The sequence below is a fragment of the Crotalus tigris genome, unplaced genomic scaffold (assembly GCF_016545835.1).
Source record: "Crotalus tigris isolate CLP2741 ecotype Arizona unplaced genomic scaffold, ASM1654583v1 scf7180000019013.277054, whole genome shotgun sequence".
Classification (NCBI taxonomy): domain Eukaryota; kingdom Metazoa; phylum Chordata; class Lepidosauria; order Squamata; family Viperidae; genus Crotalus; species Crotalus tigris.
In genome coordinates, this window is record NW_024097327.1 from 96,174 (window position 1) to 168,262 (window position 72,089).

Below are 72,089 nucleotides of genomic sequence, written 5' to 3' on the forward strand. Positions count from 1 at the left end.
GTTTTGTGCTTGTTCCTACATGGGGTGAATCTGGGTAAATACTGCTTGGGGCTGGCAAACCCTCAATAAAGACTTTAAGCCCATTTGGGGTGTGAGCAGTACAGAACACCTTCATCTAAATTGTTTATAAATGTATTGAAGAGTACTGGGCTTAAGATAGAATCTTAGGGTACCCCACTATGTAGACATAGTTTCATTAAGGACTATACATTGAGTATGGTTTGTCAGTAGTTATGAATCCATTTGGTGATGATATTTTCTGTCCCACATTTTTCTAACTTATTAAGAAGTAGGTTGCGGTCTTCTTTGTCAGATGCCTTACTGAAATCCAATTATACTATGTCCACAGCATTTCACTGGTCCACAAATTTAGTCACTATGTCAAAGAATGAAATAAGATTTGTTTCGAATGATTTATTTTTGACAAACACATGTTAGCTTTTGGTTATAACTTTGCTTGCTTCTAGGTATTCCCAGATCTGTTGCTTGATGATCTTTTCCAGGATCTTCCCAGATACTGATGACTTCAGGCTGATTGGTCTGTACTTTCCTGGATCCATTTTTTTCCCTTTATTTAAAGGTGGCAACCATGCCAGCTCTTTTCCAGTCTTCTGGTAATTCCCTGGTGCTCCAGAATCTTTGAAAGATATGATTCAATGGTTCCATGACCATGTCTGCCAGCTCCTTCAGAACTCTGGGATGTAATTCATCTGGTCCTAATGATGTGAACTCGTCTGAGGTGTATAGGTGTTTTCTTACCATTTTCTTGCCTATTTTAATTTGTATTCATAGTTTGCCTATACAGTTTTGTTTTTGGTAGATTGGGCTTTTTTTTTCTTTTGTGTGAAAACAGATGCAAAGAATGAATTAAGCAGCTCTGCTTTTTCCCTGCTGCCCATCACTTCTTTTCCATCTACTCCCATTAGTGGATCTATTGTTTCCTTGATTTTTTTTCTTGTTTTTTCATGTTGAAGGAATCTTTTATTATTATTTTTATTTATTGCAAGTCTTAGTTCATCCCAAGCCCTAGCTTTCCTGACTTTATCTTTGCAGATTCGGGCTATATGCTAATACTCTGCCTTAGTTATGTGTTCCTCTTTCCATTTTTTGTACTTATCTTTTTTGGTCTTTCAGTTTATCAGAGAATTTTTTATGCAACTATGCTGGTTTCTTTTTGGATTTCTTATTTTTATTTTTCAGTGGTATTGAATGAACTGGGCTTTTATAATCTTATTCTGCAGATTTTCCCAAGCATCTTGATTTATTTTCCCCTTTAAGATTTATATCCATGGAATCCTTCTCAAGTTCTCCCTAAGTTTGTTGAAACCTGCTCTTCTAAAATCTAAGACACTAGTTTTATTATGTTCTTTTGCTTGTTTCTGCATTATATTGAATTCCAATATATAATGGCCATTCTCCTCCCAAATTGCAGCAACTTCAATCCCTCTATCTCTTCTTCTCTGTTAGTAAGAATTAAGTCCAGTACAGGCTCGTAAGGAACCTGTTTGATCTCTCACTTGATACAGAATTTATCTCCTGGTTGATATCAGGATTGTTAAAGTTCCTCATTACTACTGTAGTTGCTTCCTGCATGCATTAGTTAACTGATTAGTAAAAAGTTCATCTATTTTTTCTGCTTGGTTGAGTGGCCTATAGTATACTCCTAAGGTGATGTCATTCTTTTTTCCTTTTATATTAATCCATATACATTCAAGTATGCTTTCATCCTTGGTTTTATGCATTTCTGTAGAGTGTAGTGATTTTTTACATATAATGGAACTCTACCCTCCTCTTTTGTTAAGTCTGTTTCTTTTGAACACTTTATATCCTTCCAGCAGTACATTACACTTGTGAGTTTCATCCACCAAGTTTTGGCAATGGCAACTCTATTATACCTGCTCTCATATACTAGTACTCCGTTCAACGTGTTTGTTCCCCAGATTTTGAGCATTAGTATATTGGCATCTGAGTCCTTTATGGCTGATCCTGGGTATGCTTCTTACATCTCCTGCTTTATATCTGAGTTTTTCTTCCTTCCCATCTCTCCCTACCTCTTGGTTTGATTGGTTGTCTTTTAGTTTATGCTTGGCATTAAATCCTATAGATTATAAAAATTGGTCACCCTCCCCCCATAGTTTTAGTTTAAAACTCTTCAGATAAGCTGAACCAGTCATTTTCCAAATACATTCTTCCCAAGTCTTGTGAGGTAAAGCTTGCTTCTATTCTTCTGATACAAAGGCACTTTCTAGAATAACTGAAGATACATTTTGCAGTAAATGCATGTATCACTTTGTTGAAGAAAAATCTTCATCAGGGTCTAGTCCAAGCCGGGAATAAACAACATGGAGACTGCTTTAGAAAGAAGGTTATAGTTTATTGAAAAGGAGAGTCAGACAGAAAGATGGCTCTGGAAAAACTGACCACATGTAGCAGGGAGTGGTGGGCTTTTATACCTTCTTGAGCTTTTGTTTGGAGTTGTTCCTGTGGCATGAACTTTGACTTGAGTCTGATTGTGTCTTTCTGGTATTCTGATGGTAGTGGGTTAATCCTATAAAGTCCCAAAGATCATATCCTACTTCCCTGGGCTATGGCTAATGACTGTTGGATTTTTGATGTGAGAGATTGTTGATTCTAGGTATCTATCTTTCTGATCCAAGCTTTCTGACAAGATTATCACATCTGCATTTCTGCAGAGCTGGTTTCTGTTTGGGACAGAGAGACCTGGAGTGGGGGTTGGTTTCTGCCTTTAAAATCCTTGGGGAAAATATATTCTGCATTTTTAATATTTCCCAAAATATTTCTTTCTCTGGATTCTTCCCACAACTTTAAGCTATAAATAGTTTGGCTTTTGTTTACCATATAGCTGAAATTCAGTCAGTTGTAACTAATTCAACAATCCATAGCGTTAGTATAATGTGTGACCCAAAACCCCAAAGTCACAGATCTGCGAAGAGAATCCTTCTGTACTGTTGTGAGTGCCACTGTATTGCCGTTATTTTTCCCAGAGCCTGAGCTAGTGGATAGAGATCTGTCTCAACACACAGCTGCTGTTTTGCCAAATAAGGTGGCAATTTCAGATCCAAATGTACATTTCTTGTATAATTATCCTCAATTGCGCCTTTTCTTTTTTAGTTTAATTTGACAGCTAATTTGAAAAGATTTTTAACAGTGGTTCCCATTCATCTTAATTTAATTATAGGTTAGGTCTTACTAATTTAACATCAGGGATTTTTATTTTAAAAAAATCTTTACTTTTATGTATCCTTTGCTAATGCAGAGAAAATGGCCTTATTAGAAAAGACAGGCACTAAAGAACCCTGGTGACTTAAATAAGACAGATTCTTGTTTCAGAGAAAGCTGATATTCTTTACCAGCATGCAGCTGCTCAAACATGAGAGTTAAAATAAAAATATGTGCTAGCAATAAATAGTTGAAATTTGAACATGTGATTAAGCAACAAGTTGTCAAACACAGAGAAAGCCAGGCTGGTGACATGGAAAGAAAAGCATCTAGAGATGAAACTGATTTCCCCATACCTCAATTGGTGGCACAAAACTAAAGTGTGTTATATGATTTTTTTTTAATCCTCAGATTCATACTTTAAGTGCATTTGGGCAACATTTTGAGTCAGGCTGAGCATATACAAAATCTGGGAGTTTTGGATTGGATTGGTTTTCTTTGCTTTGAATAGCAGATGAATGAAATCCTTCTGTGTCCCTCAAACCAAGACTTTTAAGACAAAAATAGACATAAATCTATCTCAATCTATTATTTATTTCTCTATAATTAGAAACTCTGGTGTCAATAGCAATTTTGTAAGGAAGATGGCAAATATTCTGGATTATGATAATAGTAGTAGATGAAAACACTGGATATTTCTGTACTTTCTATACCATCGTTCCATCCTGTTTTATAGTGAGTGGGACAAGGATGGGTTTACATAAACAAGACTGATGAAGGTTCATAATATTTGAACCCAAGACAGCTTTCTATTATTTATTGATAAATAGGAAGGCAGTCAAATTAAGGATTTAACATTAAGGGTTTAACTACAAATGTTCAGGTTCAAATTATCCTATTTTGAACATATTTTCTGAAAAGCCAGCTCTTTGGAAAATACTCTAATGCTAGGAAAGGTAGAAGGAAAGGAAAAAAGATGACTGTTATAGTTTTGTTTTTCTTGAGATCTGTTTTGGAGCATTTTTGGATTTAACAAATCCAATGTGACAAAAGGTCTCACAATTTCCAATGTTTGGGAAAACAAGCCATTGTGGTTTATAACTTGTGATTCATGGCTTAATGTACTGTGTTTCATAGCCATGTTTGATTTATTCAAGAAAATTTAAGAAAATATGTAAACCAGCTGTTAGTATAATCCATAAATTGTAAGGGACAAAGTTTCTCTTTTGCCTAAGATACTCTATGAAACACTTGTTGCACTGAATATGTTATGCTTATAATGATCAGTACCTCAAAGATATAGCTCAAAGATCAAATTCATGTAAGCCATGGCATTCCCAATGACACACTATGGGAGTTGGACTTCGAAGATGCAGGTTAGGAGGAATACTAACACCTTTAAATGTTGGTGTTGAAGAAAATTCTAAGAACACTGTGAATAACCAAAACAATTTCTCACTAGAAGAATAAAGGCTGTTTGTGCGTTGAATGGATTTATTGTGAATGTATTGGGGGATGTGACCCACCTGCTGCAATGAGGAAGGGATGGTGTGAGCTTGAGGGTGCTGAGACCAAGTGCTATAGTGCCTGTTGGGCTCACCTTGCCCCTGACTGTTTGTCAGTTGGAGGAGGTTCCCCTTTTATATCAAGAAAGAGTTTGGGAGATGGAGGATGGAATGGTATGTAAGGAAGGCAGAGAGCAGTCGATTTCAGTGTTGTTGGATAATGGGAGATAAGGGAGGCAAGGTGGGGACACTCACAGGTAACATGACCCTGGTGTTTAGTACCGGTACTCTCTCCCCTTCTATTCAACATCTACATGAAGCCATTGGATGAGATCATCCATCACCATGAAATGAGATATCAATATACTGATGATATTCAGCTGTATGTTTCAGCCTATGATGAGTTAAGCAATGCCATGAGTTAAGCAACCTCCCTCTCACAGTGCCTGGAGGCTGTTAGGGGCTGGATGGGGAGCAACAGCTTGAAATTGAATCCTGGCAACACCTGAGGGGCTCTGGGTTTGGAGTTCTTTGGTCCATGGAGAATTGCCACCTTTGGTTTTGGATGGGATGGCACTGCCTCAAACAGACCCAGTGTGTAATCTGGGGGTTCTCCTGGTTTCTTGACTCCTGCTCAAAGAGCAGGTGGCAGTCATGGCCAGGTGAGCCTTTGCACAAGTGTGGATTGTGTGCCAGTTATGCCCTTTCCTGGACCAATACTCCCTACTCATCACTCATGCCCTGCACAAATGTTTCTTTGCCATGGTATGAAATTAGTATTGCCAAGATAGATTAATAATTATAGATCAGAATGAAGAAACTCAGGATCAAATTCTTCTTCAGCCATGGAACTCTGTTGGAGATCTTGATCCAATCCTCCCTTCTTTATCCGACAATTTAATCTAACACATGGTATAATTGAGATGAATTGTGGAGAAACTGTGCTGACCTGGGCTTGGCAAGGAAAGATGAGTCACCTGATTTTCCTTCAAAATAATGAATGTCAAAGCTAATAGATTGCATACATCTTGAGACTGTCCTTGTTGAAATAAGACAGAAAATACCTCTATAACAGGGTGTCAAACTCGCAACATCATGTGACGTGTCGTGATATATCGCAACTTTTTTTCCATTGCCAGCAATGGGGTGGGCGTGGTTTCGGCATGATGCATCTGGCCCATGGGCTGACAGTTTGACATCCCTGCTCTATAACATCAGTTCAAGTTAAGAGAATTGAAGGCTATCTGACATTGGCTGCTAACAAAATGAGACCAACATCATGAGAACATATCAATAAAGAGATATTGTCAGGCAATGTTTGTATGATGGTTACTAGCAAGTGGGAACCATCTCTTAATGGGATGTGTACTGAATTATTGAGATTTCCCATAGTTGAATTCCGGCAGTCCTGTAAAATGTTTTTGAGAATCTAATGGCCTATTCATTATTGGCTGAATTATATCTAAAGTTCAGGCTGGAATTGTTTGGATGTTCTGGAACTATTAATTTTACAAACTAATTTTGTAGCTATGTGACACTTTTTAATGTGGATTAGATTTTTTTTCTCAAGATCTATATTTATTTAGAAAGAAGGATAGTGTCTGCCCAGTTCTGTCTTACAGTAAGTCTAGAATTAAATATTACCTGGATCTATTCCAACATTATAATGTTGGGAGAGTGCGTTCATTTTTTTCAATACATTTTACCATTTCAAAATCAAATGTATTAGTACTTGATGTGTTATGATTAGCCTAGTGAAATTAAGGTACAGACTTATTCAGTGAGAAATCAATGGAATTCCTTGAAATATATTTGGAGTTTTCAATACAAAGACAACTTATAATTAATAAGTGCCAGGTACCCTGATACAACAGGATTCTGAATGAAATAGCTTAGGTCCTAGCTCCAGTTCAGCACTAATTATATCTCTATTTTGAATGCATTTGATTAAAACAACTTACGCAACTTGTCAAAAACCGAACTTTAAAGCTTTAAAATGGGAATATGGTCCCATGAAAGGCACTGTTTTAAAAACTCCACAATAGATATTCCCTTACTCCAGTCCAGGTATGCAGCTAAAAGATGGCACAAACTGGGAATAACAAGCCACACTTGTTCTGAATGTTATGACTGTCCATCTTATGCTGACATATTATCTTCTAATAATTCATAACATATTATTTTGTAATTACTTGGAAAATGTATCTAACAACCTTCCTATTTGCTCTCTGTTTGCTTGCAGAAATTTCATTTTCCAACTAAGTAACATCATTAGCACATTATCAACATTATTTGCCTTCTGTCCTGATTTACATCTTTTGTTGCGAGTATCATTAGTCTTCAACCAGCCTGAAAAGCAAGTGCTATCCTATCATTCCCAGAGAAGTAAATATGTTATCTTGCAGGATCCTACCTGGGTTGGTCACCAGGATCAGAGGTTTAGTCTTCCAAGCTTTCAGACCTGTGCTGGAGCCCATTCTCAAGGAACTTCAGAATGTGTGCTTTGGGCAATTTTATAAATAGTATTTATGTGGTGCCTGGTTGTGTGTGGCTTTTTAGTTGTTGATTGGGGTGTTGATAGCTGGCTATTAAATGGTTGGCTGTTGTTTCCTTGTGCTGCCAAGTCCATGGCTCCTGAGTACCTGAAAAACTTGTGGTACATCAGCACTCCTGTTGACTGATAAGGAGCCCATTTCTCAGGCTTCAATCAATAAAGCTGGGCACCACAAGGAAACAACAGCCAATGACTTAATAGCCAGTCATCAACAACCCCAATCAACAATTAAAAAGCCACATACAACCAGACATCATATACAGTAAATACTACGCATAAAGTAGCCCAAAGTACACATTCTGGTGAGAGAAAAGTCACCCTGAGGATGGACTTCAGGATGAGTCCAAAAGTGTGGAAGGTTAAACCTCTGGTCTCAGTGACCAAGCCAGATTGGATCCTACAATATTATTCTGGGACAGATATATTTGCCTTCATTCTTGAGATAAGTTTTGAAAGCATCTTCTCCTTATACATAATATCTTGCTAATTGCAGACTCCTCCAGATGCTGCTAGCATTTACATGGCTTGTGCCAAATGGAACAGAATGTAAATCCAGCTTTTAGTTTATATCATTCTGTTAAATCTAACAACTATGCAGGAAGAGGTCCAGATCCGTATTTATTCTATTTTGTTGATATGTCATTGTTGCTGAGATATGCCAACTGTTTGGCATCATATTCAGCTTTTAAAAAAATCTTACTCATTTATTTGGAAATAATTATTTCCCAGTTCTGCCAAAGTTAAATGCAGCTTGCTTGGATCTGGATTGCTATGTTATATGAAACAGCTATTATGGTTTGTAAGCCATGTTTAATTAATTATTACATAACTTGGCAACCTCTATTACCCTCCCCCCCAAGATTTGATGGTCTTGTGAAATTTCAGCTGTTGGGATGAGAGGGTTTTGTACCTGCCTTATTATGCAAAATCCATAACATTTGCCAATAACTGAAGTAGTTGCTGTGCCACATTCAGCAAATCATTGTTGAACAAACCACAATGTAATGAAAGCTGAGAATTGTATGAATCACATTTTAATCTTCAATAGTTTCCCAAGTGAATTGTTTCTCACTGTGGTGAATATGGTATTCTGATTAAGACAATGAAGATGAAGTTTTAACATATGCTGTATTAATAGATGAATGTCTATCACAGTGGTGGCAAACCTATGGTATGGGTGCCAGAGGCGGCACTCAGAGCCCTCTCTGTGGGCATGTGTACCATTGCCCGAGTCCTAGGCCTTCAGGTGGATTTTATAAAACCTTTTCGCTTTAGGCTTCCACCGCCATGTGCAAAAAAAAAAAAAAAAAGGTTCAATCAATCAGTCAATTTCAACTTCTAGCGGGGAAAAAAAGATCTTGCAAAGTTGGAATTGATTGATTGAACTTTTTAGTCCTACCCAGTCTGCCGTTACCACTACAGACACACCCACCCAATGGGCCACACCCACCCAATTGGCCACATCCACCCGGCACTCAACAATGCATAAGTGGGTTTTGGATTGCAGTTTGGGCACTCAGTCTCTAAAAGGTTCGCCATCATTGGTCTATCATATGTAAGCTTATGGCAACATTTACAACTACATTTGTTAACAACTTTGGACTAGTGACATTTTCAACTTCGATACACTTGAGATGCTGAAACAACTTGTTAAATCCTTTAAATCTAACTCCCTGCTATTTTTATAGATATTTGTTATCCATAAATCAATTTGATGCTAAAAATGAGTGGAATAAAGAATTAGAGGTTTTAATATTGTATAGACAATAGAAGAGCAATTGTAGCAAAAGTGTCAGTGGACCTTAAACTATGAAGTGTTGTACAACAACAACAATATTCAGAATTTATTGGTACATTTATACAGACAAAATTTGTTCAAGACAGCATTTTGTGGGATATATATAATAAGGATAATATTCTTTAAAATATGTTTTTACAATGTCCTATACTAAATTTTGGAAATAAATAGTGGATTATGTAAGTATGATTGTGTAAGAAAAACTAAACTTTTTAGAGAATAATATTCTCAATCAATCAGAATAGAACTGGAAGGGACCTTGGAGGTCTTCTAACCCAAACCCCTGCTCAAGCAGGAGACCCTATACCATTTCAGACAGGTGGCTGTCCAGTCTTTTCTTAAAACTCTCCATTGATGAAGTACCTACAACTTATGAAGGCAAGCTGTTCCACTGGTTAATTGTCTTCACTGTTAGGAAGTTTCTCTTTAATTCCAGGTTGCTTCTCTCCTTGATTATTTTCCATCCATTGTTTCTTATCTTGCCTTCTGGTGCTTTGGAAAATAAGTTGACCCCCTCCTCCTTGGGCAGCCTCTCAAATACTGGAATACTGCTATCCAGGACTGGCCCATTCCTGCTCATCTTTTCATTCAATGACACCTTGTTGAGGCTGTGACTTCAGCCTCACACAACAGGCCAAACATTTTATAAAGCCTGTACTGAAGGCTATTCACAATGGGCTGTTAAGATTTGTAATTAGTTGACTAAGCATCACAATTAAGATCTAAAGACTGCAGGGTCACTTGCACACCTCCTAGAGTTTTGAAGCAACCTAGTTTTGGCAGATCTTATTAGCTACCATCTAGATCTAATAGTGAATTTAATTCTTAAATGGACTTTTTGCATTATTATGAAGATATGAGAAGCTAGTAAGTGGTTTGTCTTCAACGGTCAACCAAACCAAGTGGCTAAAATACTTCTGTACAATCATGGTCTTCACATGGACAGGAATTTTAGAATTTGAGCCAAAGCAATATTCTAGCTCAAGGGTTCCCAAGCAGGGGTGCTTGCACCCCTTGGAGGTGCGAGATGATATTCCAGGGGATGCAAAAACTTGGGTTTAGAAGTTTCAAAATTATAGTGTATATGCATAATTTATTGTTTCAAACTTTTGTAAGAGGTGCTAGAATATATCAGAAGCATTCTAGAGGTACGGGGTATAGAAAAGACTGGAAGCTGCTGCTCTAGCTTTTAAAATGCTGTCTCATTAGAGCCAATGATTTAGCTAAAGACCCTCGCATCCATAACAAGTACTTCAGCATCAAAAGCTGTGAATGGAACCAAAAAGTGTATATGACTGATCTATCAACAACTCCCCATGTATTTAAATGGTTTCTAACATATCAAGGATTCCCAAAACAAATGGAAGAAATTCCCCTATACCAGTCATATTAGCATATAGTTTTAAACTGAACAGTATGTAATTCTCTTGATGTATATACCTAGTACATGGAGTTTGTCAATCAGGCAATGTAAATGAATTGTCTGTGCTCTTACTATGGCCAAAGGACTGCTATTGCAGCTCTGGAAAGATAAATGCATCACCCCTTTCACTCAATGAATTGAAGACCTAATTATACTTGTCACCTATGAGTGGATTCTCTTGTAGGGGTTCTCAACCTTGGCGACTTTAAGACTTATGAACTTTAACTCCCAGAATTCTTCAGCCATCAAAGCTGACTGAGGAATTCTGGGAGTTGAAGTCCACAAGTCTTAAAGTAACCGAGGTGGAAGACCCCTGCTCTAGACTCTAATCTTTGTATGGATAATGAAAAATGGAACTCATTTATACAAAATACATTAGCTTAAAAAGAATGTTAGTTATATGTGTGTATTAGAAATACAGTAAATATATAGGTACTTGAATAAGATGTATATTTTGGTGTATATTTAGAATTATATATTCCACCTTGTTTCTTTTTTTCTGTTGTATTTTTTCACTTTTTAAAAATTACTTTTATGTTTGTATATGTTTTAGAATATATGTGTTTGCATAATTATTTTAGTAGTCTGTTCCTTTTCTTTTTCTGTTACTATATTAAAAACAATTAAAATAAATAATTAGAAATGTGATATTTTGCTAATGATGCATGAATAACTGTTTTAGACAGAAAGGACATACTGGTTACTTGGCCAGAGTCTATTATGAATATGTAAATGGACTTTCCTATATCTGAATCCTCTTTAAAACAAAGTTCATTATGGCATGTTCAACAAACTATAATTAAAAGACTACCTTAGCAATACACACAGACCAGAACATGATTTGTTCAAGACAATCTGGATTGAAAACTTTTGCTTCACATTATATGCTAAGCAGGCTTAGTTTGTTGAGCAAGATTGAAACACAGTGCTGTCCTAGGGCTAGGCACTCATACCAAGAGATTTGGCAAGATTGCATTTCTTTTTCAAATGCTGTGAAACTGCTTAGCCATTCTTCAACAGAATAAAAATGTAATCAGTTTCTCTTTCCCAAACAAAGCTTTATTTGCAATATTTGCTTTTTTAAAGGATTTGCTTCTCTCTATTTCTAGTGTTTAACTTCCTCCCAGTACCTGATCCTTTGTATGGTGCCCTTCTCCTATATCTAGGAACTCTAAGCAAACACACAGCACTAGTCTGCAAACAAAAGTATTATTTCTCTTGTAGAGAAGAATGGAGAATTATGATGCAGTAGCTGAGTATTGAACAATGTGAGAATGCTGGACTATGCCAATCTAAAGCTCATTTCTCTGGTTATTAAAACCTATTGAAGATATTATGGAACATCCCAATAATAACATTTTAAAAGAACCCCTATCATACAAGCATTAGCTGGATTTTGAATGTTTGATGAAACTGATGTGTCCAGCTCTTGCTTTTTTGAGTATAAGATTGGGTTCATATAGAGACTCAAAGACAGAACTTAACAAAGCAACAAAATATGATTTAATTCTAGTGGGAAAAAATTTACAAGAAATGGAAAAAACAACTCATCCTCTAAAATAAATAAATAAATCTGAGGACAAAAAAAACCCAGATTGGATAAAATGGAATGTAGAGATGTTGAAAACATCAGAGAGAAAAGAAGTGCTAAGAGAAGCAAAGAAGGAGAAAGAGTGTAAGACGCTAAGAAAAAGACACAGGCATATGTTGGCTGTTGCTCCCTTGGAAGGGGGGGATGTCCTAGTTCTCCATGTGAGGCTGTCCCTGTTCAGGGGCCAGATGTAAGACGCTAAGAAAAAGACACAAGCATGTCTTGAGCAGAGGTTTGAAGCTGCAGGACACAGCTTGACAAACTTTGAGTTTATTGCTTCTTATATACTTATTACATACACCAGCTTAACCATTAGATGCTGACAAAGGTTTCTTCATTGGAAAATGTCTTCATGTAAGCAACTATTTTCTAGTAACACATTACATGGTCAAAGACCAGGTAAGAACAAATACATGTAGATCAAAAGGAGAAAGAACTGACAAAGACAGGAAGAGATAGGAAGGAACTTAAGCATATTATCTGTTTAGATAGGTGAGGCATTAAGTCAAAAGGGTATGACTTTCTGGCTACTTCACTTGGACAAAGGGTATCAAAAGGTTATGAGGTTTGTGAGGGGGGGAAGCACGGCAGTTTGCTGCGTGTGCATTTTTCCCCACATCTCACTCTTCTCTATTTTATTAGTGAGGACATTATCCTAAGCTGGAGTAGTTAGTGGGTCTTAGTCAGGGGACATATAACTTTGCATTTGTTTATACAAAACATAACTTGTTCCTGAGGTAATTTAATGGTAGTTTAGTATGGAAAATTGAAAATAGAGAAAAAAAAAGACATTGAATAACCATATATGTGCATAATTAAAGGATACCTCTTGAAAGGAGGTACAATTTAAAATTCTTTGACTGACATGTATACAATGAGGTTTTTTAGGTGAAGTAGTACAATTGACATTTTTTGCACAAGTAAGATTTGTAGGAACAACTACAATTGGTGTATGCAATTAGCATCAAAGGGTAACATATAAGAGATAGGACCCCAGTTTGACATAGTTGCATAATGAAATTCATTGTCTGATAGAAAATTGCTTAAACCAGTATAATTGTTTTAAAACTGAAGCTGGAACACACAAAGGTATAAGACAGGTATAGATTTTCCATATCATATGATTCAGAAATACAAAAGTCTGTCACTTGTGTGACATTAGCTAATTGCACCCAAATATTATATTTCATCTATGATTCTAAAGGATGAGGTGGGAGAGCTTGAGCTCCCACACAGCAATTAAGAAGGAAAGAGAGGCAAAGAATGACTAAGGAATTTGCAGTCAAAATCACAAATATGGCAGGGCATAAATTCTCTGATGTAGGTTCTTTTCCCTGTTGCCGCAGAACCTCCTGCGCTTTGGATGTTAGGTTCTTCACATCGCCCCAGGTTGTTGGTCAACTGCGATGGCGAGAGCAAAAGGGACGTTGTGCTGTCTGAAGAGTCACCTGCTTCATTTTCAGTATTGGGTTCTGGACTTGATGCCATGACATCTTTGGCTGGTCACACACACTGGGCTGGAATCCAGAGAGGGCCTGTAGGAGCAAGCACAGCAGTATAGCCTCACCCCCAAGTTAATAAGGGAATTGGACCTAACCAGGTTTTATCAGGCAATTGCCGATAACATACCAATGGATTAGGGAGCACAGCTTTCTGCTGAAAGTGACGCTGGTAGACAGTAGTTTTTTGAAAAGAAATATTTAGCTGATTTAAAGTTATTAGGACTTTATTGACTTGATGAGTTATCCATGCCAAATTAGATACCCTTGATCCCTCCTTTTTTATTTGTTTGTGAAGGCAGTCCTTAAAGGACCGATGTGTATGTGAGAAACAAAGGATAGCTACTGTAAAGTTAAAAACAAAGCCATAAGATTGGGGTTGATCCTGGGCATGATATAAGCACCTGGAAAATTAAAAATAAGTTGGCACACATAATGAGAGCCAGAGATTAAGTTAAAAGTCTGTTGAGAAAAGGTGTGGAAAGCTAAAATAGCAGCAGATAATTCTGAGCGTTGTGGTGAGGATTGCACTGCAGTGTAGGCAGATGATATGAAATACAGCCTATATAGTCAGTTAAAGAGCACTGAAGAGATAAGTTATTCTGAAAATAAAATTGAAAATCAAATTTTGGGATAGGAAGAATAATATTAATTAAATCAGTCCCATTTCAAGGACAAGCTCAATTGTGTCCTAAGATTACTATTTCAGTAACAGCCTGGATAAAAGATAAAACATTTTGGGATGGGATAAGTAAAGCCATTCAATACAATATACTTTTTGTGCTTCTAACACAGATAATACTCCTGATAGTAGCTTACTAGTAAGAAATATGAAAAGTGTTAAATGACAATTTTTATGTGGAATTCTGTCCACAAATTGAGTACTCAAGTACTTAATTTGCTTAACTGCAAGTGGAACTACAATGAGATCTCCAGGTTCGTCAATAAGTCAAATTCCAAGTTAATCAAATACCATTCAGATGGAAACAAATTTCTATTAAATATGTTAAACATTTACAAATCTAAGCAAAACAATTCAGAGTCATTTCTTTTGGTTGATGGATATATAGGTCTAACTAAACAATTTAAACTCAACACTTTTTCCCAAAAAATATTGTCCAACAATTACTGTCTCTTCTTTCAAGTAAAAATTTTGTAATCTGAAACTGCAAGAGTGGGCATTAAATTTCATCTTCATTCACAAACCAGAATTCTTTTTTTTAAATATATTTTATTAGTTTTATAGTTTTAACAGAAAGTGTTTGAGACACACCGTGGTGTTTGGGTAAACACAGATTCCAACATAAAATCACACAATAACAGCTCAACTTAATACATTCACTATAATCTCTCTAGTTCCCTCAAGTAACATAATAAATTTAATATATTTCATTTCTATCCTACATTTCTATTACTACTAAACCTGTTTATTAAAACTTTATCAATTTCAATTACCATAATCAAATAATGTTTTACATTAACATATTACCCCTTCAAATATCTCTTGCAAATATATTCAAGTTCTTAATCTCTCTCATCCCTTTTTTATCACCAATCTTATTTATTTATTCTTCCAATAATAACTAATTTAGTTTAAAAAAGACAATATTATCATATCATATCGTATTATTATGCACAAATATCTCTTAATTAATTAAACATTACACATATATATAGTTATAATTTTCTTACTTCTAAATCTAGATCATTTGACTTATTTCATTTCCATTCATTAAATAAACCAAATTCCATCCAATTAATTACCATATCGAAACATATTATTATTCACAAAAATCTCCTAATTAATTAAACATTTCAAAATTCCAGTCTAAATCTATCTTTTACTCCAAGAAATGCATTCTTAGTCTCTGTAAAGCCAAGTTTCTTTTTTCATTCCACATTTAACTTTCATATTTCCATACCAAACAAACTTCCATCAAACTAAATTAAACACACATGAGTATAGTTGTAGATTTCTTACTTCTAAGTCTAAATCATTATCCTTAAAATCATGTGAAGTATTAATACCACTCTACAATGCCTTGGTAAGGCCACACTTTGGTCACCACGATGTAAAAAAGATGTTGAGACTCTAGAAAGAGTACAGAGAAGAGCAACAAAGATGATTAGGGGACTGGAGGATAAAACATATAAGGAACGGTTGCTAGAATTGGGTATGTCTAGTTTAACGAAGAGAAGGACAAGGGGGGACATGATAGCAGTATTCCAATATCTCAGGGGCTGCCATAAAGAAGAGGGAGTCAAGCTATTTTCCAAAGCACCTGAAGGCAGGACAAGAAGCAACGGGTGGAAACTAATCAAGGAGAGAAGCAACCTAGAACTACAGAGAAACTTCCTGACAGTGAGAACAATTAATCAGTGGAACAACCTGCCTCCAGAAGCAGTAAATGCTCCAACACTGGAAGTTTTTAAGAAGAGACTGGACAGCCATTTGTCTGAAATGGCATAGGGTTTCCTGCCTGAGCAGGGTGTTGGACTAGATGACCTCCAAGGTCCCTTCCAACTTTATTATTATTATTATTATTATTATTATTACTATTATTATTATAAAACAATCCATAGAACCAACATTGCCTTTTAATCCATTCAACAATTTTTACTAATTTAAACACACATGTGTATAATTGCATTTTTCAGCTCTAAATCATTATCCTTAAAACAATCCATGAAATCAACATTGCCTTTTGCTCCATTAAATATTTTTAAATTTGTTTTTGAGTCTGATTCTTGGTTTCTTTCTATACCACACCGGCTTCCATAAAGACGCTTCCCTTTCAACCAGTAAATCCATTCTTGATGCTTCTCGTAATCTTTGAGCAAATGTATGTCCCTTTCTCTGTAGTAAACATCTTTTTCCTCTTTCAACCAATAAATCAATTCTTATTGCTTGTAATAATCTTTGAGAGAGTATAAATCTCTTCCTCTGCAGTAAACATCTTTTTCTGTTCTCTTTGCAATGTAGTTGCTTTGTATTTTGAAGTCTTAGTCTTTGCTTCTTCTGGTTCTCTAAGTTGTTGGAGAAGGGATTGTCAGATGAAGTAAATTCCATTTCTATCTCTGTAAATTCCTCTTCTGGCACATTTTGATTTATGCCATAATCAGTTGTAACCTGGACATCAGTTTGGGCAAATATAGTAGAGTCTCTGGATCTTAATTCTAAAGTACAGTTTTTAAATGTAGCACAAATTTCTGCAGTGACCTCTTAAATCTTTTCCAATATAAGTGCACAATTCAGTTGTATCTGAGGTTTCTCCATTTTAATACTAATGCTTAAAAGGAGATTTCTTTTTCTTTTTTGTTTAGGCTTTGTTTAATGTAGAAACACCCACCCCCACAGTTTCACAGGTGCACAGTTTATCTTTAGTGTTTTAAAGTTCATAAGAAGAAATAAGCAGGGTTGCAGTATTAAATTTTCGCCAATATATATATATATATATATATATATATATATATATATATATATATATATATATATATATATATATATTCTGAGGTTTTCGCGGGTGTTTGTATGTAGGTCTTTGGTTGTTCGGGTTTTCTCCCGCGTAAAATTGGAAGTATCTTGGCGACGTTTCGACGAAGTCCCATTCGTCATCTTCAGGCTGGTGTTTTCGGCTTTGTGCTTCTAGGAGCAATGACCTGAATGACCAAAGACCTACATACAAACACCCACGAAAACCTCAGAAAACAAATATATATATATACAAATATATGTGTGTGTGTGTGTGTGCAGAAATAGTAAATTTCTTAAAAAGAAAGGAGAGAGAAGCCTTTTTCTTTTTTTTTCCTTTTTAGTGTCCCAATAAAAATAGATTATAGCCTTTCAGTGTTTGTGAAATGCCTTTCTTCCCATAAAAAAGCAGAAGCCACCTTTCCAAGCCAGGGAAATAATTTCAAGAGCTCTTTAAAGGCACACAATCAAAAAAATAAACGGAAAAGAGAGAAAAATAAGAAAAAATTCTCACCCGGATTCACCACGGGGGCACTAAAAGCTTAGATGTTGTTCGACTTAATGGTCTGAAACGGCAGAGCAATCAGCCATTTTCCTGGCCAATCTTCTTCTCTGTCGGTCCTCAGAGTTTCGTCCGGAGAGCTGGAGGAGCCGCTGCTCCTCCGCAGCCAGACCGCAGCCTCCTCAACAGAAGTCGCACCCTCCAGGGTGACTTTGGACCTGTATAAGGGTCCACCGATGGAGGGAAACCTAGTTGACAAGGAGAGAAGTCTCCCCATGCGACTAGTGATGCCACGAACCAGAATCGGAAGCCCACAAACCAGAATTCTAAGCAGAGAGGGAAAAAAGTTTAAAATGAACAGTCCCCCCCCCCCTCTTCTTTTTGTCTCTCTTGCTCTTAAACAACCAGCCAGTTGAAAAACAAAAGACACAGGAATTTTTTTTGTTACAAACTTCTCACCACTAAAAAATAGTTTTCTTTCCTTCACATGCATTTTCCATAAATTCTCTCACACATTCTCCATGGGACTCTTCTCATGCAAACACTTACTATTGCTTTTCAATTTACTTTTACAACAATAAAATCTGCAGTTTATTATTTCTTTCAAAGCCTGGGAGGGAGTGGTGGGGGATGGGGTTTGAGGGCTAACAGAGGCCTCCCCTTTTAATTAAAAAGGAGGGGGACATTTATGGTTACTTCCAATTTATCCCAGCAACTTCAAAAGACATTGGGGAAAACTAAAAGGAATATTGAAGGTGTGAAGGATGAGGGAAAAGTAGCAGCCTCCTCTCCTCACCTCTGACAAAGGGGAATTGAATAGAGCCAGATTAAAAGGGAAGAAAAAAAAACCTTGCTTTCAGTTCTTTGAATTTTCTTTTCTTTTCCTTTCGTGGCTTTAGTTGTTATCAGATAAACTAGCCAACTGGAGGTTTACAAAGTTTTTCAATGTTGTCTTGTTAAATATTATTTATACTTCTACACATCAACACAAAGCACTACCAGACAGAGTTAAACTTAACAGCTACTTGAAGTTTCAAAACATCCCAATTGTTCAAAACACATTGCAGAGGAGTATATTTTGAATTAATTTGTTTCTTTAAATTCCTCTGACGATTCCCCATATATATTTTTTCTACTTCAAGATTGTTCCTCTAATATTTTCCTTATGGGGGTGTATGATGGCCTTAAGGAGGCAAAAGAATTAGCCTCTTCAGAAGGAGCTGAAAATCCAATTAAAGATGCTTTCAGAGGCACAGTTTTTACTTGATCCTAATCAGGTGTGGGGCTTGTCGTTAATTGTTGCCCTGCTGAAGCATCTAAGCCAAATTTTCCACTGCTTGATGGCACTGATGCTATTGATGTAATACCTGTACTGGAGCCCGACATTCAAGATGTAAATGTTTTTTCCCAATCTCATAACCTAAATGTCCAGTGCTTAGGATATCAAGGGGAATGTTTCCCTACCTCACCCACCAGCTTCCTGTGTCTGCCTCAGGTGCTTTCACACCTGATTTGTGTAACAGGAATCTGAGTTCCTGTACATGTTTCTGCTGGTGCTGAGATAGATTGCAATCCTTACTTACCACTGAGGGGTCCCATAGTACGAAAGTGCTCTTAGAGGTCTATTCCAGATGCTGGTAAGTATGTTGGTTGTGGCTCCCTCGGAAGGGGGGGGCTGTCCCAGTTGCTCCATGTGGGGCCGTCCCTGTTCAGGGGCCAGATGTAAGACGCTAAGAAAAAGACACAAGCATGTCTTGAGCAGAGGTTTGAAGCTGCAGGACACAGCTTGACAAACTTTGAGTTTATTGCTTCTTATATACTTATTACATACACCAGCTTAACCATTAGATGCTGACAAAGGTTTCTTCATTGGAAAATGTCTTCATGTAAGCAACTATTTTCTAGTAACACATTACATGGTCAAAGACCAGGTAAGAACAAATACATGTAGATCAAAAGGAGAAAGAACTGACAAAGACAGGAAGAGATAGGAAGGAACTTAAGCATATTATCTGTTTAGATAGGTGAGGCATTAAGTCAAAAGGGTATGACCTTCTAGCTGCTTTACTGGGACAAAGGGTATCAAAAGGTTATGAGATTTGTGGGGGGGGGAAAGCACGGTAGTTTGCTGCGTGTGCATTTTTCCCCACAAAAGAGAAAAAATTTTCAAGAAACATGGAAAGGCAAAAGCCTTACATAAAGATACTTTATTTGATTTATTTCTTATACCTAGAGCAACAGTCATGAATATATGGAAAATCTTTTTGATTCAGCAAAACACATTGATCAAGAAAGATACTGGTCAAAGGAAAAAGATCAAAGTGAAAATTAAGAAAATAGATGATGGGATCTACCAAAAAGAATATTTAAAAAAAAAACATTTGTTTGAATATGATTAAAGAAAGAGAAAAGATTCTGAATACATAGGTCATTCTAAGAGAGATGAATTCCTTAAATAATACTGTATGGTTCCCCCCCCTCTTTTTATTTTATTTCTTGATATAAGTAATACAGTGCTGCTGAAATGACCTAGATGAAGGAAATGTTTTAGATAAATAAATGTGTCTGAATTTAGGGAAATTATAATGTATAAAAAAAGAAAAAAATGTTTTGAATAAGAGTTAAAGCAGACATGTCAAACTCGCAACGTCATGTGACATCACGCAACATATCGGAGCTTTTCGCCATTGCCAGCAATGGGGTGGGTGCAGCTCCGGTATGATGAAACTGGCCCGCAGGCCAGCAGTTTGACACCCCTGAATTAAAGGATTAGATGACTAGACACATTAAATGAAATATTTAAAGATTAAATATATTTTTAATCATGGTTAAAAGAATAAGAAATTTGGGGAATGAATATATATATTAGCTTAGGAGGAATATAGTAGTATTTTACTTTTTATATTTCTTTATTCTTGTTCTTTTTTCTTTTCTTTACTGTTTTTACCTATTCTTTAAGAAATGTAAAAGTGTTAAGATGGTTTATATGGGAAAAATGGATTTAAATCTTTAAATATAATTATCTGTTGAGAAAATCTTAACCAGCAAGAATACTTTGAACTTTATGGGAGAAACAAATCTAAATAAGGACTGTAACAGGATATAAGATGAGGCAACCAGAATGATTAGATAGAAAAGAAATATTATATTGATGTGATCATTATTTCTCGGAATATTGTGGAAAAAATCATATACATAACTGTTATTTATCAAATATTTATCAAAATAATAAGAACTGTATTATTTCAAGGTTTGCAAAGAAGACATTTTGGGGAAAGGGGGAGATCAACTAAATGTACTATGTGTATTATGGATTATAGAAACCAATTGTTAGTGATTTTTCTTTACAAATGTAAACCCAGCAAACACACTGTTTACCAACTATTAAGTGATTTATGTTTTAAAAAATCAATAAAATGTATGGAAAAAAAGACTGGGTTCATATGATTTGTTTTCCCATAGATAGTGAATAAATCACTATTGACAGGTTTTATATTATATACTATGACAAAAAAAACCCACATACTTTAGTACTATATCTAGATCAAGCCTAAGAGTACCCAGGGTGCTTAAGCATGAATAAGTCATAACAGATGGATTCGTGCAGTATGCCATCTTACGTAGAGTTAATAGAAAGTTTTGGTACCTTGGTAGGAAGTATATTGTTCTTTTGTAAGGCTAACATGATTGTTTTGTTTCTGTTTTATTGGTTTTGTTGTGAGTCACCTAGGACAGCGATGGCGAACCTTTTAGAGATTGAGTGTCCAAACTGCAACCCAAAACCCACTTATTTATTGCAAAGTTCCAGGGTGGCATCAGCATTGTGGTGACCTTGGGGGGGAGCAGGGAGGCACATCTGAGTGCTGTCCCTGGCACGCAAAACCCGGGGGACCAAAAATGGGCCACCGTGCTGCAATGCGCAAAAATGGCCACTGCCGTGCCACAGGGTGCAGATACAAGGCGCTGCACCATTTAAGCACAGGGCAGGGCTAGTGAGTATCATGCAGGCACTAGCCCCACCCCATTTGCAGTACGTGAGTGCTCACGGCCCTATGCACGCATGCACACATGTAAAATGCTTTCCCCTCCCTTTTCTTCCAGTCCACTAATTGACAATGGTTGGTGACCTCTGCTCTACCACCTCTACTTAAGCTTGCTAGTCTGCCGCTTCTCTTCCTGCTCTGGGTGGGGGCAGCCTGATGGACCTGCTGCTGGCGGCATTGACACGCGTACCAACAGAGAGGGCTCTGAGTGCCACCTTTGGCATGCATGCCATAGGTTCTCCACCACTGACCTAGGATAATTATAGGTAGACAATGGTATACATTCTTTGAATAAATATTGTATGCTTAAAGTAGATTAAACTATATTGTGACTTAGCATATTGTTTTCAGGATTCATCAGGGTTCATCTCCCCAGTTTACCTTATTTAGCCATCCATGATAAACATCATTTTGGCTGGGTTCACCCATTATGCTAAATGTGTGCCCTAATGTGACTTGGTTTAGGACATTTTAGGTATTGGGATTTAATTAATAAACTATGATTAATATAATAATTTTATGAGAGCATCCAGCATGATAGTTGGGCTAGGTTTTCTGTATTTTTTTCCCCTGCCAAATGGTAATTATTGAGATTTTTTGCAGCCCTGATCTGATCAGTCATCATTTATTTAAGTTACAACTTTTGAGTTTTTTAAACTTTTTTCTTGCTATTAGAGTTTGCATAAAATACGAAGCCCTGTGATTAATGCGATGTATAATCTTAGCCAATGATTAGAAGTGTTATTTCATTATTCATCAGATATTATTTGAATAGGTTGCACATTATAGTAAATAAAATTCAAACAATCTGTTTTTGTACCTTAACATAATTTGTGAATCTAGGACATTTTTAAAAGTTCTTGACATCAGTTGTGTTGATGGCTTTCCCCTACTTTCATTGTATTTTTGATATTTTGTAAATATGCCATAATCACTTTTTGCTTAGATAATATCAGTACTGCTCTCAAATCTCAGTGGTGGATGCCACTAAAAAGGGAATGAAAATGAAATTATGAAGAAGACGGGACAGCCCTGTCTTGGAGAATCTTGCAGAGGAGCAAAACAAATGAAATCCACTCTAAATCCAATATCAACAAAGCAACCTATTTTTCCCCACAATAAAAGAAGTTTCATAAAGATTACACATTCTTAGTAGTATGTAATGTTGACCAATGACTTGGAAAGAAAAAAGAGAAACTAAGAATGAGGAATGAAGTAATCTGCTGGAGGGGCCTGGATAGCTGTTTGGAACCATAATGTTTCTCTTCAGGATACTAGAATTCTGCAACAATTTATTGTGGCTTCCACTTGTTTTGTAATTAGCTTTTTTGTGGCATCAGTGCTTATCCATTTTATTAGTCAGGAGTTCCTTTTAGAATTTTAATAAAGCTTTCTAACCATTTAGAACACCTAGCAGTACACCAGAGGCTTATAATTGTTTATCCTTTTGGGGCTAGATAAACAGGCTAGGAGGCAGAGTTTTCAAAGAAAATTCATGCCAATTTTCTTTCTTTTAATGCTTTTTTTAAGGTGAGAAAGAACTGCAAGAGCGTTTCTCTTCCCACAAAAACGAAGTTACAATATTTGTTCTAATATATTATGCAAGGTTTCTGTTTTTCAAATAACCAAGTGAGTGAATGAGTTTAATTTCTCCTTCACACAATGTGTTATTGTATCCTTCAAAATATTCATTCAGACTGCTTTGATATATTCTTTTATACTTCATTAGAAGCACCATGTTTAGTCTCTTGTAAGAACTTCTTTTTGCAGTAAGAGGAAATGAACTTAATATCTCACAGTCAGTAAAAATTGTCATACTTCCTTAACTGAATATTCTGAAAATCTGAGTCCAAAAGATGCAATCCAGTTTATAATAAACATGTCCACTTTGACATGATTCATGCTATGCAATAGAGATTTGATGATTATGTTGACCCAAATCCACGTAGAAATATCGGAACACACACTCTTATCTAATAGTGCATTGGCACTGTTAGCTTTATCACACCATATATGGAAAGGCAGGAATGGGAAGATAGGCCTAAATCACTTATATCCTGTATTGTACTGTGATTATGTGCCATCAAGTTGTTTTTGACTCCTAGTAACAAGGTAGTTTTTTTTCATGATGATCTATCCCTAACCTGGTTTTTTCAGTTGTGGACTGATCACCAATATAACTGAGTCCATCCATCTTACCACTGGTCTTCTTCTTCTTCTTCTTCTTCTTCTTCTTCTTCTTCTTCGTCTTCTTCTTCTTCTTCTTCTTCTTATTCTTCTTCTTCTTCTTCTTCTTCTTCTTCTTCTTCTTCTTCTTCTTCTTCTTCTTCTTCTTCTTCTTCTTCTTCTTCTCCTTCTCCTTCTCCTTCTCCTTCTCCTTCTCCTTCTCCTTCTCCTTCTCCTTCTCCTTCTCCTTCTCCTTCTCCTTCTCCTTCTTCTTCTTCTTCTTTCCTAGCATTAGAACCTTTTCCAGAAGGTTAGATCTTTACCTAATGTGTTTGAAGTAGGATAAGTAAGCTGGTCACATATGCCTCTAGTGAGAACTCTGGGTTGACTTGCTTAGTGATACATAACTGGTTCATTTTCTTGACTGTCCCGTATTCTCAGAATTTTTTGCAACACCAATATTCAAAGATGTCAATACTTTTTTCTATCCTGTCTCTCTAGAGTCCAACTTTTGCTTCCTTAGAATACCACAGAAAATACTGTGGCTTACATGAATCTGATTTTTGTAAGTATAGATTGTACTGTGAGGTACTGATAATTATAACCAAGAGATATTTAGTGCACCAGGTATTTCACAGAATAACAGAGGCAGAAAATAAATTTCTGTCTCATGGATTTTAAAGATTATACTGAACTGGTTTGCATATTCTCTTAAGGTTCATTGAATAACTCAAAGATGGCTACAATAATACAACATGCAGTTAAGCCTTGAACCACAAGTTTTAAACCATATGGCTTGGCTTATACACACTGAACCAAAATCAATAAGTCACTGATTGTGAGTCACTGCTACACTGGGCTTGTTAAGAATTTATCTTAGAGCAGGTAAGACTTTACAGAAAAGAATTAATGGATACACATTTGGCGTCAATACTCAAAATAGGGAAGAGGTAATATCAGAGTATTTTAACCTCTCAAAACCTCTTTTACAGATAGCAAGACAGGTATTTTAGAACAATAAAATTATACCAGCATTATAGAGCCAGAGACTAAGGAAATCATCTATATCAAAAAGTTTCAGGCTCTTAGAAGGTCTTAGCAAATACAATGTTTTTTTAACATATTACAATTGCTAATTATTAAGGTACTTATAGTCTGTCTCATATGTAACCTGTATTTGCATAACTACACTTTCTTCCCCCCCCCCTTTGCCTTGTCTCATCCCAATTTAAATCTTGCATAATTTTAACTACTCTATGCTTCTGATGAAGTGGACTACAGTCGAATACAAATCAGTTTTTCTGCATTCCCCATCTCAACACAACAAAAACTATGAGTTAATTTTTGACAATCATGTTCAAGGGATCTCTGAAAGCCACAAAACAAGAAGTTAAAGTTTGCTATATGGACATCATTCAAAATGCTTTTGTTTTTTAAAAAATAATTTTATTAAAAATTATAATGGTAATACTAAAAACTAAAACAAACAAAAAGGAAGAAAGAAGAGTAAAAAGTAGCAAGGAAAAGAAAAAAGAAAATGAAAAAAGAGAAAAGTATGAATATAGGTAAGAAAAAGAAAAATATACATAAATGATTCCAACTTTCATCACACATATAAATAATTTTAGTAACTTTTCATCTCCTTTAAATTTACAACCAATGATCTCTTCATCCCATGTCCCATCTCTTATTGGGAAGGAAATCTATAGAACCTCCTTATTTCAGTCCTGGTATCAACAAAAGTCCATTAAGGGTTGCCAGAAATAACAACTTAGGTATTTAAACTTTGGTCAAATGAACCAACTTTATATTCTTTCCTTTTTTCTTCTAAAAATCTTAATCTTTATTTCATTCAAGTAAACTCATAGAATTTGGTTTTTTTTAATTATCCCTTCTCACAAGATTCATCCAAGCTTTAACAAAGCTTTTTTAAAAATCCAATGTGAAATAATTATCCAAGTAACTCTCTTGGTTTATCATTTGTATTGCCCTTTATCTTTAAAGCATCAACTGATTTCTTTGTGTGTCCAATGAAACTCTTTTACCATGTTATGCTTGTAAACTGCTATCTATCTATCTATCTATCTATCTATCTATCTATCTATCTATCTATCTATCTATCTATCTATCTATCTATCTATCTACCATCTGTCCCAGAGATGACTATAGGCAGATATCCATTTTTAGTGTCAACTATGTCTCTGGCTTGTCAGATAAACTTGTCCTGCCATTTCTTCTCAAACATCTTTTAGATGCAGACTACAGTAGAAAAAAACATTGCTACTGACATTGTTGATAGTAACTTCTGATCCCATTTTTGAAAAATATCTCTCAGTATTTTTAATGTTTTGCATTATTCTGTAGTTGTTAATCAGGTTCATATATTCTTCTGCTTTAATTAAGATCTTTAATTCTTTCTTGTGTCCAGTTTTTCAAATTGTTTATCTTTTTTATGCCATAGAAATAATTCAAAATAAGTTGACTTTCACAGGAAGGTTTTTTATAATTAATTATAGAATCTTATTTCAGATTTATCTGGAGCTTTTATGATTTTCTAAATATAATCTTCATTAGCTTTTCCCTGTTTGTTTCAAATATTTTATATTCTTAAGCTTGTAGTTTTTATTGTCTACCTTCTATCTGTCTGTCTGTCTACCTATCTATCTATCTATCTATCTATCTATCTATCTATCTATCTACTGTCCATCTATCCTATCTAACATTCTTCAAAGATTTTTTAAAAAGGAAGATTAAAAACTAATACAGACTAATATTAAGAAAAAGAAAACAAAAATAAAAAAATCAAAGAAAAAGCTAAAAGTGCAAGAAAGAAAAATGTAAAAGAAAAATAGAAGTGACTTCCAATCTTCTTTACAGTAATTAGAAATACAATTACAAATTTACCACGTATTCAATAGTTACCACATAATTCTCTTCTATGTATAATCTTTCCTGTCTTCATCAAAATCATAAATCATAAGTTCCTAATTTTCTGTTTTACACAAAAAGTCCATAAGGGTTGTTTTTAGTCAGCATTAACATAAATATTGTCTTTACTCCAATTGATTTAGCAATCTCAACGAGTTCTAACATCTTCACCATTTTCTCCAGTGTGAGTAGTGCCAAATCTTTCTATCTTTGTGCCTATCATAATTTCAATGCATATACGAAACAAAGTTCCATGATTTTTTTCCAAGTGTCTGTCCATCAATCCCCAAAGAAAAATCTCTAGATTGTTATATATTAATCTTTAAAATCCTATAAATCAGACTTTAAACCTAGAAATTTTCTACCTTTTTTACACATCCACTGAACATGATAAAAATTTAAGAGCAGAGACTGGGCTTTCCTGTCTTGGTTTTTCTTTTTTCTTTTTCTGTTTCTCACATGGTTTTATTAGCTCTTCATGAACAATTATTTGTGCTTTCTGCAAGTCGATCTTACTCATTTATACTCTCTCTAAATTTCATATCTTCCGGAACCTTGAACAAAAAAGCCCAATTCAAATTGTGAAAGTCTTTCTCTGCATCTAAGAAAATCAATATAGCTTGTTTTTCATTATGTTGCTCCAAATCTTCCAAAATGTCCAACACATTTCTTACATTTTTAATTGTCTGTTAGGTAAAGAATCACATTGAACTTCATTAACAAAATATTGCAAAATTATTTTCAGTCTATCAGCTAAAATCATTGTAAACAATTTGTAATCATTAGTCAATTGGCCTATAGTGGCCTATAGTTTCTTATTAAAATCAAATCTTTTCCCTTTTCCTATATTGGCCTTTTTCCAACTCTCTAGCTTTTTACCTTCCTGTAGGGTAGAGGTCCCCAACCCCTGGTCCATAGACTGGTACCAGGCTGTGGCATGCTAGAAACTGGGCTGCGCAAACAATTGAAGCCCCATCCATGGGATGCAGGTAGCACACAAAACCACGCCCCCTCCGGTCCATGGAAAAACCTCTCTCCACATGGATAGGGCCCATTGTTCAAGTTTGTCAAGATCTTTTTGGAACCTGAGCTTGTCTTCTGGGATGTTGGTTAGTCCTGCCAGTTTAGCATCATCTGCAAATTCGATGAGTTCCCCTTCTATTCCCTCATCTAAGTCATTAATGAAGATATTGATATTCTGCCTCTAATTCTCTGTACTCCTTGGTAAATATTGTTTCTGTGGATATTCATCCATTGCCTATGGAGAGATATTGCATCCTTTACACAAATTGGAATAATGTTGATGAAATATGTTTTGCGTGGCTGCATTGTCCATTAATATAGTATCACCCTCTTGTAATTTTATATCATTTTCTTTCCTCTATATTTTCATAATTTATATACTAGCAACGTCCCTAGTTTATTTGTAGTGGAATGTGCAGAGTCATAGGAAGGAGGGGGTCTTTTCCAAGGAGTTAAAAGACAAATAAGATTGAAGCCTTGGTAAGTAGAGGTATCCCAAGGCTCTGTCTTAGGCCCACTAATCTTCAATATCTTCATCAATGATTTAGATGAGGGGATAGAATTCATCAAATCTGCAAATGAGATAAGCTGGTAGGGATAGCAAACACTCCAGAAAATAGGCTCAAAATATAGAAGGAACTTCATAGAGTTGAACACTGGGCCCTATTTAACAAAATGAAAGTCAATGGGAAAAAAGATTTTATATTTAGGCAAGTAAAATCAAATGCAAAGATATAGAATAAGTGGTACCTGGCTCAATAGTAATAATTGTTAGAAGGATCTTGGAGTCCTAGTTGACAATCATTTAAATATGAGCCAGTAGTGTGCTGCAGCTGACAAAAAAAGCCAACTCAATCCTAGACTGCATTAACATAGGGATAGAATCAAGATCAGTGTTAGTACTACTTTATAATGTCTCGGTAAGACCTCACTTGGAATACTGCATCCAGTTTTGATCACCACAATGTAAAAAAGATGTTGAGACTCTAGAAAGAGTACAGAGAAGAGCAACAAAGATGATTAGGGTACTGGAGGATAAAACATATAAGGAATGGCTGCTGGAATTGGGTATGTCTAGTTTAATGAAGAAAAGGACTAGGGGTAATATGATAGCAGTGTTCCAATATCTCAGGGGCTGCCACAAAGAAGAGGGGGTCAAGCTATTCTCCAAAGCTCTTGAAGGCAGGACAAGAAGTGATGGATGGAAACTAATCAAGGAGAGAAGCAACTTAGAACTAAGGAGAAATTTCCTAACAGTTAGAACAATTAATCACTGGAACAATTTGCCTCCAGAAATTGTGAATGCTCCAACACTGGAAGTTTTTAAGAAGAGATTGGACAGCCATTTGTCTGAAATGGTATAGGGTTTCCTGCCTGAGCAGGGGGTTGGACTAGAAGGCCTCCGAGGTCCCTTCCAACTCTTGTTATATAGTTATTCTATTATTCCTTTCCTGAACAATTTTCATTAAAGGGTGACACAGGTCACTTATGGTTGATTGGCTGGCTGATTTTGCTTCATGTTATTTTGAAGTCTGAGCTGTTACCCAAAGTGGATTCCAAAACCTGGTTATTGTTGTTATTGCTGTTTTGGCCTTGTCAGAAGCAGAACAGCAAATTTCTTAGGAAAAAGTTTTATTGTAGAGAGAAAAATTGTTTCAGGGCTATCTGTACTCTTACTTTTATACACCATAATGTTATCTTGAATTCTGAAATGCATAGTCAGTTACAATTAAAAAAGTTTCTTTCATCAGAAGACATTGTCAGCACAATTCTACAGAGCTAAATCTAATATTACATGAGTAAGCCTTTGCTCATTCTGTCCTCTAGTTATTTTTGTAGTGTTTTCTGTCGCTCAAGCAGATTTGGGCTGCAGAGTTAAGGGACAATTTAATTGTCCTACAACATCCCAACACTGGTTAAAGGATATTGTATAATACAATGCATTACGTTGTGTTAGTAGTTTCTACTGTTAATGTAATATAGTTGTAATTGCATATAAATAGCAAATGAAGTGAAACAAGAGCTAAGCCATCCACTTCATGATGCAGTATACTGAGACAAAGAATCTTGTGAAAAGGGCAAATAGAAGTAGCTGTTCTGGTGAATGGGTGTGCCAACATCTGGAGTGAGTATGCCAACATCTGGATCCCTTGAATTTTACTTGTAGTACCAGAAGTAACAAAAAGGTATACTAGTAGTTTCCAAACAACTCAAAAGGCTAAGCCCTCACCATACAGAACTAACAATTTCTAGTCTGCTATTTCTATATGACTTACTGTAGGTCTGGTCATTTCTATAAAGGCGCCAATGAGATGGGAAAATGAAAGCCAATTTATGATGGCTGTTTCTATAATATCCATATAGTATAAAGAATTTTCTTGGTTTTGCTTCACTCTAGATTCTTTTTCTCATTTGTGTTTTCATTGTTCATATTTAGATGGCATGGACTGTCTTGCTCCTGTTATTCCTAAGCAGCAGCCCTGAGTGCTTTTTTGGCTAAAGATCAGGTTGTTCATGCTTCAGATAAATCAACAACTTCAACATATATTCCCTGTTGATCAGAACTTGTAATCAAAATAGGGCACAAGCCTTATAAAACATCTGGGAATGGCAACAAAAGGAAATGACACAGTATATGGAAAATAGGCTTTATCTAATGCTTAAACATCATGTTTATTTAACCTGAAGAAGAAGCAAACATATAGCTAGGAAAGATATATATACAGCATAAATAGCTTGGAGCTTGGGGCTGTGCTGGTTTGACTCCTTTCTCCAAGCTGAGCCCAATCAAGTGTTGATAGGGAGTGAGATACCCAGCCCCCAGCCATTCTTCTTTGGCATGCCACAGGGCTTGATATTCTTTCTGCTCCTATTTGACATCTACAATGCTGAGTGAGATCATCTATCACCATGGGTTAAGATATCATCAATATGCTGAGGATATTCAACTTTACATCTGCACATCTGGTGACTTCAGTAGTGCTGTTGCTACCCCTTTACTCTGCAGGTGCCTAAATGGGGGAGAACAGGCTATGATGAGCCTGGCAAGACTGAGTGGCTTTGGGTGCATGGAGCTCCCAGATCAGGGTTTTTAGTTCTGGATGGGTTGCACTATCCCATTCAAACCCAGTTCACAACCTAGGGGTTCTCTTGGAGTGGCAACTCCTGCTCAAAGAGCAGGTTGCCATTGTACTAGGAGATCCTGTGCACATTTTCAGCTTGTGCATCAGAACTCCTTGTGCTCAGTCACTCAAGCCCTAGTCATCTCTCATCTGGATTATTCAAAGGAACTTTACATGGGGCTACCTTGAAATGCATTCAGAAGCTTCAACTAGTACAAAGTGCAGAAGTACGAGCAGCCGCAGGGCTTTTTTTTTTTTTTGTCATAGAACGCCCAGAATGGAGTTCTGGCACCTTTTTTGGATGGAACCTTGTAGGGTAGGCAAGGTGGGTTGTATAACGTGTGTGAGTTCCGGCACCTTTTTTTTTTTTTTTTTTTACAAAAAAAGTCCATACAATGGCCCACGTTATACCACTGCTTCATGAGCTATATTGGCTTCTGGTGTGCTTCTGGCTGAAGTTCAATGTGTTGGTTATCATCTTTAAACTCTCCATGGTGTGGGTCTAGGTTACTTGGTGAACTGCCTGCTAAGACAAGCCTGCCCTGCTCATGCTGGTAGAGGAGGCCTGCTTCAGATCCCATCAGTCAAGGAAAAGAAGAGCCTTCTCTGCTGTAGTGCCAGCCCTCTGGAACATCCTACACCTCGGGGTAAGGTTTCTTACCCTTCTATCCTTCTAGCCTTCTGCAATGGTCTGAAGATCTAGCTCTGCCAGTTGACCTGGGGTCCCATAAGTAAGTACCACACTGGAGGTGGCTACTATACCAGTTAGATGACCCCATCTCCCCCTTGTACTTCCTGCTCCCTCTCCACCCATCTTTTAATTCACATTAATGTGCTTTTATTATTTTTATTGTTTTCATTGCTTTGCTATTGTTTGTTTAATTTTTTTATCATTTGTTCCCATTTTACTGTTGAAAGTCCCCCAGAGTAGCCCCACAGCAAGATGGGTGCAAATAAATTTAATAAACAAACAAATAAATAATACATATGATTATACATTATTGATATCATCTCATCAGACAGTGATACATTGACAGCTCTTATCTGAGGCAGGTTTAATTTGTACTTGGATGAGAATATAAGATAGACTGGGGATATACCCTCGGCTGGGGGATCAGGGTAGGAAACATCATGGAAGAAGGCAGTGGCAAATCATTTCTACATCTTTGCTAACAAAACTGTATGATCTCTCCATGTAATCACCAAGCGTCTAATTCGAATGAAATAGAATAGAATAAAAACCAGAGTAATCCTGGTCTGTATATTTATTCACACAAGACTGAAAACATTGTTTGTTGGAGATACAGAGTGATGTGGCAATGCCCTTGGATGAAAAATGTGGAAGCAAGATGCTAATGTTATTTAGATGCTATATTACCAAGCAAATTGCTAAGAATTGGGATGCTATTGTGCAGCTTTCCCACGCTTACTGCATAAGTTTTTTCCTCCCTTTTGCAGCTAGCACGGGAATAGATTGATAACAAGGAATGGGCTGATTAACTTTTACCACCAGATAGATGTGGCAGTTGGATAGATGTGCCAGCCAGGGAGGAGAGAGGTCCATTCTTTTTCTACTACTATATACAGAGATAGCTGTGAAGAAAATATGTGGCAGTTGTAACAAAAATATCAGCTTAACCTGTAAAGACAGCAAGGGGCGAATATTAGCCTTATACCTCTTGTGAGTATAAGGAGAGGAAAAGAAAAATTATATCAGGCTTTCAAGATTCTGCTGTTAAAGCCTTTATCAATAATGTAAAGTCTTATTGTTTTTTGTAGTGACTATTTCTGGACCTGATCTATTTCAAAAGGTTGACATTAATCATGGAAACCATGCAGACTAATTAAGGAGGGTGTGCTGCATTTCTCCTCTATTCAGCCTTTTACTCACTTGTGTGAAATTACATTTTGCATTACAAAGTTACTTACAAAAAAGGAAAACAGTAACAGAACAATGCACCTTTTAATTTGTTGAAAAGCACTCTTCCTGAACTAAATGGGAAGATGGATGGTTGAGTCAGTTGCTCCTCTTCCGTGTACAAGTCACATAATTTGTGAAGAGGCCAAATATAGTATGTAGGTGAAGAACCAATAGTAACTTTAATAATGTGACTTTCCTCAACCTGTAGTGATCAGCACTTTTTTTAAAAAAAAAATCAATTGCTCAATATTGTTGTGGGGTCTTCCATGGCTTCAGAACAAAGGTAAACATTCTTTATTTCATTGATGTATAGTTAGGAAAGTAAGCATGCCAACGCAAAAATTTTTGACATGCCATTGTTAATTGGAGGGATCTTTTTAAAGCCATTCACAAATATGAAGAGATTCTAGTGAGCCAGTAGCTGAAGTTGGCAAATCAGATATGGATTTAAAGCTTCATAGGATCCTTAGATAGTCAGCTGCTCATAGAAACAGAATCCAAAAATCTTGACAACTGAATCTTCTTTTTTTGGGGGGGGGACATCTTAGCAGCCCCTTCCATCATACTGAGGACAATAATTTATTATAAGGGGGTGCAATGCATACCATTTGGTACACACAACTGTGTTTCAACACTTTCTTTGCTGCCTGGACTAACACATATTGCAATTAAGCAGCCATGCCAGCAGGCATCCTATGAGCAAAGCAGCACTATACACACCCAGTGTTTGCTAAAATGTGTGATCAGTGGGCTGTTCCAAATGGCACTGCCCTAATTTTTTAATGTTTGTTTTTACAGCTATATTTTTATACTATCATAATCACAGAAATCTAAGTGTAGTATAAAAACATATTAACTACAAAAATACAATCAGTTAAAATAAACATAAAGAAATCAAGACCTGTATAACATGTTTGTGTCATTTTCTAACTATTTAAGAAATAGTATTCAGAATTCACTTGTTTCCCCCCAAAAATCAACAGAATGGATCCAGGAGATGGCTGTTCCACCATGTGTAGATCATGACAGAAAACCTGTTAGTGGGGAATTGTCCCAAGAGGTTCATATGAGAAGGATTAATTCTAGTTAATGGGGATAAATCCTGAAAATATTTTGGTGTCATGTATGTAATATTTTTGGAGAAAGGAACTTAACCTCCAATAGACAGCATTTTTTCAGCTATCAACAAACAATGCTTGATTCACCCAGCCTGTTAAGTCATGAGCAAATGGCTGAAAAACCACAATCGCTGCATTTACACAGCATGCTGAACCCAAAACAAGCTACATTGTGGCTTTTTTTTTTTTTTTTTTTTTTTTTTTTTTTTTTTTTTTTTTTTTTTTTTTTTTTTTTTTTTTATTTCTTTTTTTTATTAAAATTTTTCAAAAGTTTTACAAATAAAAATCCACCCCCCCCCTCCCCAACCACCCCACCCCCCCCCGACTTCCCAGAACTGGATATAGGATTATTTAACAAATTTTTTAAAAATAACATTTACAATTTATAAAATAGTTAATAATAATGATTAAAAATCACAATAATAATATATATAATAATAATAATATGCATAACATAAACTTTAAAATAAGTAATATATACTAAGAAGAAAAAAAAAAAAAAAAAAAAAAAATAAAAAAATGAAAAAAAGAAAAGAGAGAGAGAAAGAAAAAGGAAGAAAATAGACGAAAAATATATATGAATAATAATACATAAAAATTATATATATATAAAAAGGAAAAAGAAGAAAGAAAGAAAGAAATAGCATTCATTACAAATTATGAGAAAGCTAAATAATATTTTTCCATATCCAAATTATATTGTATGAAATTTATCCATTTTTCCCATACCGCAAAAAATTTTTCTTGAGATTGCTCCTTTAAGAAAGCCGAAATCTTTGCCATTTCTGCCAAATACGAAACTTTGTAAAACCATTCTTGTAAAGTAGGCAAAGATTCCTTCTTCAAATATTGTCCTATTAATAGCCTAGCGGCTGTAATCAAATTTAACATCAATGTAACCTCTTTAGCATCACAGTCAATAACAATACCTAATAAAAATAATTGCGGCGTAAATTTTACCCTCCTTTTAAAAATTCTTTGAATATTCCACCATATCTTAATCCAAAAAGCTTTGATATGCTTACAGGTCCACCAAATATGATAATAGGTAGCATCCAAGTATCCACATCTCCAACATTTCGGCTGTAGATTAGGGTACATAATGGACATTTTCTTTGGGTCAAGGTGCCATCTATAAAACATCTTATAAAAATTCTCTCTTAAATTTTGCGCTTGTGTGAATTTAAAATTTCTTATCCAAATAAGTTCCCAAGTATCCATTGAAATCGTTTCACCAATATTCTGTGCCCATTTAATCATACAATCTTTAACTAATTCAGGTTCTGAATCTAATTCCACTAAAACCCCATAAACTCTCTTAATATGGGTTGGCCTTTGGTCTCTTACTTCTTTTAAAAAAATTCCATCTTCTCTAAGCCAGCCCATTTTACCATCCATCTTCCATCTATCCACTATTTGTCTATATTGGAACCATGAATAAGTTAAATTTTCATGTGTTAATTCTTCCAAAGATTTTAACTGACAGTCTTGGCCATCCCATCTTAGTAACTGTGCATATGAGACCTTATCCATATTTACCCCTTTCCTTATACCTTCTATGGCATGCCGAGGTATAGCCCATAATGGTATTTTGAAGTCACTTTTATAATACTTTCTCCACACTCTTAACAAAGAGATTCTTATAATATGAGACTTAAAAACCCAATCCACTTTTTTATTAAATATTAAATAGGCATGCCATCAAAAAAGTAGGTCCCAGCCTTCCAAATGAAGTATTTCTATATTTGTTAAATTCACCCAGTCGCTAATCAAAGTCAGTACTACAGCATCATAATACAATTTCATATTTGGCACCTTGAGTCCACCTCTCTCACGAAAATCTTGCATTATTTTAAGTTTCACCCTTGGTTTCTTCCCTGCCCAAACAAATTTATTAATACCTTTTTGCCATTCATCTAAGTTACGTTCGTTCTTTAAAACAGGTAGCATTTGAAATAGAAAAATAAACTTTGGCAGGACATTCATTTTAATAACTGCAATTCTAACCAAAAGGGATAACTGTAAATTATTCCAATTTTTTAAATCCTTCTGTACCTCCATCCACAGCTTTTCATAGTTATTTTTGTACAATTTTACATTAGAAACAGATAGTGTAACCCCCAAATATTTTACCTTATCAACAATTTCAAAATCTGTTAAGTTGACTAAAGCCTGTTTATCACCATTAGTCATATTTTTAGCTAATATTTTAGTCTTATTATTATTAATTTTAAAACCAGAAACACATCCATATTGTTGAATCAATTGTAATAATTTCACCACCGAGGACACAGGTTGAGACAAAGTAACAACCAAGTCATCTGCAAAGGCTCTTAGTTTATATTCTTTTTTATTAATTTCTATTCCTTTTATTTCTTGAGACTCCCGAATTTTAATCAACAAAATTTCCAATGTTAAAACAAACAATAACGGGGATAAAGGGCATCCCTGTCTTGTTCCCTTTTCTATTACAAAAGCCTCTGACAAACCCCCATTTACAATAATTTGAGCAGTCTGTTTTTGATATATGTTGGATAATACTTGTAATATATTTTGTCCGAAGTTCATCTCCTTAATTAAACACAACATAAACTGCCAATTCACTTGGTCAAAGGCTTTTTCAGCATCCAAAAATATCAGACCTGCAGGGACTTGATTATTCTTTTCTAAATACTCTAGTAAGTTAATAATTTGTCTAACATTATTCTTCATGTACCTTCCAGTTATGAAACCCGATTGATCCCTGTGTATAAGCTGCTGCAAGATCCCCATAAGCCTCTTAGCTAAGATTTTTGCAAAAATTTTATAATCCACATTTAAAAGAGATATAGGCCTATAATTTTTAGGCAAAGTGAGATCCTGACTATCTTTTGGAATCAGAGATATAAATGCATTACGCCAGGATGGAGGGATTTCTAAACCCTGTAATAACTTATTAAACAGTTCACACAACGGTTGAATCATCTCTTCTACTAAAGTTTTATAATAAATAGATGTCAACCCGTCCGTACCAGGCGCTTTGCCCAATTTTAATTGTTTAATAGCTGTAACAATTTCTTCCTTAGTAATTAAACCGTTAATCTTTTTTCCCTGATCTTCTGTTAATTTAGGAAAGTTAACTTTGCCTAAATAATTATTTATGTCTATAGTTTGAATATTAGAACCCTTATATAATTTTTGATAATATTCTAAAAAAGATTTCTTAATCAATTCTTTCTGATAAACCAATTTACCATTATAATTTATTTTATCTATATTCCTCTGTTTCTGTTTTTTTCTTAACTGATAGGCCAACCATCTCCCTGGTTTATTAGCATTACAAAATGTATTTTGTTTCATAAATAGCAAATTGGTTGCAGCTTGATCAGCCATCAGCATATTAAATTGTGTTTTTAACAATTTTAAAGCTCCTTTAACCTTTTCATCTGAGGGATTTGAAATTAAAGATTTCTCTTTTAATTTCATCTCCTCTTCCAAGTCTTTCCGTTTCTGAGTCTGTTCCTGTCTATGCAAATTATTCATTTTTATCAAAATACCACGCATGAAAGCCTTACTTGCATCCCACACCATTGACATTGATGTTCCCTTATTCATATTTAAAGTAAAATATTCCTTTAAACATTCCTTTAATTTGTGAACATTTTTTTCTTTTTTAAATAAGTTCTCATTCACCCTCCAGGATCTCCTGTCTTCCTTCTCTGCAAACAGTTCCATCCAAACTGGACTATGATCGGACAGTGTCCTAGGAAAAATTTTTACATTCTTTACACTGTTGTATAAATCTGTTGTAATCAAAAAGAAATCAATTCTTGAAAAAGATTGATGTCTATCTGAGAAAAACGTAAAATCCTTTTCTTCTTGATTACGTTCACGCCAATAGTCTCTCAATTCCCAATCTTCTTTCATATCGAAAAAGGCTTTAGGTAGTTTAACCTGTTTAAAAAAGGTAGAAGAGCCTTTTTTATCCATTTGTGTGTCTAAGACACCATTCCAGTCTCCCATTAAAATCACAGATCTATAATCCAACAAAGTTATTTTCTGATGTAGTAACCTGTAAAATTGCTCCTGTTGCTGGTTTGGTGCATACAACCCCACAATAAGGAGTTTCTTACCATATAAACCAAGTTCAAGCATAACATATCTTCCGTAAGGATCTGATTCTAACAGGGTAGCAGATAAATTCTGTTTAACGTAGATTACCACACACCCTTTCTTCCCAGGGGCGGGAGATACAAAATGAGATCCCAAGCGAGGATTATTTAAATATTTTTGGTCTTTAGCTGTAATATGAGTTTCTTGCAAGCAAATGATGTCATTGTTCTGTTGTTTCAAATAGTGGTAAATTTTTTTTCTCTTTTGAGGAGTGTTTAATCCATTAATATTCCAGGACAGGAGCTTTGCCATCTCCCTTGGCCTTCAGCCTGGATAAAATCCGCTCAAATTCTGCTGCTGATGAATATGTAGCAGAGCTTTTGGATCTTGCTCCTCCCACCGGCACTGAAACAATTTGCTGAGTAGATTCTCCAATTTCTTTTTCCTTTTCTTTTTTCTGTTGTTCTTTTTCTTTACGTTTATGTGCTGCACGGGTCATTCTCTGTTCTTTAATCTCTGATTGAGACATCCATGCCACCTGTCCAGCAGTCATCATCCCTGTAGCTTCAGATTTCTGTTCCACCTCTTTATCACTCAAAACTTTCTGCATCATGGGCAAAGGAGAGCCTGCTCCCAGGACCGTTTTATAGAATTCCTTAGCTTTAGCAACTGTGTTGAGTCTATAACGTGTCCCCGCATGGCTCAAAACAATGCCCATCGGAATCTCCCATCTAAATGGCATTTGTCTTGCTTTAAGTTCATTTACTAAAAAAGCAAAATCTTTTCTGCTTCTTAAAATTTTAGGTGGAATTTCCTTAAAAATAATAATATCTTGGGCAGCAATCTGAAATCTTTTATTATAAAAAGTTTGTAGAATCTGATTTCGCAAAGACTTCTTAGCAAAATATATCACCACATCTCTAGGCAGATCCCTCTGTTTTGCACCCCAGGAGTTGACTCTATAAATTCTTTCCACATCCCCACGTAACTCTTCTTTATCAATATTCAAAATAACAGCCAAGTCATTAATCACCATTTCCATCAAATCTTGAGTTTTATCTTCTTTCAGACCCCTTATTCTCAGAGCATATTCCATCTGTCTGTACTGGAACATAAGAATATCATCTTGTGAAGCCTCCACTTTTTTCTCCATATCTTGAAATTTATAATCCAGAAGTTCAACTGTTTCTTCAATTTCCTCTACTCTGGAGTCCAGCTTCACGACCACTGAGGCCATTCCAGATAAAGCTAAAAGTATATCATCCCTCAAAATAGCATTATTCTGTTCTAAAAGCTCCTTCATCTCTTTCTTCATTTCCTCCTTAGTTTCAGATTTATTCTGATCCAAAAGTTGTTTCATTTCCTCACTAAACTGTGAAACAGCACTTACCATTATTTCTTTAATGTCTTGTGCTGATGTGCCAGATGGGGGAGGTGAAGGTGGAGTAGATTTAGGTTGCTGCACTGAAGGTATTATTTTAAGTTGTTGCTGCACAGTAGAAGTAGCAGGAGAAGAAGTTACTTTAGAGGCTGCAATAGCTGGTTGTCGTTTTGAAGCCATTTTAATTTATCTTCCTTTCTTCTTAAAAGTACCAATAAAAATAAATAGTCCAAGAAAAAATTAAAAATAAAATAAAATAGAATAAAGTAAAAAAAAAAGCAATATTAAACAACAATTCAGCCGAACCGTCTTCTAAAGAAAAAAAAAGTTTCAAAACGCCATTTTACTTTCACTCTCACTTTTCCGCCCAAAAAAAAAAAAGAAAGCTCGAAAAAATAAAAAAAAATCAGCACAAACTAAATAAACTAAATAAACTAGAAAAATAAAATAAAATAAAACTAAACTATAAATAAAATCCTTTAAACAGTTCTGTCCGGTTTAAGATTACTCACGGTTTCTTTATATTCGGAGATGGTAGCGGCGTCTCGCTTTGTTTCTGAAGAAACAAAGACAGCTGAGAGGCGGAGAAGCAATGAACTCCGAGGGAACCTCTTTCTCCCCCTAAAAATAAAAATCCAGGGAGAGTTAAGAGGTTCTACCTCTATTCATGCAATCTCTACCCCTTCCCTTCGCTTGTAAAACCCTGACCACTTGGCAGTGTAATGCTATCCTTCAAGCATTATAGGTATGACATTTTGCCAAACACAGTTTACTGTGTGTTTGTTGGAGTGTATTATTTACATACAAAAGTATTTGGTACCTCTCAAGCTTCAGTTTTCAATGCATGACCATGCATTTAAAATAAATATACAGACAGAAAGTAACAAGAAAGGAGAAAATGGAAAGGAAAGCATACATTCCCTATAGTAGAGGTAATGTTGTTTTATTGCTCCAGGCTGGCAATTTTAAGAATAGCAAATGAAATAGAATTTTTGTTCTGGCTACCATTTCACAACACACACAAAAGAAAGGAAGGGAAGGAAATATACCTCTATGTGCACAGAGTGAAAATATTTTCTAATGAACTCAGGGCACTGGGATTGCTGACACAACCCTTTGACAGACCTGGACAATACATGATTGTTACCTAATTATTTTTCTTTACCTCCCCCCTCTCCCCATCACATTATTATTGGATTCTCAGAGTAGCAGCATTAAAAGGAGAATCACAAAACAGACTTCAGTCACTTTGTAGTTTCTTCTAAAAAAAAGTTGATCAGAATTGAAAATAGTCAGCTAAAATGGTAAACTTGAACACTGAAATCTTGAGTGTCACTTTCTTCATTTGTTTTTTTAAAACAGTATTTCTTGTTTGGAGAGTTTGCAGTGCATAGTTTTTTTTTAAATAGTTTTAGAACTGTATTGTTTACTTATAGTTCTAATAATGGATTTTTAATAGCCTTTTATTTTGCTATTTTATTGTAAACTGCTGTGAAAAGTCCTGTAAGCACTCTAAGATGATGGCGATAATAGTAAGCAATCAAAACTCCTACTTTAATGCATGAGATCCAAATTTTTATAAGAATGCATAGAAAGATAAATCATGTTTGTATATACTAGCTTTATTTTTCATAGTGTATTCTGCTTTTCAGTATCAAGTTTACAATACATCTGGAGTTTGGGAACCAGGGAAGATGAAATAAGGCTATGGATATTGCAGTGAATTTGTGGACAAGACAGGAACAAGAGAATTATTGTATTACAATCCTTGAAGAAGAGTTTTTACAGAGTCAAATTTTGGGTGCTTTCACTTTAAAAGTACTGTGATCTTGTTGGCTTGAACTGATTATTTAAATAGTTTTAAAACTTAATTCAAGTTTTACATTATCAAGCTCTGATTTGTACTTTTACCATTATTGGTTTGGTACTTAGTATGTACTATAACATTGTTTACAGTGTATACACTATTATGAATGTGGTGTTAGCTTTTTATATATACATTTTATCATATCCTTCATTGTAAAATACTTCCAGGATTCATTTCATGTAACAAATCATCAGCTAAAATCTAATAAAAATGCAAAACAATGGGAAAAATCAATACACTATTTTTATTATAATTGTTTATTTAATACAAGTTGTTTGGAGAGGGCAGTTGTTTCTAGTCTCATCTTTCCTGAATGAATGCAACATGAAGGATTTATCTTCTTTTGTACAATTTCAACAAGAAGTCAAGTGGAGCAATTTTTGTGCATGGCTCAATTTCTCTCTGTCCTCTTCTGCCTCAAAGCTGGAATTGCTTGCAGATGCAGAAATGTGATTGCAAAGCCAAGCAGGTAGCTTTAGAGTTGAGGATATTGCATATGGGATTGTTAAAAGAGATGTAGTACATGTATATTATTGGATCTCAGGAACTTTCAGCGTCTAATTAACCAAATACTGCATGCAGGTAGCCTTTCTGCACTAGGAATCTCAAATACGTTCTCTGAAATTGTTCCTTCCCACCACCACAGGAGGGAGAAGTGCCCTCCTCCAGAAGGCAAACATTTGCTTGGTTTTCCATCGTATTTGTAGGCAAGGAAATTGGTACTCATGCTTTAGGCATGAAAGTCAGTTGGATGACTTTGGGCCAATCACTCACAATCCAACCTAGCTCACAGAGTTGTTGTTGTAGGGAAAATAGGAGGAGGAAAGAATATGTATGCCATCTTGAGTTACTTACCAAAATAAAGGTGGTATAAAAGGTTGAACAACTGGCCCTGTGGTGTAGCCAGAATAAAATGGAACTGAACATGTTTAAAAACTGTAGCAATGAGAGTGGATTTTAGGAGGAGAGCAGCCCTCCTACTCTACCACCTCTTACTGTATTCAACAGCACAGTATCAGCAGTAGAATCCTTCAAATTTTGGGGTTCTAAAATGTTCCAGGATATGAAATGGACATCTAACATTAGAACTGCCATTAAAAAGGCACAACAAAAAAATGTTCTTCCTGTGTCAACTTAGGAAGTTCAGACTGTATCAAAATCTTGCTAAAATAACATCTTTTGGAAACTAATGTCCAGAGGAATGTCTGCAACTTTTTAAACTGGCTTTGCTAGGCAAAGAGAAAAGCCATTTAAAGATCATACGCTAATGGATGGCCTCACTCATACAGTATGTTTTTATTTTATTTTATTTATTATTTTATTTTTAAAATTTATAAGCCGCCCCACTCCCAGAGGACTCTGGGCGGCTAACAATAAAAACACCATAAAACATAACAAAACAAACAGTACAATAACAGTCATCCAGGGGTCAGATTTTATAAACCCCAGGCCTGCCGGAAAAGCCAGGTCTTAAGCAGCTTACAGAAAACCAACAGGGTGGGAGCGGTCCTAATCTCCGGGGGGAGCTAGTTCCAAAATGTGGGCGCCATCACAGAGAAAGCCCTCCTCCACGGCCCCGCCAAATGGCACTGCTTGGCCGACGGGACCTGAAGGAGGCCCAATAATGTTCAATCATTATCCTGTTTATGTGGCTTAGAGTTTCATGAATGCAATTATTTTTTTACTTAAATCATGCTTTATGATTTAGCACTTTGCTTATTCAATATTTACTGGCTAACTATATCTTAGCTTGTATAACCACTGTGGGTTATAGTTGCTATCCAACTTTGGAATTGTTTTTGCGACCAGATTCCTGTATTAGAAACTAGATAAGTCAGAATTTTATTGGATTTCCTACAGCCACTAAACTAGAATAAGGGAACAGGAGAAGAAAAATTTAGTGTTGTTGAAACACAACTCCCAACAGGGCCATGTTGTGGAATAATAATAATAATAACAACAACAATAATAATTTATTAAATTTACATGCCACCTGATTTTTGGTGACTCTGGGCAGAGTTGTAATTTATCCCCATCTCAAAAGTGCTTCTTCACCTCATTCTTAACATTGTATTTCTTCTATATGTGGCAAAAGCATCACTAATAAGAATAACTCCAAATTAGATAATGTTGTCATTTTTTACTGTGGGCACATTGGCATACATTAAAAATGAAATTCTGTTGCTTGCTCTCAAACGTGTACACATACATAACACACATATAAACATGCTATACACAACATATGTATATACCGACACCCTTATATATAATTGCAATTGGGCAGACTCTCTGAAAATATCCTCCTATATCCACGTTAACCTCTCTTCCAAACATGGGCTTATTAAAAGACCATTGCTGATGCCATTTTGATCTTTTCACAATGGTTCACAGCATGATATTTTATCAGATGCCCTGTGATTAGGATCATACTATATACAAAAACTGACATGCTGAGCAGAGCCAAATCAAAGAAATGAGTGGCCCAAATGGTATCATTTGTAAGTGAAAGTGATTCTATGAAAGTGACTTGATCCCAGCAGTAGAATTAGTTTGATTCACCTAATAAGCTAAGCCATAAACCATGGTTTATCAGTCAGGCTGTGCTAAGACAAAAGCAAACAAACCACATTACATCTTAGCATAGAAGTGAATTAAACATCTGAGGATTAACTATCAACCAGATTAAAATAGGCAGAAGTGGGGTAAATTAATAATCTGATGTGCAATAACCCAGTTCCCTATGGGTAACATCTAATGCAGAGGTTCCCAACCTTTTCCATACCCCACACCTCTAGAATGCTTCTGATATATTTTCGCACCCCTTACAAAAGTTCAAAATAAAGGCAATGAATTATTCTAAACCCAAGTTTTTGCACCCCCTGGAATATCATCTCGCATTTGCTGAAGAAGAGTTTCTCTAAAGCAGGGGTGTCAAACTCCCAATGTCATGTGACTGCCAGCAATGGGGTGGCGCGGTTTCGCCATGACGCATCTGGCCTGTGGGCCGGCAGTTTGACACCCCTGCTCTAAGGTGTTTAAACACTTCTCAGTGTTTGTCTTGAGATCAGCATTGTGCAGATGAGTTGTAAGTGAAAGAATTCCAATATGCTAATTGATATGAATAGCCAGAATTTAGAAATAGTTAACAGAATTTATTTAAATTTCAGAGAAAATAAGCCAATTAATTTTTCATGCAAGACTCTCCAGTTTTCTTAGTTTGCACCCAATCTATTCAAATCAGCAGTTTCTCTTCAATTAAACCACCCCAATTAATTTTCCAAACAGATCTAGCTTGAATTTCTTTTCAGTAAATTCAATTCCCTTTCAATAAATTACCTTCCTCCATCATACTCCTATTACCTCTTTAGAGAAAACATACTTTGGATAATGATAAAAATAAATAAATATTTAACCTACTTTTAAAGTGTGCATATGACATAGAAATAGCAGCTGCTTATGAAGGGGTTCTTCTGAGAAATGTTTTAGATGAACAATAGACAAGACAGTTGTTGTCTTCCCTGTGGATAGGGAAAGTCACATATCTTATCTACCTAACAAACTTAATTGCTAGGCCTATTCTATCTCATATTATGCCTATACAATATAACATTTATGTTTATATCTTATTCGTAAACAATCTATTCTCCTATGTTGCATGAACTTATATAGAAGTCTCTATTACCACTTAGCTATCTTCAAATTGGTTCTATTGCTGTCAATTACTATTCTAAGCTGCTGAAGCTCTGGGTTGGCAGCTTCTCAGTATGTGCTCAGCTGAGAGAAGGAAGGTGTCTCATTAGCTGCTGGCTGTAACTTCTGAGCATTGCCCCTGAAGTGGTGAAGCTGCTGAATTCTGCTGTTGGTTTAGTGAAGTCCAAGCTGCTCTTCCTTTATCATCAGTTTTCTGTTGAGTTATAGCTGTTAAGTTATAGTTATAGTTATAGCTACTGTCTTAGCTGCAAATTCCTCTTTCTGGTTTACCACATAGCACAAATCATTCCCCCAAACACACCTACACACCAATGCTCTCAGTGTTTTCCTAAAGCTGGGGGGGGGGAGAGAAAACAAAGGGAAGGAAGAGCTCATTCTGGCCACTGCAGGCCTTTCCTTCCACACTACTCAGTATCTCTTCTCTTGTGCTCACAGTCATCGTAAGGCAGAGCACAAAACGTTAAGAAATCACTGACATTTTCTAAAAGCAAATAATATAATAGATCTGCTTCTTGAATCTGCACCAACCTAAACATTATTTGCTAGGCCCGTATGTTTAGCATTAATGAGCTACAAAGAAGCTGGGTACTTTTGGGAGCAACCATTTTTTTAAATTGGAGAGGAGGTGCCATTCTTGTGACATTAGTATTTTTCTATAGCTACAAATAATCTTAAATTCATCTGTTTTTATTACAGCAGCTTGTGCATCTCTAATAAATAAATGTTAAAAATCTCTTCCTGGAATGTCCACCATTTCCCCACCCTACCCCCGAGTTCTGGGGGATGGATTTACCATACAATTAGGTTAAAAAAGTTCCATCCAAGCAGGTTGTTACAGATATCCTTGACTTACAACCACAATTAGGGACAAATTTTCATTGTTAAGCAAGATAACTGTTAAGTGAGTCATGCCTTTTTTAAATGATCTTTTTTTGCCACTGTTGTTAAGTGAATCACAATGGTTATGGAAATCTGGCTTCTCTCATTGATTTTGTTGTAAACCAGCTGAGAAGTTTGCAAATGGCTATCACATAACTCTGGGATACTGCAACTGTTGTAAATACATGCCAGTTGCCAAGCGCCTGGATTTTGACCATGTGATCATGGGGATGCTGCAACAGTCATAAATGTGAGAACCAGTCATAAGTCAGTTTTTTTCAATGTCGTCGTAACTTTGAATAATCACTAAACAGTTGTTAAGTTGAAGATTACCTGTATACTGCTATCATCAGTCCGTTAAATGGGAATCTAGATGGGACACAACAGGAAATTCCTCTTTCCTGGAACCAAGGATTGAAATAAATATCTAGTGTTTTCTTTTAATCAAGCTCAAGCTGTTTATTAATACAGACCCAACGTCAGAGAAACACGAAATAAAGTTCTACAGTATTTTAGTAAAAGCAATGAAGTAAAAGGGATTAATGTACCAAATGATGCCAGACTTAGTTCCAAATATCAAAAGCTAATAGGCAGACTATAAATAGGATGAACAAAACAAGGAAGGGATAGAAGGTACAAGCTACCCAACTGAACAAAAGAAGAATAAGGTCTCTGATTGTTCTGCCTGCACTTTCCTTACTGAGTTTACCTTGCTAGTTACAGTTCACCCATATTTTTTAGACTGCTGTGCCACAATTCCAGACCCAGCCAGGAGACCTGCTTTTATCATCTCTGCTTCTCTGAAGTCCTCTTTGCCTGAGGACAATGAAAATTCTAACTTTCTCTCCCCCTGAATCCCATCCCCAGCCTCTTATGGAAGAAGGCAGTGGCTATAGAGTAACAGAAGTTAAGAGTTTAGTCTACAGATCTTTAATCCTGCTATTGAAATTCAAAGCAGAAAAGGTACATGAGGGAGGAAGGGAAAACACTTAAGAGCACCTAGCAGTGCTTCCTTAAAGAAGCTTCACTCCTGGTCTCCCACAGTAGGTGTACAGCAGCAGGAAAATGCATTCTTGACTTACAAAAGTGAAGATGAGTCACTGCAGAGTTGTTGTATCTGTCACCACTTGCTCAGTTAAAGGCATATTTTGCTGGGATTTCTTGAATTCAGAAAAAGGTATGCTGGACACACATACCTCGCCCCAAAACAACTTTTCTGTTTTGTATCTGCAGTGTATATGGTCATCTATCATTCTTACAGAAAATCATTAATACACACAGAAGTCAAAAGCCTTTTCTCATAGATTGGTTTTTCACTAAAAATGATAACACAGCAAGATTTCTTTATGTGAGCAGCATTTACCCCAAAGGAAGACAAAATTAAAACAAACTTTAACCATAAAAAGGAAGGTAAAATCAAAATAAGTGATTCTTTCCATTAATCAATTAATTTTATTTATAGCCTAAAAATCCAAAAGTTACAAATATAATCTAAAAGTTTAACAAGTAAAATATTTAATTAATATTTCATAATACTTAAAACTACAGCTCATTAATTTAAAGCCTTGTTTTTAGAGATTTAAAAATTCTATTAACTAATATTTATTAAATATTTTGTTAAACTCTTAATTTATTAATAAATAAATATTAATTATTAAATATTTTGTTAAGCCTCTAACATTGAGTGCCACACAAAGCGCACTAGCCAAATAGGTGGTAAGACAATAGGGGAACTCAGGCACCATACAGGTTATGTAGAAAGTAAACACAGTCATAAAGGACTCAAATATCTATACACCAATGCACAGAGTATGAATAGCAAACAGGGTGAACTAGAAATTCAGATTAATGAGGGCAGATATGATATTGTTGCCATTACAGAAACATGGTGGGATGAAACCCACACATGGAACACACAGCTAGAGGGATTTAAATTATTTAAAAGGAACAGACCAAATAAAAGAGGAAGTGGAGTTGCTCTCTATAAGAAATAACTACATCTCTACAGAAATAGAGCACAACAATGATACAAACTGTCTTGAATGCATTTGGGTCAATATAAAAGGGGAAAAAAATGACATTGCCATAGGTGTATACTACAGGCCACCCAACCAAACAGAGGAAATACCGTATATGCCGGCGTACAAGGCGATCCGGCGTATAAGACGACCCCTGTCTTTGTCGCTGAGCCGCATTCCTAGAACGTCGTCTTATACGCCGGAAACTACCAGTATTTCCGGCATATAAGACAACTCGACATATAAGACGACCCCCATCTTTGGCACTGATTTTAGTGCTTGCGGAAGTTGCCTTATACGCCGGCATATATGGTAGATGAACTTTTTGCTAGTCAGCTAACTAAGGTATGTAAGAAAGCACATCACAATAGTAACTACCCTGATATCAACTGGGAGACAAACTCTGCACCAAGTGGAAGATCAAATAGGTTCCTGGCAAACCTAGCAGACAACTTTGTCTCCCAAAAAGTAGAGAAGGGAACTAGGGGATTAGCCATTTTGGATCTAATTCTCACTAACAGAGATGAAATGATAGAAGGTATTGAAGCCATAGGAACCCTGGGAGGAAGTGATCATGCAATATTGGAATTCAACTTTATGGAAGCACAAGCAATAGAACACAGTCAAACTAGAGTCTTGGGCTTCAAGAGAGCTAATTTCAATAAACTTAGAGAGGGCTTGGGAAGGATTCCATGGATGAGAATCCTCAATGGGAAAACAACTGAAGAAGCTTGGGAAATTTTGAAAAATGAGATAATAAAAGCCCAGTCTAGCACAATACCAACAAAGAGGAAAAATAACAGCTCTCAAAAGAAACCAGCATGGCTGCATAAAGAACTCTCTGACAAATTGAAAGATAAAAAGGACAAGTATAGAAAGTGAAAAGAGGGGCACATAACTAAGTCAGAATATCAGCAAATAGCCTGAGCCTCCAAAGATGAAGTGAGGAAAGCCAAGGCTCAAAATGAACTAAGGCTTGCGACCAAAGTCAAAAATAACAAAAAAGCTTCTTTCAACATGTAAAAAACAAGAAAAAAGTGAAGGAAATGATTGGTCCATTAGTGGGTGAAAGTGGCAAGAAGGCGACAAGCAACAGGGAGAAAGCAGAACTATTTAATTCATTTTTTTGTATCTGTCTTTACACAAAGGGAAAAAACAGACCAATCTATCAAAAATAGTGCCATAAAAAACAGATTAGAAACACAAGTTAAGATAGGCAAGAAAATGGTAAGTGAGCACCTGTCCAGCCTAGACGAGTTCAAATCACCAGGACCAGATGGATTACACCCCAAGGTTCTCAAGGAACTGGTAGATGTGATCTCAGAACCACTGAACTAGATTTTTCAAAGAACCTGGAGCACAGGGGAACTACCAGAGGACTGGAAAAGAACTGATGTGGTTCCCATCTACAAAAAAGGAAAACAAATGAACCCAGGAAATTACAGACCTATCACCCTGACCTCAATACCTGGGAAGATCCTGGAAAAGATAATCAAACAACGAATCAGCGAACACCTAGAGGCAAACAAAGCCAACATGGTTTGTCAAAAACAGAACATGCCAGACAAATCTTATTGCATTCTTTGACCAAGTGACAACATTAATGGATCAGAGGAATGCTGTGGACATAATTTACTTGGACTTCAGTAAGGCATTTGATAAAGTAGATCACAACCTACTACTTGACAAGATAGAAAAATATGGGGTAGACAGCATCACCACCAGATGGATCCCTAGCTGGCTGACTGGCTGTACTCAGCGTGTGGTCCTCAATGGAACTGCCTCTACATGGAGGGAAGTGTGTAGTGGGATGCCCTAGGGCTCTGTTCTGGGCCTAGGGCTCTTCAACATCTTTATCAACAATTTGGAGGAGGGGATAGATGGGGAACTCATCAAATTTGCAGACGACACCAAGCTGGCAGGAACAGCCAACACTCCAGAAGATAGGCTTAAGATACAGAAGGAAATGGACAGATTTGAACACTGGTCGCTATCTAACAAAATGAAATTCAATGATGAAAAAAGCAAGGTTCTAGATTTAGGCAAGAAAAATCAAATGCACAGATACAGTATAGGGGGTACCTTGCTCAATAGTAGTAACTGTGAGAGGGAGCTCGGAGTCCTAGTGGATAATCACCTAAATATGAGCCAGCAGTGTGCTGCAGCTGCCAAAAAGGCCAACACAGTGCTAGGCTGCATTAACAGAGGGATAGAATCAAGATCACGCGAAGTGTTAATACCACTTTACAATGCCTTGGTAAGGCCACACTTGGAATACTGCATCCAGTTTTGGTCACCGCGATGTAAAAAAGATGTTGAGACTCTAGAAAGAGTACAGAGAAGAGCAACAAAGATGATTAGGGGACTGGAGGCTAAAGCATATAAGGAATGGTTGCTGGAATTGGGATGTCTAGTTTAATGAAGAGAAGGACGAGGGGGGACATGATAGCAGTGTTCCAATATCTCAGGGGCTGCCACAAAGAAGAGGGTGTCAAGCTATTTTCCAAGGTGCCTGAAGGCAGGACAAGAAGCAACGGGTGGAAACTAATCAAGGAGCGAAGCAACCTAGAACTAAGGAGAAACTTCCTGACAGTTAGAACAATTAACCAGTGGAACAACCTGCCTCCAGAAGCGGTGAATGCTCCAACACTGGAGGTTTTTAAGAAGAGACTGGACAGCCATTTGTCTGAAATGGTATAGGGTTTCTTGCCTGAGCAGGGGGTTGGACTAGATGACCTCCAAGGTCCCTTCCAACTTTATTATTATTATTATTATCCAATGACAAGTTTAGATTATAAATTGTAACTTGCTTTTGGACCATTTGACAGTAATAAAATGGGTTGATCTCTTCCATTACTCTATTCTTAACAAAACTGACAAGCTTCATATTCAAAGATAAATTATTTGGGGGGAGGTAGAAGATATTTTTCTTTTTGATTAATACAGTAATTTGTGTTTAGTTACAGAGAAATTCTGTTGTAAATCAAGAGGCACTATATGTAGTCCTCGACTTACAACAGTTCATTTGGTGACCCTTGGAAGTTACAACGGCACTGAAAAAAAGTGACTTATGACTGTTTTTCACACTTACGACCATTGCAGCATTCCCCATTGTCACATGATTAAAATTCAGATGCTTAACAACTGGTTCATATTTATGACGGTCACAGTGTCCCAGGTCATGTGACTAGCTTTTGTGATCTTCTGAAAAGCAAAGTCAATGGGGAAGCCAGATTCACTTCAAAACCATGTTGCTAACATAACAAATGCAAAGATTCACTTAACAACTGTGGCAAGAAAAGTTATGAAATGGGGCAAAATGTGCTTAACAAATGTTTCATTTAACAACATAAATGTTGGGCTCAATTGCAGTCATACCTCAAAGACTACCTGTATGTATGAGCACTAATAATTTCTTTGGAAGTGGTGAGAGAAGAAATGAAACTGTAGACAAAATGAAAATATAGAGGCAGTTACTACAAGGATAAAGATAAGGCTAAGGAAAAAAAGCATGAGAACTGAATTAAAGATGCAGAATTCTTCAGGAACTAAATGCTTTTGGAAAGCCAACAAGCTTGGAACAAAGTAGCAATGGTTGTATAAAATTTGCCCCAGAAACTATTGAAAAAACACAATGCTTTTGAAAGTGTGTTTTCCATGATCATGGCTAATATATGCCATGAAAGTGATAGAAGTGTTTAATCATTTTTAAAAAGCCATCAATTCCAGAGCTTTCACAGGAAGTGGACTGTATAATTTAATAAAATATTAAGGCAGAATTTTGACAGGAAACTAGAATGTAATGTGCCACCTGTTGCTTATTTGGTCCAAAATTTTACAAGAGGTACCTTCTCCTTTGTGTATTGTTACTTTGTTCATCCTTCCAGAACATCTTGTCTTCTCTACCCTCCCTCCCTATTTTCATGCATAAGCATGGTTCATCAATAAGTCTCAGAATAAGCATTATACAAAAAACAGGCTATAAAAATATTCATAAATTTATGTAACATGTAAAAAAACTGGCAAATTTAGAAAGAGCACAGATGGTCTTCCATCAGGAGAATTCTATACATTCAAATATTTGGAAAAGCATGGTAAAAGAAATAAATGTGACGGTCTATCATGAAACCTTTAACCTTAAATCAGAGGATCAGACTAGCGACTCCCGTTTCCTATCCGAACGTATAAACGAGTAACATCTTTCATGCTGGTGCATAATTCCATTGCGTTCTCCTCAACCCCCAGTACACACGTGTGAGAAAGAAACCTAAAGCCTTGGTAAGCTTTTTCTCGTCCCCTCCCTCCCTCCCTCCCTTTAAAAATAACTTTTGGAAACGCCACGGCTAAGATGTACAATTCAGTTCAGAAACCAAATGATTTATGACACATCTTTTTCCTTCGGCAAGGTTGATGCTAGCCTCAGTTCATCACAAGGCAATTATAATAATATCCGCGTTTTAAAACCGATTTAATCTCGCCTCTTACCTTCCCCCCCCCCACCCGCACCGGCTGGTCGTCCACGCCCCTTCCCCCAGCCTTCTGGAGAAGGCGGAGCCCCAGCGCATCCTCGCTCTCCCCGCGGAAGAGGCTGCTCTTCGCGGGCTAAGTCTGGCGGTAGATCTGCTGCAAGCAGGAGGAGTACTGTAGTCCCGTCGGCCGGGGGGGGGGCTAAGTTGAGTATTCCCCGTTGAGTATTCCCTCCACTGTTAGCGAAGGGCGCTGAGGGGTAGCCAGGGAAGCAACTGCGGAGCTCAGCGCCGCCTCCTTTTTCTTCCTCTCTTCTTCCTCCCGCCTTTCCTCTTCCTCGCCTGGATCTGCGGAGATGAGCAGCGCTAGAGACCGACGCCTACCTCGGCAAAGCTGGTGGGAGAGGAGGCGATCTGGTTCCGGGCTTCCCTGAGGTGCCACGAGGATTCCGCCCGCCGGCATCCGTCTGAAGTGAGTGGAGCGGCCGTCCCTTCGGCCAAGCGCTCCCGCCCTCTGGATGCTACCGCTGCTGCTGGTCCACGGCTGCCCCCCCTGCGAGGGCGCGGGAGGCGGGGAGCTCGCATGGCGGCGGCGCAACGGCGGCGGCGGGCTTCGAGGGGGCGGCCCAGACAGCGTCCGAGGTTGCCGGGTCTGCGGGTGGTACGCTGGCGGCGGGCAGCCCCGTGGCGGCGGGCGCTGTGGCTTCTGGCCCTGGGAACCTCGCTGGGTCTGCTCCTGGCGTGGTCGTCTAATCGGCTTCTGCATTGGCTGGCCTTCCCGTCTCACACGACGGTGCGCACCGAATGGAGCCGTCAGCTGGCCTTCCCCGCCGTCACATTGTGCAACAATAATCCGCTCCGTTTCCCGCGCCTCTCCAAAGGCGACCTCTACTACGCCGGCAACTGGCTCGGCCTTCTTCTGCCCAACCGGACGGTGCGGCCTCTGCTTGCTGAGCTCCTGCGCGCCGAACCGGAGCGCCTGCGTTGGTTCGCCAAGTTGGCCGACTTCCGGCTCTTCTTGCCACCGCGCCACTTCGGTGGCATCAGCGAAGAGTTTGTCGATCGTCTCGGGCACCGCCTCGATGACATGCTCCTCTCCTGCAAGTTCCGAGGCGAAATGTGCGGTCCGCATAACTTCTCCGCTGTGAGTAGAGGAAAGGAAGGATGGGCCGAATGGGGTGGCTCCACGGGGGCGGCGCCGTGGGAAAACCTGCGGAGCGGTCCGTCAAGCCGAAATCCCGGGTGTAGATTTTGTTCGCCGCCCGCGCGGAGCCCCAGTAGCGATGGAAGAGAGGCTGTACCGTTTCGCGTAGTGTTTGCATGAGCACAGCCGCTTTCTGTGGATAAGGTTCTGTCTAAAATCGTGCATTTGGAAGTGTTAATAGTTTATTATGTTACTATTATCTATTTGGTCATAGTAGGCAGGGATATCCCTTCATTTGATCCTTCAACAAGGTCTGAGCTAGTTTGGGCTGAGAGAATAGCCTAAAATGACCCAGCTAATGAATTTAAAAAAGAAACTCTCCAGTGCTGCTTTTGACATTTTAACCACTAATGGGACCAGCTTTCTTTTTTACTTTTATTTTTAACTGAAACAAGATAAACAAGGTTTATATGGGCCTTCCATCAGTGGGAAATAAGGCTATACCTGTTGAATTTCTGCATGTCCTATAGTTAGTAAAAGTGGCTTATGTAGAAAGAAGTTTGATGTTGAGCAATGATATTTATGCTTTTATTCTTTCAATAAAGAAATATTTTCTTCCAAATATTTTTTAAACAGTTGTGTGAAAAGCACTTTATTAGGCAAAGATTTTTCACCTCTCTGATTACACATCCTGAAAGTAATGCTTATGGAATTATTTTCCTTTTATGGTTCTGTTTAGAGATACAAATACAGTTTTTCACATAGTGAAATGGAATATAGTAGAAAGAAGAATCTAATCTATTCTAACCTAAATCTTAACCTATTTTTTAATAATTTTTGGGAAGGTAGGGATGTGTAGAGACTTGAGAGACATGTGTGCTATTCTGGGTAGCTAGAAAAATTGTGGTGCTGATGAAATACCTGGCAAAGGAACAGGATTTGTGAAGTGAATATAATTTATAAATGTATTGAAGAGAACTTTTACTTTTCCTGACCCTTCAGACTCCAAAAAGGAAAAGTAATGTTTTCTCTCCTTTAATTTTTTTGGAGCTGACTAAAGTATGTTAAAAAAGCAAGACTGATTTCTGTTTCTCTCTGTATGAGGAGTACTTGACATTTTATAAACAAAATTATGAGAAGGAAGCTGTGCAAATTTGCATTATGGCAAGGGAAAGGAACAAAAGATAGAAGATAACTTCCCTTCTCAGGACAGAGTAATGGCTGGTACAAATGCCTTCCTTAACAAGGCACTGGAGAGAAATTTGAAACCAATTTCAGAATAGTGCTTGTGCTGTTTACAAATAAGTCTGGATGGATTCATTCTGGGTTCTGACCCCAAGCAAAAGTGTTACAAGTATGGTGACTTGGCAATAATAAAAATAAACTCTTATAATGGACTATTTTTGGATAATCATGATATTAGTGATTAAAGATCTGTATTTTTAAAATGATGCTATCAACAATGGATAGTGTCTCAAGAAGTGGCCTGATAACCTTCAAATTTAAAACAATTGTAATTTTGTGTATAGTGCTAAATAAGTAAGCCAAACAGAAGGCATGTGAGTAAGAAAGCCCAACATTAAGCCTAACATTCAAGCTGTTAATCTGAGAAATCCTATGTTCTCTGCAGTAATACGAATAGAAGGCTTCAAGCCAGGGAGACCTACCAAAAGTACTTCGCTGTAGGTAGTCCTTGAGTTATAACTATAATGAGCCTACCCATCATGGTTGTAACTTATGATAGTCTAAAAGTGGGTAAATCATGGGACTGAGCCACGTTTATGACCTTTTTGTGATGGTTGTTAAGCATGGTTTTGCCAAAAACCAGAAGTTGATGCTGGTTTTCAGTAAAACTGTATTAGAGTATGAATATGAATACTACTCAATATTTCTTTGCTTTATCACACGTCCAGCATAAATGGTAAAATTTACATTTTTCATTTCTAATATTCACCTAAAATACCTTTATATATTTTAGATAGCTTGTCTGGTGTTAAAACATAATCATGTAACTGCAATGCTGCAAAATGTGGCCTGGTTGCTGAGTGTCGGAACCACAGCCATATGATTGTGGGGATAGGAGCCCAACCATTGGAATTTTGCATCCTACAGTCATAACTATCCCCACCAGGTAGGTCTGTCAGAACGTTGAGTGATCACAAATTGAGGACTACCTATATTAAATCAAAAACATTCATTTTATCAAATTCCATTTTCTGGGTAAGGATTGAGACTAATCTATTTTGTTATCTTTCACAACAGAAATTCACGGGGCTGCCTTCAGAGAGCATTCAGAAGCTTCAACTGATGCAAAATATAGCTGCATGGGCAGTTATGTGTTTCTTTAGAGGACACATGACATGTTCTGTGAGCAGTGTTGGTTACCAGTTTGCTTCGGGGTCCAATTTAAGGTGTTGGTTTTGACCTTTAAAACCCTAAATAGCACAGGAGGTAATCTGAGGGACTGCCACTCCTTGATTACATCTGCATGTCCCATCAGATCCAGCAGAGAGGCATGCTATGGGTCCCATCTGCCAAGGAATTCCATATGGTGGGACTTAGGAGACAAGCCTTTGCTGCCTCGGTACCCACTCTTCGGTATATCATTGCCAAATCCTTATGGCCTTTGGGAATGCTCTTAAAACAGGAGTCTACAATCCTCGATCTGTGGACCGGCAGCGGTCTGCATCATCCAGAAACCGGTCTGCGCAAACAAGCAAAGCAGGCAGTATATGAAAACACGCCCCTCTGGTCCATAGAAAAACCTCTCGCCATGGAACCGGTCCCTGGTGCCCAAAAGGTTGGGGACCTCTGTCTTAAAACGTGGTGAGGGGTTTTTTTTCCACCAGGCTTGAGCATCCCCTGACAGCAAGGAACCCATGCAGTAGCTATATCGCATTAAACTATTTATGATTTTAATTCTCTCATGACCCTTGTTTTATTAATTATTTTAATAAATTATTGGTAAATAATTTATTTAATAAATTATTGGTTTCATTGTATGCTGCCCAGCTTGTGTGAGACGGGCAGCCATAAAAATTTGATAATTAAATTTATTCTGAAGAAAATTATAATTCCTGATCTTCCATTAAAACAATATAAAGACTTTAAAGAGGTCACATCTGTTCATGTGAAAGTGAGCAGAAGAAAGCATTTTGCTGTCAATGTATGTTCTTTCAAAACTTTTTCATGAGAAAGAAAAGTTAAGAATTACTTACAGTATATAATTTTTCACATGATATCACTGAAAGAGCATTTCTTTTTTAAAATGGAGGAAATGTGAACTGAGGAACAGAAATTCTGAGGGTGAAAGGTGCACATTCAACATTTCCTAGTCCCTCCTTTTAACCTGTATTTTTTATGTGAAAGAAGAAAGGGTAATGTACCTGGAAATGATAATTGTATTTAATTGATCTAATTTTTAATAAACTTGATTTATAAAAAGCTGGTCCCTTTTATTCTTAATCTGCTCAGTTTTAGTGTGGAGCTCCCATGTGACACTTGGGTACAATTCTTGGTCCCAAAAATTAGGCATCTGTGGCATTGAATAAAACACTCTTACTATTGTTAGTGTTAGATCATAACTTCCATGTGTAGCAGGTCATAGGCACTCATAGAAACATGTGATAAACATCTATTCCCTGAAGAGGGAATTAAGCTATTTTTCAAAGCACCTGAAGGCAGGACAAGAAGCAATGTGTGGAAACTAATCAAGGAGAGAAGCAACCTAGAACTAAGGAGAAACTTCCTGACAGTGAGAACAATTAATCAGTGGAACAGCTTGCCTCCAGAAGCAGTAAATGCTCCAACACTGGAAGTTTTTAAAAGAGACTGGACAGCCATTTGTCCGAAATGGTGTAGGGTTTCCTGCCCGAGCAGGGGGTTGGACTAGATGACCTCCAAGGTCCCTTCCAACTTTACTACTACTACTATTATTACAAGTATGATTTGCAGTGTTTGTGTGTATGTAAGTTTGTATTTAACGGCAGGAGTGAATCAAATTCACGGTAGGGATCCAGATTCCATTTAAGGACTTGTAGCACATTAGCTAGATTTGAAAAGTAATGCAAAAGGTGATACAAGAAATCAAGGATATGACATGATTTTATGACAGAAAGGTAATTGGAGGTCTCCCCCCCCCAAAATTGGAAAACTGTTGACACTAATAGAGAATTAAAGGGTTTTAAAAGTATAATTAGAAAAACCGGAAAGTAAGAAATAGCTATTGATAGTTACATCAAGCATTATACAGCTGGAAAGCTGCAAAGTTTGGCAGGGTAGTAGAAATGTTCTCAGTTCCCAACACATAAGCAGTCCTCAATTTATGACTGGTTGTTTTACAACTTGATGTCAGAGTTACAATGGTTTCTAAATCTGGGCACTGTAAAATGCTCTGCCTTCCCCACAGTCACCTGTGACTGCATTTCAGGCACTTGCCTTTACGATCAGTTGCAATGTCCCATGATTCCGATTTGGGATGGGGGTGGGGGGTGCTTGTTTTTCCAGTTTCCAGCAAAAAGTGTCTTTGTTTAATGATGGCACCATTCACTTAATGACTTATGTGATTCAGTTAACAACTGCCACAAAAAAATGTCAAAAAATCAAGTCCAGTCTTGACTTACAACTGCAATGACTTATGATCAGATTTCTGGTCCGGTTGTGGTTGTATGTTGTATCTAGCAAGAGGATTTGTTGTACCGATTTCATGGATGAAGATCACTAAGACTTCAGGAGCAGATCACTGCTCTTTCATTCCAGAGAAAGCTTATCGTTAAGCCATTCTTTGATTTTCTACTGCTTATTACAACTCCTGCAGTTACATAATTTGCCAGCATTCTGTCTTGATAATCTGGTTGAACATATGTTAAAATTAAATTTGTTTCTATTGAAACTTTTTTTAAAAGTTAAAAATTAATCCAAACCTAATGTAAAGGAAAAAAGGAAGAAAGCAAAGGGCATACAATGAGCAATAAAAAAGAAAAGGTTTAAGAAAAATAGAAAAAAATTAAAAATATTTAAAAACTGGTTTCCAAAATGTTTCTGTTCTCATCCAATCAGCTGATGAGAAGCAAAATGTTTTCCAAGAAAACACCAAGAAAGTCCAATTGTTTTTTGTAAAAAAATACATTTGGGGCTTAAGTGGTACACCCAACTGGTTTCTTTCAGACTTCTGGATACTCAAGAACTGTAGAAGCAATTGGAAACTCTATGTATTCAAACAATTTCTTAAGAACTAGCACTGTGCAAGGTATTTCAGTTTCAGGAAAGTTTATATAATTTTTTTCTAGACTTATTTTATTACAGTACATTTCTGGACAATATTCAGATCATAAATAAGAGTAGTTTAAAGAATATCAGAAGCCATCACATATAAAAACAATTATTATGTTGATGTTTGTGAATCGGACATTGTGCCACTTTGATTTACTCCAGTGCCAGAGTTCTTTGGAAGAATCAAAATCAGTTGGAAGAATCAGCTCCAGTGCCAGAGCTCTTTGGAAGAATCAGATATACCACAAAATATATTTATTATATCCTGAGCCTTGCAAGCAGGCTCGGGGCATTGCAGGCGATCCCGGGCAGGTGCAAGCTGCCTGGGACCAGACAGGCTGTCGCCAGTACGTGTGCGCATGCGCGGGTGCTGGCGCGCCAAAAGTAGCAGATTGACCCGAGAAAGGCCTATAAAAGGAGGCCGAGAGTTTTGGGCGTTGCCACCATATTCCAATGTAAGCTGAACTGAAGAATAAAGGTTTCCTGAGAACTACAACTGCTTCTCGTGTCTTACCATTTCGCGACGGACTCAACACTGGCGACGAAGGTGGGATTGCCTTACATTGAAGAAGAAAAGGTGTAAGCTTACCCGAGTGAGTCTGGAGCGGCAGGAACGGCGTTGACTCGGCAGCTACCCACCAATCCAGTGTGCATTCGGGGGTAGGCTGGCTGATAGACCCTTCCTGATATGAAATGGCAAAGATTGGAAGGCTTTCAGAATTCGACGTCTCACATCCAGAGAGGTGGGAGTCCTATGTAGCCAGGGTGGAAAACTACCTCAGAGTAAACCAGGTGAGGGAAGAGAGCTTGAAGGCTGCCACCCTGCTGTGCGTTTGCGGTCAAGACGCATTCGAAATTGCTGAGAACCTCGCAGCACCTGTTCCTTTAGAGTCTGTCAGCTACGCAGATCTAAAGAAGTTACTGACGGAGCACTTCCAGCCTAAGATGTCCGTCATCGCGTGGCGCCACACCTTCGAACAGAGGGATCAACGACCCGGAGAATCGGCCAAGGAGTACATCGCCGCACTGAGGAAAGCCGCCAAACATTGCGAGTTCAAGGACCTCGAGGAACGACTGAGGGACCGGTTTGTATGCGGGCTAAGGCATCGAGAGTTGCAACAGAGACTTTTCGCCAAGGAGGACTTGTCTTTCCAAGATGCCTTGAGAGAGGTCACCGCAGAAGAAGCAGCGGGCGGCGCCATCAAGAATATGCGGCCAATCAGAAACAGTCCAGATGCTGCGTCCGTGCACCAGGAAGAAGTCCAAAGAAACTCCGAGGAGGATCCGGACGAGGAAGTGGACCTCCACCCCACAAAGGAAGGAAAACCAAGAGGAAGCTCTTCAGCTCTCCCCAAGTGCATCAGTTGTGGAGGTCGCCACAAGAGAGCCGACTGCAAATTCCGCTCCGCTATCTGCCGGGCGTGCGGAAAACAAGGACACATTGCAGCTGTGTGCCTGTGCCGTCAGAAGGTACAACCTCAGGAAGAATTGCGCCTGTAAAGTACCAGGGTCCCCAGCCAGAATAGGGTGGGGTTTTGCGCTTCGCGAAGGAGCATCTACAGGACAGGCACACACAAGCCCATTAAGAAAAAGCTGTCACTTAAGGTGAAGCTACAAGGGGTTCCATTAACTATGGAACTGGACACGGGGTCTGCACTTTCGATCATTTCTATGCACACATTTAGGAAGATTTGCTCCGGCAGCGGAACCCAGGCCAAGTTGAGGCCTTCTGACATTGTGCTAATGGATTTTCAAAACTCCAGAGTGTGTGTTAAGGGGGAGGCCACCCTTAACGTACAGTATAAGGATTTTGAGGGTCCACTAGACCTACTAGTAGTAGAGGGTGAACGAACGAGTCTCATAGGACTCGAGTGGTTTGAGGCCTTGGGGATACACGTCATAGGGCTCAACAGCCTACAAACACTCGACCTACAGGAAGTCTGCAAAGAATTTGCAGATGTTTTCAGCCCCCAGCTGGGCACATTCAAAGGACCCCCTGTGTCGTTAAAGCTAGACCCCACGGTCACTCCCATTAGAATTAATGCAAGAAGGGTCCCTTTTGCTTTAAAGAGTAAAATTGACACTGAATTGGATAAACTGATCCAACAAGGAATTCTAGAACCAGTTGACTCCAGTCCATGGGAGACCCCCATTGTCACGCCTCTTAAGGCAAATGGGGACATTCGCATCTGTGCTGATTACAAATGCACTCTAAATAAGGCATTGCAGCAACATGCCTATCCTGTTCCTGTGGTCAGTCATATCCTGGCCTCCCTCAAGGGGGGGCGCGTTTTTGCAAAGCTTGACCTAGCTCAAGCATATCAACAGCTGCCTGTTGATGATGACGCTGCTATAGCTCAGACTATTGTGACCCACAGAGGGGCTTTCAAGGTAAAGAGACTTCAATTTGGAGTAAATGTCACTCCTGGGATTTTCCAAAGTGTAATGGAAAACACACTACGGGGTATACCAGGGGTTTGCCCCTATTTTGATGATGTCTTAATTGCAGGAGACTCCACACACATTCTAGCTGAAAAGCTAAGGGCTGTCCTATTAAGGTTCAGGAAAACGGGACTCAAACTCAAGAAGGACAAATGTAAAATTGGGGTGCCTTCTACTGAGTTTCTGGGGTTCAAAATTGATGCTGCTGGGATTCATCCTGCTGAATCCAAACTAAAAGCCATTATGCAAGCCCCTAGGCCAAAGTCTAAGGCCGAACTACAGGCTTTTCTGGGCCTTCTGAATTTCTACAATTCCTTTCTTCCACACAAGGCTTGTGTAGCTGAGCCTCTTCACAGGCTATTAGATAAACAGGCAGTGTGGCATTGGTCATAAACACATGAGGCTAGTTTCAATGAGGTCAAGGTCTTGCTCACTTCTAAAGTATACTTGCTCATTTCAATGAGTCCCTTCCTGTGTGCATCGCTTGTGATGCTTCCCCTTATGGGGTGGGTGCTGTACTGAGCCACCTCAGGGCTGATGGAACTCAGGTTCCTGTTGCATATTACTCCAGGACATTGTCTTCAGCTGAGCGCAACTATGCTCAAATAGACAGGGAGGCCTTAGCTGTTGTTGCTGGAATTAAAAAATTCCATGATTTTTTATATGGTAGGCATTTCACAGTCTTCACTGACCATAAGCCTTTGTTGGGACTGTTTACCACACGTAAACAAACTCCCCAAATCATCTCCCCCAGGATGCTCAGGTGGTCTATCTTTTTGTCTGCATATGATTTTTCCCTACTTCACAAGCCTGGGAAGGAAATGGGCCATGCTGATGGCCTCAGTAGATTACCCCTGCCGGTAATAGAGGCTGACCCCGCGCCAGCCATCAATATTCTCTCCATTCAAGCCTTGCCCGAGTCCCCCCTGAATGCCAGGGATGTAGCCGCTGAATCAGGCACAGATCACACACTTTCACGTGTCCTTTCTTGGGTTTTGTCTGGATGGCCTGAGCACTGTCCTAGTCCTGAGTTTCAGAGTTTCTGGTCTAAAAGGAACGAGTTGTCCACCTCTCAGGGTTGTCTGCTTTGGGGAAGCAGAGTTGTCATTCCCACCTCAATGAGGACTAGGGTCTTAGATTCCCTCCACGAGGGTCATCCTGGCATTGTACAAATGAAGGCTCTTGCACGCAGCCACTTGTGGTGGCCAGGTGTAGACAAAGACATAGAAGCTAAGGTGCATGCTTGCCACCTTTGTCAACGCTCATGCCCTGAAATGCCCCAAGCTCCTGTGCATAGATGGGAGGAAACACAGTCTCCATGGTCTAGGGTGCACATTGACTATGCTGGGCCCTTTCAGGGTCAATTCTTCTTGGTCCTCGTTGACAGCCATTCAAAATGGCTTGAGGTTGTACCTGTCTCTTCCACCACCACTGCAAAGTCTATTCAGGTACTGAGGGGGATTTTTGCTGCACACGGGCTCCCAGACGTCATTGTGTCTGACAACGGCCCTCAATTCATTTCCTCCAAATTCCAAGCTTTCTTGCAGGCTAACATGATTCGTCATGCCACTTCTGCACCTTTCCACCCGTCCACCAACGGTATGGCTAAACGCATGGTTCGCATCACCAAGGACGCCTTGAAGAGGCTCACCTACGGGGACTGGCATCACAGGTTGGCTGACTTCCTCCTTTCTTATCGCACCACACCGTCCACTTCTATAGGGAGAAGCCCAGCTGAACTTCGTTGGGGGCGCAAACTGACTACCAAGCTTGACCGGTTGCATCTGGACATCCTGCCTCCTTCTGTCTCACACCCCAGGGCACCTAGGCAACTACTTGTGGGTGCCCCGGTTTGGACTCGTAATTACGGGCCTGATCATACATGGGTCCCTGCATCTATATCCAGGGTCACAGGTCCTCTATCCTACGAGGTATCCCTGGAAAACGGTCGTGTCCTGCGTCGGCACATTGACCAACTTTGCCCTAGACGGGACCTTCCCGCTGAGACTCCTGGGTCTTTTCCAGGGGGGGAGGGGGAGCCCTTTGGGCAAAGGGAGGGGCATGGAATGCTGCCCATTACCAGTGAGGGAGCCACAAACGGCCCATCCCAAAATTCCGCGAGTGCTCCAAACAGGAAGTCATGGAGCCCAACTAGAACCCAGGCATCAATGCCTACTCCAGCCAGGGAGTCACCCCGGGGGCATGATCACTTCTCACCCGCATCACTCAGTACTCCAGTCAGAGAGAATACCCGGGAGCATCCCAACAATCCATTCCCTGCAAGAGAGCTGGCACACACTCCTCCTAGTTGGCCTGACTTCAACCCTGTCCCTAGAAGGGGGCAAACACACAGGGAGGTGGTCGAGGAACCAAATCCCGACTACAACACCTCTGACTACACTCAGGGGACAACTGAGTTTTGGGACAGTACTGAAACCCACACAAGCCCGGACACAGAACGGGATTCAGGGGATAGACAGCCTCCTGACAGGTCTTGGACGGACCTAGGAGGTTCTACAGTAACGCCCAACAGTGACAGTCACTTAGAAGGGCCAGAGAGCCTACAGCTAGGCGGGACAACCAGGTCATACACTGGAAGAAGCCCTGGCCTGACGAGCCCGGTGGGCAAGCAAGCAGGCCAGGCATTGGAGCACAGTCCTTGGGAGTCACCAAGGCATAACGAGGGGAACAGGCACACATCACCCCTCAGTCAGGGGGTACCTGTCAGACACCCAGAGCTTAGGAGGTCACAGAGAGCAAGGAAATCTCCTAAGTACTTAGAGGATTACATAACACTATTGGCTAAACAGAGCCAGTAGAAGGGTAGAAACACTAAGGCTATGGAAACGGGGGGAACTCCGAACATTGGGGGAGCAGAGCATTGTACTAAGAGTGGGTTGTGTATTATTATGGCATTGGTCGTAGTTTTAGCCCGGGGGGGAAAGGGGTGTTATATCCTGAGCCTTGCAAGCAGGCTCGGGGCATTGCAGGCGATCCCGGGCAGGTGCAAGCTGCCCGGGACCAGACAGGCTGTCTCCAGTACGTGTGCGCATGCGCGGGTGCTGGCGCGCCAAAAGTAGCAGATTGACCCGGGAAAGGCCTATAAAAGGAGGCCGAGAGTTTTGGGCGTTGCCGCCATATTCCAATGTAAGCTGAACTGAAGAATAAAGGTTTCCTGAGAACTACAACTGCTTCTCGTGTCTTACCATTTCGCGACGGACTCAACAATATTCATCAAATATAATCCTGTGTAATAGATGCATATGCTGCCCCAGGAGTCCTCACCAATACAGAACCATTATAAATATTAAAGTTACTGTGGCTTTGCTTGTGCTGCAGGAGAAACTGACCTATCAGAAATGGAACCAGCTATCCTAGAGGAGGAAGGAGGGTGGGCACTCAACCAGTTGCCTAACCAAAAAAATCTCAGGAATTGATGGAAATCCTGCAGAGTTGCTGAGACCACTGCCAACAAAAGTACTGACAGCACTTTGCCAAAGTGTATTGAAGTCTGGTCAGTGGCCAAAAGAATGGAAAAGGTCAATATTTATTCCAATATCTAAGAAAAGTGATATAAGACTCTTCTTAATACCAAACCATAGCCTTGATACCAAACGTGAATAAAAATCTCTTGAAGATAATTCAGCAACATTTGAATTGAACTGCCAACAGAGAACTGCTTGATGTACAAAGAGGATTTTGGAAAGGAAGAGGAATGGGTGATCATATTGCCAATCTATGTTGGATGATGGAAAAAGCAAAGGAATACCAAAAAGACTTCTACATGTGCTTCATTGACCTACACAAAAGCCTTCAACCGTGTTGACCATGACAAACCCTGGAACTTCCCCAAAGAACTGGAAATATCACCATACTACATCCATCTCATTAAGTCATTGTACTCCGGTCAGGCAGCCACTGTAAGAATGATATATGGAGACACAAAATGGTTCAGAATTGGAAAAAGCATGCAAGAAGATTGCATCCTGTCACATATTATTCAATGTATATATAGAAATAGTTATGAAAAATGCACGTTTGGAAGAATCTTACTATTGGGATTAAAATTGGTGATAGGAATATTAACAACCTTTGATATGCAGATGATACTTCATTGCTCTTGGAAAGCAAGGAGGATCTGGAGTAGCTAATCCTGAGAATCAAAGATGAAAGTAAAAAATTTGGATTGTACCTTAACATCAAGAAAACAAAGATAATGACAACTGCAGAGAACACATAGGTCAGAGTACAGATCAACAATGAGACTGTCAAAACAATAAAGGAATTCATCTTCCTGGGCTCTAACCGTCCAAAGTGGTGACTGCAGCCCTGAATTCAGAAGGTGCATGTCACTTGGAAGAACTGCAATGTCTGGCATGAAAAACATTTGGAAGAGTAAAGACATCAACCCTATTATGTTATAGTTAACACAATAATTTTTCCAATTACTATTTATGTCTTGTGAAACTTGGACTCTGAAAAAGGCAGGTAGGAGAAGGGTGGATGCCTTTGAACTATGGTGCTGGAGATAACTATTACGTATCCCATGGACTGAAAAAATAATTAAGTCCTAGACTGAACCTCACCAAAAAATATCACTTGAAGCCAAGATCACTCAACATAGGCTGTCCTACTTTGGTCACATTATAAGAGCTGACTCACTTGAAAAGTTAATGTCAGACATTACAACAATTGGATAAAATATTGACAAATAAAGGAGAAAAATTCTTAACAAAAACTTATAAACTCCTATTAGAAATTGAATTGGAAGAAGAAATAGTAAAGGCCCCAATGATAGCATGAGCCCAAAACATAGGTAGAAATATAAGATTAGAGGAATGGGAAAGAATATGGAACATAAATTACAAATTAACGTTGTCAACTGCATACAAGGAAAACCAATACAAAATGTTCTACAGATGGCATTTAGCACTGGCGAGATTGGCTAAAATATACAAAAGTATGAATCCGGATTGTTGGAAATGTAAAAACAAAGAAGGAACATTTTATCATATGTGATGGCAATGCCCCAAAGCAAAGACCTAGTGAGAGCAGATAAGAAGATGGCTACAGGAAATAACAAAACAACTAATTGAACTCAAACCTGAAATATTTTTATTAGGCATAATTAACCCAAAAATAGAGAAGCGACTCCAATATATCATTATACATATTATAACTGCAGCACGTATTGCATATGCACAATGTTGGAAAAGGGAGAACATACCAACAAATGAAATAATTGTATGTAAGATATTAGACTGTGCTGAGATGAACAAACTTTCCTTAGAAATAAAAGACAGAGAAGCTACAGAATTTTATGAGGTATGGGACATGTATTATAACTGGCTAGAATTGCGGAATAAAAATGTACGAGAAGTAATGTAAATAAATGTAAATAAATTTAAGAGATATAGGACATACTGTAGGATTGTTAAACGAAAAAAGAAAAGTTAATCATTCTGGGAGTGATCAGTGGAAAAAGGACAAGGGGCCACCCTAGCGCCTGTTGGCTGAACACTACAAAGGTTGACACTGGGATGACCATGGTGCATCTGAAGGAGGCGATGCGAGACAGAGGGGCATAGAGAGTGCAGATTCATGGAGTGGCCAAGAGTCAGACATAACTGAATGGCTGATGACAATGCTTTGCTGCTCTTTATGGCTGAATAGGAATAAGCTGAATATAACAGATTTTCTATTCTATAAAGTAGACATATCTGATTATTGTGGCTGAAACTAATAGGGTATGTATGTATGTATGTATGTATGTATGTATGTATGTATGTACGTACGTATGTATGTATAACTTTGGAGTCAGTTTTTGCCTCCTGGCAACAATCTGACTAAGTCCCTGCAGTTTTCTTGGCCAGGTCTTATGGAAATGGTTTGCCTTTGCTTCCTTCCTAGGGCCAAGAGAGAATGCCCCAGTTACCCTGCTGGCTTTATTCCTAAAGTGGGACTAGAACTCACAGTTTTCCAGTCTCTAGACTGATGCCTTAACCACTATACTAAACTGGCTCTGGTTTATCCAATATTTTTGTTTAAAAGTCAGATGACAGTATATGTGCGAAGAGATCCCTAGGTTTGAAAGCAATTTGATAATGCAGAAGTTTAAGACAACATGTTCCTGGCACAAAGCCAATCAGCTATGGACATGAAAAATGTTTAGCGTTGGGAATCATATAATCCATCCTTGAAATCCCTAATCCTGTTTGGCTGTGGTGGTTCTGTAATCTGTGTATAGAGGCTTTTCTTGTTTTGCAGTCTCCTTTTTTTCTTGTGAGATATGTTTTTTCAGTATTGAAAACAGGAAGACAGACCTACTCAGTCTTGCAACCAAAGATAAATCTTGAAGCCACCGGTGCCCAGTGACATTCTAAGTCACATACTATCTGACACATCCATTCAATTCACAGGTCTCACTGAGGCTGTGATCTTTGTGGCTAAATCCAGATTGTGGAAAGTTTAAACAGACAAACCTGTGCTCACAAGGTCAGCAAATAATGATGTAATTTCTTCTTACCTGCTTGTTAATTCTACACTATTTCCTCTACAGTGGGGAGTCATAATTCTCACTTTGGCAGTTACCCTTATGCCTCAGGGTTGTGATATTGTAGGATCTCGACAGAAGCCAGACTGGCAAGAATATTAGTTTCTCCCCTGCCATCATCTGCTGTTCTGAAGTTCAACTCCCTTTTCTTCCATTTGAAAAATGCCTTTCAGCACAAAGAATACTTGTTATCAATGTTGCTCTTTTCAAGAACCAGAAAGACAGTGTCCAGAAAGAGCCATGATTGCTTCCTGGAACTGATAGCTATTTTCTAGGATTGACTGTGTTTGTAAAATTCTGGCTGTATCTGGATAATATGGGTTGACAGGATAGAAAATAGTTGGACCTCCTGTTTTTGCTTTAGTGTTATGGCCTTAATCACCGATGTTCTTCTTTTTTCTTAGTACATTTTTTTATTTATTTCAAAGATAGGATGTTAAAAAACTACAAGAACAAAAAAGACAAAGATCACAAATACAATGCAACAAAGATTAAAAATAAGTGTGCATAAATATGGAAAAAGACAAAAAAGAGGTTAACCTATGAAGCAGAGGCTTATCAGAATTACATGGGAAAAGGTATTAGTATAAAAGATTCATTTATAACAGAAATTACAAAATGGATGAAAGATGATCAACTGGAACTGATTGAGTTGGCAGAGATGGTGGAATTAACTATTTGGCTTGGAGACAATGTTTTGGATAAAAGAATGGAAATTGTCCATGGAGTTAATGAAGTTTAATATGACAGTAGACTGTTAAAGGGCACTTTAAGATTAGCTTATTTCTTTGGACCGCTAATTAACAGTAGTTATTTCTTTTATAGCTAACAGATATGGGGGTCAATCTGATTGACAGATATTAGATTTCTATATTTGAGTTATTTTTTAAAGAACTGGGATGTAAAAATGAAAATATAGTATATATTGCAAGTTTAGATGAGAAACCACATCATTATTTGTAGACCCACTGTGCAAAGGGGGGAATTTATTACATTTATTTGAGACATATTTATCAAGAATCAACAAGGTGGGCAATGTATGTTTAATATTGGTTTTATATATGTTGTATGCACATTAATGTTGAACCCTTTCTGGCCTAGACCTTCCTTAGAGAACTGCCTGAGGTGAGAAGTTGGGCTGATTTTGCCACTGTGGTGAAAAGAGTGAAATAAATGCCTTCAAGTCTCTGTCAAAGTCCTGAACTCACATAATAAATGTCCTGGAGCAAGTTTGGAATATGTCATCTGTAAAGTGGGGTAACCTGATCTCTTTTATAGAACCATTCTGAGGAAGAGTGATAAACATGTTTTTATGTAGTTAAGTCACTGTTCATGTTTGGTGGTTACATTAGTGTTTCCATTTAGTTCAATTCCTAGTTAACTCATTATGGGATATTATTATGCAAAATATGGAATGAGAAGTTGAAAGTAAGCCATGGATCTGGAATCAGGAATGAAAGCCAGGCATATGGAACATAAATGGTCACAAGGAAGCGACTTCTTAAGTAAGATAGCCTTTCTCAAACAGATGCTATCTAGATCAGGGGTCCCCAGCCCCTGCTCCGTGGACCGGCACTGGGCCACGGCATGCCAGAAACTGGTCCGCGCAAACAAAGCCCCATCTGTGGGAGGCAGACAGTACATGAAACCACGCCCCCTCCGGTCCGTGGAAAAACCTTTCTCCATGGAAAGGTTGGGGACCTCTGCTCTAGATGCTCAGGTCTGCCAAGATTTTTAGCAGCAGGCTGGCAGAGTATCTTGGAGTTGGAGCCCAATTTTGTTCAAGAGTATTAACCTGAGAAAGTTTAAATCCAAACCTAGCCATAAAGGATGTTATAGGATAGGAGATAAGGCCATCTGTCTTTCGTGAGGCTATTCCAGTAATATCTGAAATATAATAGGTGATATTAACCTTTGTAGCAAAAATATGCAGACAGTTGAAGCAAAATTTTCTTTGCCTGTACTCACAAACACACTTTTGCTTCAAGCAGTTTTCTTCCCCAACATGACAAGAAAAGACAAGATTCAGTTTCCTTCGTGCGTGCATATTTTTCTCAGAAATATACAGCCTGACTACCTTTGTTTTAGACATGAATGGAGCAAGTCCATGTACTTCCTGTCATATCTGATTTGACCTTTAAGCTACTTTCCATTTAATATAGTTCAATGCCTGTATTCTCTAGCAGCTCTCTTTTTTCCTTTTAACAATGAAAATAGTCCTTGGAAGATTATTATCAGAAAAAATAGGATGAGAAAATGATGTTTCTTTTCTCTGTTATTGCCCTCTTTCTGTCGGCAAAAAGTTTGTAAAGAAATAAGAGTATCTTCATGTGCAGTTTTGGAAAAGAAACAAGAGGAAGAATTGGACAGATTTTCTTCTGATTCTGTGTAAAGTGTAAAGGTCCTTAGATACAGTATTATTCAGAGATGATCAAGAAGCTTGTAAGAGTAAATCTCATTCAGTGGGTGGCTCATTTCTTTAAGATCAAATTCCAATTCAATTTTCAGTGGCACAAAATTTGCAATGAAGTCTCAGATATGACCACTAAGCTGCCTCTGGAAAAAAAAATGATGGGTTGGAGAGCTAAGTCTAAAATTCTAGTTAGTGCAAGTCTCAAATGTTCTTTCTGCATCTAATTACAAGTGCAAGAAGAAGAAAAAAAACTCTCTTTGCAACAACTGGATGATGCTGTGCAATAATTTCCAGTTTTTGTGTTGTAAAATTGCAGTGGGATTCCTAGTTCTCATGGGGAAAAGATGTTTTTGTTCTGAATTTTTATGACAAACAGCCATAGCTGGAGCTGTGGATCTTAGTCAACCTCCCCTCCATTTTGCATTGAATCGATCTGACTTCTCTGAGAGTGTTAATAGCTTTTCCTTTCACTTTTGTGGAATTTCATTTCATTGGATGCTCAATTTAGAGAGACTGTTTTGGAATTTACTCTTGCTGTCATACCTGATTGTTGCCTCCTTATTGTTGCAGAACAAGGGAAGGCTAGTTTTCAGATTGCTCTCTTGAGAAATCTAAATTGGTAGGTTGTCTTTTTTCTTTTTCTTCCTTAAATGAATGATTCCAGACTTTCAGTGAGGAATATGAAACTGGAAAGCCTCCTTTCCTCTGGCATGACTGCAGCCCTTCCCCATTTTCCTGAATTGTAAAGAAAGAACAGGAGAAAGAGCTTGAGATTCATAAGTGATGGGGTCAGCACCTGCTGCAGATAAAAAAAAAAAATGCTAAGATTTTCAGAAGAGTGAATGGTATGACAATTCTATCACTACTGACAATATATATGAATGGGTCTTGTTCCTACACTCCTGTGAACTTTCTGCAGATTCCAGTCAAACAGATTCTGCAGATATTTTGCTCTCTTTCAAACTGAACTGAAAGAACTCCAGTTTTTCTTCCTGGAGAGGGGAAAAGGTAGGCTAAGTCAACAAGTTAGGAATGAGTAGTGGGCATCTTTTGAATCATGCCCAGGGCAGGCATCAAGAACTTATTGTACACCTATCAAGACATACGCCACAGTAGGCAACCTGCTACGATCTCTGGATTCTTCCAGCTCTATTGCACCTTCATCTTATAGTTGCTCTTGTTTCATCTGATCTCACTAATAAATGAGAAATGACAGCAGCAAGGTAAAGAAACACTAACCTCTGACTTGTCATTTCTTCCTGTGTGTCTTGGATATGGTACAGATGAAGCCTAGATGAAGAGGTGAGTTAGTAGAATAGCAACAACAGTGATGGACAGTATAAGTCTAATATCTAAAATGTGTTTTATTTCAAACACGAAGCAAATAATAACATTCTGGAAGATTTATCACACTATTTCAGTAGATTTTTTTGTAAATCTGTAAAAATAAAAAACATTTTAGTGATATAGGGTTTGGCTGAAACAAACTCCAGAGTGATTCCCGAGTGATATTATGGGAAAGTAGAGCAAGGCTGCTATCCGCTAACTTCTGTCTTGCCCCTTTTCCATATAGTCTGCATGTTACCCACCTACACCCATTGAATTTCCCTTTGCCTTCCATTCCCAGCTGTTTTTAACTGTTGCTACTAGTGATAGTCTAGCCTGTGTTCCTGTTTCTTACTGAGATGGACTCAGCAATAAGGAAAGGCTCCCAGCATGGCATATTCTACAGATTCATTCACCTTCTCAGATTTCCAATGCTTCCCATCCTGACTCCAGCTGCTACTACCAATCTCTCCGTGCAGCATATCCCACCTCCCCACAAGTTCTGAGGTTCCTATCCCTTCTCTCCCTCCCTGCCTCTATTCAACTGTTGTTGCCATTATTATAATACAAGCACATACCATCACCAAGCTCAGCTTGTCTTTTTCCACTGTTAACCCCCACTGGCTGACCAAACACATTTTGGTTGCATTAAAAACTGAACAGCCCTATGCCAATCTGAAT

At 37.9% G+C, this 72,089-nt stretch overlaps 1 protein-coding gene and 1 long non-coding RNA gene across 3 annotated transcripts; one reads left to right on the forward strand and one right to left on the reverse strand.

Annotated features, from left to right (window-relative positions):
- Nucleotides 1-17,364: 17,364 nt before the first annotated feature.
- LOC120314860 lies at nucleotides 17,365-39,888 on the reverse strand. Its single transcript, XR_005558544.1, has 3 exons — nucleotides 39,831-39,888; nucleotides 19,108-19,254; nucleotides 17,365-17,850 (listed from the first exon to the last, which is right to left on the reverse strand). It is a non-coding gene; the product is annotated as an uncharacterized LOC120314860 (long non-coding RNA).
- Nucleotides 39,889-52,358: 12,470 nt separating this feature from the next.
- LOC120314861 (acid-sensing ion channel 2-like) lies at nucleotides 52,359-56,973 on the forward strand. Of its 2 annotated transcripts, XR_005558545.1 has the most exons (3): nucleotides 52,359-53,403; nucleotides 55,382-55,534; nucleotides 55,666-56,970. XR_005558545.1 is itself a non-coding variant. In XM_039358371.1 (2 exons), the coding sequence occupies exons 1-2, from the start codon at nucleotides 52,843-52,845 to the stop codon at nucleotides 55,469-55,471; spliced, it is 651 nt and encodes a 216-aa protein (XP_039214305.1). In that variant the 5' UTR covers nucleotides 52,359-52,842; the 3' UTR covers nucleotides 55,472-56,973. The 2 variants fall into 2 exon arrangements, 1 of the variants encoding a protein (XP_039214305.1); XM_039358371.1 differs by having other exon boundaries at nucleotides 55,382-56,973.
- The last annotated feature ends 15,116 nt before the right edge of the window (nucleotides 56,974-72,089 follow it).

Bases quoted from the DNA above. Each gene is read 5' to 3' on its own strand.
- LOC120314861 (XM_039358371.1), top strand. From the start codon at position 52,843: ATGGCGGCGGCGCAACGGCGGCGGCGGGCTTCGAGGGGGCGGCCCAGA. The intron at 53,404-55,381 runs GTGAGTAGAGGA...TATATATTTTAG, and splicing joins GTCCGCATAACTTCTCCGCT to ATAGCTTGTCTGGTGTTAAA.